This window comes from Pseudochaenichthys georgianus, chromosome 16 (genome assembly GCF_902827115.2).
Source record: "Pseudochaenichthys georgianus chromosome 16, fPseGeo1.2, whole genome shotgun sequence".
NCBI classification, from domain to species: domain Eukaryota; kingdom Metazoa; phylum Chordata; class Actinopteri; order Perciformes; family Channichthyidae; genus Pseudochaenichthys; species Pseudochaenichthys georgianus.
In genome coordinates this window covers 43,330,418-43,392,030 of record NC_047518.2, presented here as the reverse complement: position 1 = coordinate 43,392,030, position 61,613 = coordinate 43,330,418, and the positions used below count along the sequence as shown (strand labels likewise).

General features: G+C 40.3%; 1 protein-coding gene across 1 annotated transcript; it reads right to left on the bottom strand.

Moving 5' to 3' along the window:
• Window positions 1–14,639: 14,639 nt before the first annotated feature.
• LOC117461366 (soluble guanylate cyclase 88E-like) lies at window positions 14,640–58,074 on the bottom strand. The gene is made up of 17 exons (XM_034103193.2): window positions 58,016–58,074; window positions 57,135–57,311; window positions 53,128–53,260; window positions 52,174–52,348; window positions 45,974–46,065; window positions 43,333–43,590; window positions 42,361–42,514; window positions 36,635–36,769; window positions 34,415–34,535; window positions 31,504–31,633; window positions 30,987–31,133; window positions 27,023–27,169; window positions 23,702–23,858; window positions 20,686–20,795; window positions 19,412–19,501; window positions 17,767–17,885; window positions 14,640–16,165 (listed from the first exon to the last, which is right to left on the bottom strand). Exons 2-17 carry the CDS (start codon window positions 57,284–57,286, stop codon window positions 15,952–15,954), a joined length of 2,334 nt encoding a protein of 777 aa, XP_033959084.2. The 5' UTR covers window positions 57,287–57,311; window positions 58,016–58,074; the 3' UTR covers window positions 14,640–15,951.
• Between the last annotated feature and the right edge of the window lie 3,539 nt (window positions 58,075–61,613).

Here is a 61,613-nt window from a genome sequence, read left to right as displayed (position 1 = left end):
AAATACCTGTACTTTCTACTTCTTACATGTTGAACTCAAATACCTGTACTTTCTACTTCTCACATGTTGAACTCAAATACCTGTACTTTCTACTTCTTACATGTTGAACACAAATACCTGTACTTTCTACTTCTTACATGTTGAACTCAAATACCTGTACTTTCTACTTCTCACATGTTGAACTCAAATACCTGTACTTTCTACTTCTTACATGTTGAACACAAATACCTGTACTTTCTACTTCTTACATGTTGAACTCAAATACCTGTACTTTCTACTTCTCACATGTTGAACTCAAATACCTGTACTTTCTACTTCTTACATGTTGAACACAAATACCTGTACTTTCTACTTCTCACATGTTGAACTCAAATACCTGTACTTTCTACTTCTCACATGTTGAACTCAAATACCTGTACTTTCTACTTCTTACATGTTGAACACAAATACCTGTACTTTCTACTTCTTACATGTTGAACACAAATACCTGTACTTTCTACTTCTTACATGTTGAACCCAAATACCTGTACTTTCTACTTCTTACATGTTGAACCCAAATACCTGTACTTTCTACTTCTTACATGTTGAACCCAAATACCTGTACTTTCTACTTCTTACATGTTGAACTCAAATACCTGTACTTTCTACTTCTCTCATGTTGAACACAAATACCTGTACTTTCTACTTCTTACATTACATTGCATTTAGCTGACGCTTTTATCCAAAGCGACTTACAATAAGTACATTCGACCAGGAAGACACAACCTTGAGGAAAACAGAATCATATAAGAACATCAGGTTTCAAAGAGCCAATCGTTTCAAGTGCTGCTCAACTGGCTAAGCCAGTCCTTTATTAGTATATAAGTGCTCTGTTAGCAGTTCTTTGTTAGTCATTCTATCGCTCGAAGTGGAGTCGAAAGAGATGAGTTTTCAGTCTGCGCCGGAAGGTGTGTAAGCTTCTGCGGTCCTGATTTCAATGGGGAGCTCATTCCACCATTTTGGAGCCAGGATAGCAAACCCACGTGTTTTTGCTGATGGGAACTTGGGTCCCCCTCGCAGCGAGGGTGCAGCGAGTCGTTTGGTTGATGCAGAGCGGAGTGCACGTGCTGGGGTGTACGGTTTAACCATGTCCTGGATGTAGGAAGGGCCAGATCCATTCGCAGCATGGTACGCAAGTACCAGTGTCTTGAAGTGGATTCTAGCAGTTACCGGAAGCCAGTGCAGGGAGCGGAGGAGCGGCGTGGTGTGGGAAAATTTTGGAAGGTTGAAGACCAGACGAGCCGCTGCATTCTGGATGAGCTGCAGAGGTCGGATGGCACATGCAGGTAGACCAGCCAGGAGGGAGTTGCAGTTACTTTCTACTTCTTACATGTTGAACCCAAATACCTGTACTTTCTACTTCTTACATGTTGAACCCAAATACCTGTACTTTCTACTTCTCACATGTTGAACACAAATACCTGTACTTTCTACTTCTCTCATGTTGAACTCAAATACCTGTACTTTCTACTTCTTACATGTTGAACACAAATACCTGTACTTTCTACTTCTTACATGTTGAACACAAATACCTGTACTTTCTACTTCTTACATGTTGAACCCAAATACCTGTACTTTCTACTTCTTACATGTTGAACTCAAATACCTGTACTTTCTACTTCTTACATGTTGAACCCAAATACCTGTACTTTCTACTTCTCTCATGTTGAACACAAATACCTGTACTTTCTACTTCTCTCATGTTGAACACAAATACCTGTACTTTCTACTTCTCAAATGTTGAACACAAATACCTGTACTTTCTACTTCTCAATGTTGAACTCAAATACCTGTACTTTCTACTTCTTACATGTACTGTACTTTCTACTTCTTACATGTTGAACTCAAATACCTGTACTTTCTACTTCTTACATGTTGAACCCAAATACCTGTACTTTCTACTTCTTACATGTTGAACACAAATACCTGTACTTTCTACTTCTAACATGTTGAACTCAAATACCTGTACTTTCTACTTCTTACATGTTGAACCAAATACCTGTACTTTCTACTTCTCTCATGTTGAACACAAATACCTGTACTTTCTACTTCTTACATGTTGAACACAAATACCTGTACTTTCTACTTCTAACATGTTGAACCCAAATACCTGTACTTTCTACTTCTCTCATGTTGAACACAAATACCTGTACTTTCTACTTCTTACATGTTGAACACAAATACCTGTACTTTCTACTTCTTACATGTTGAACCCAAATACCTGTACTTTCTACTTCTTACATGTTGAACCCAAATACCTGTACTTTCTACTTCTTACATGTTGAACCCAAATACCTGTACTTTCTACTTCTTCATGTTGAACTCAAATACCTGTACTTTCTACTTCTTACATGTTGAACCCAAATACCTGTACTTTCTACTTCTTACATGTTGAACCAAATACCTGTACTTTCTACTTCTTACATGTTGAACACAAATACCTGTACTTTCTACTTCTTACATGTTGAACACAAATACCTGTACTTTCTACTTCTTACATGTTGAACCCAAATACCTGTACTTTCTACTTCTTACATGTTGAACACAAATACCTGTACTTTCTACTTCTAACATGTTGAACTCAAATACCTGTACTTTCTACTTCTTACATGTTGAACCCAAATACCTGTACTTTCTACTTCTCTCATGTTGAACACAAATACCTGTACTTTCTACTTCTTACATGTTGAACCCAAATACCTGTACTTTCTACTTCTTACATGTTGAACCCAAATACCTGTACTTTCTACTTCTTACATGTTGAACTCAAATACCTGTACTTTCTACTTCTTACATGTTGAACCCAAATACCTGTACTTTCTACTTCTCACATGTTGAACCCAAATACCTGTACTTTCTACTTCTTACATGTTGAACTCAAATACCTGTACTTTCTACTTCTTACATGTTGAACTCAAATACCTGTACTTTCTACTTCTTACATGTTGAATACAAATACCTGTACTTTCTACTTCTTACATGTTGAACTCAAATACCTGTACTTTCTACTTCTTACATGTTGAACTCAAATACCTGTACTTTCTACTTCTTACATGTTGAACTCAAATACCTGTACTTTCTACTTCTCTCATTTCCAAACAGCTGGTTCCTTTAGTCTGAATGTGTGTTGGTGCGTGATCATTATTCTTTAGAGTCATTGCGTGCCTATTGATTGGAACACGATCCGTGTATCCATCACTTCCTGGTCTTCTCTAAAGAAGAGGGACCAATGGAAACGTTGTCATGTTGCCGTTGTTCAGCATGGAAACATTCATTAGCTAACAATGACATTATTGTTCTATTAATATAAAGGGAGGTCAGGTACTCTTTAAAGCAGCTGCTAGCTATGGGTACTTTTTACTGAAGTACACTTCAAAGCCTCTTTACTTTGACTTGAGTAAAGAAGTTTAGTCAGTACTTTCACTAGAGTATTTTACGAGTATCTGTACTTCTACTTGAGTAAAGGATTTGCCATCTCTGACACACACACACACACACACACACACACACACACACACACATACACACACACACACACACACACACACACACACACACACACACACACACACACACACACACACACACACACACACACACACACACACACACACACACACACAGCATTGAAACTAAACACTTTTACCTACCTGCGATACTTCTGATATAAAGGAAGTATACAGTAACCTGATGCTAATACTTTCATCCGCCCCTGTCTATAAGCGTCTGTCATGTCCGTGTGATATCCGTCACTTACATCTGCTTGTAACTATATTTAGATGTTGATTTATTAGTCATGACACTTTTTTTCTGAGACTGATAATCATCTATTTCCTACATAACATGCATTTCTACAGCTACTTGTTGTGTCTTTATTAAAAAAGGACCATGCACTTTAATCCCCAAAAGACAAGGGATGATTTAGCCAATCATTTCCACCTGCGGTACTTTACCCGTTAACTGCATTCCGTGTATTTATAGAAAACTATATTCAGAATACTTTATTTATCCAGGAGGGAAACTGGGTTTTGTGATATTTATCACATAAGGAGAAAAATGTGTAATACAAATATAAAATTAATTGAAATACAATTAATTGTTTTTGTATATTATTGTTTGTAGACTTGAAGATATTATAATTAGAGCCGGGACTCGATTAAAAAAAGTTATCTAATTAATTAGAGGCTTTGTAATTAATTAATCGCAATTAATCGCATTTTTAATCAAATATACATATTTGACCTGAGAACAGTGAGAAGCAGTTTCCACATGGATGTGACTCCAGGTGGTCTACAGTCGAGTGCAGTCCAGGGAGCCAGGGAGTTGGTTATTTTCTCAGACGTGGACTTACTTATCCTGGCCCTGAAACCAGTCATCTGGTTGAGTGTGGGTCGGGTCAGGGTGTGGTTCCTTGCACTCGGAGTCGGGCTAACGTCCACGCTAGCTGCTACATGCTAGCTGCTACATGCTAGCTGCTACATGCTTTGCATTTAGGTGATACTTTAGGCTTGATGTGCTGCGGTGATATGCAAATTCTTTTTTGCATAATTTGCACACAGCCGTGCTCTTATCGACGCTTCCATCCGTCCGTTTTTTAAAACAAAAGTTCCCATCCACGGGGCCGACCAAAGCGGTCTCATCAGCTTGTTCGTTCATGTTTGACTATTGTTCACCGTGGTTTGTTGTTGTTTGAAGTCCCATGCTGAAGTCATGAACGTTAGTTGGTGCTCCAGTATAATCGGTACGCCTGAAACTCATCCAGTGAGAAACGTTCCGCTGTGCAAAAATAAGTGCGATTAAAGTGCGATTTAAAATGCGTTCATTTTTTTAACGCGTTAATTTTTGTGTAATTAATTAATCTTAATTAACGCGTTAAAGTCCCGGCTCTAATTATAATTCATTAAACCATACTTTTAAAAATTATTATTTATTTAATTATTATTACTTTTTATTATTAACATAACAATCTGTAATAAAATGATACAATTTATTAACATGTTACACTTGACGTGTTTGTGTGCTGAAGAAGAAACTATTTCTAACCATATTTTCTCAAATTAACTCGCTTTGAACCCAAACTACACCAGCTCAATTATTTTCATTTCAAACCTTTAACCTGGGGTGTTTCTCAATGTCGAGGACGCTTCCTTGGTAGGACATGTACCTCTGAGTCAGGTCCTTCAGAAGCGAGGCAAGAATCCTTCCTAGCCTCGGAAAACGAAGAATTGTGTAACAGGCTAACGGGTGTGCGTCAATTTCTCGTTACGAAGGACTCCGGCCTCGGTAGAATTCCGAGTATGCTGGACATTGGAACAGTCCTTCGGCGGCACTCGATTACGTAGCATGCTTGAAATAGTGGCTCTGGAGCAGCCTTCCTCGACATTGAGAAACATCCCAGCTGAATCCCATTGAGATCATCGACCTGCAGCAAGTAGGTTCCACATGAAAACAGAAAAACAAAAAGGACATCATCAACACAGATACAGCGATTCACAATGCACCTATCAACATGTACAGGTACCAACCGTATCAGATTGCATCGCATCTATCCGTGCTTTAAAGACAGGCAGTGGAACCAAATTGCTCAGCTGCGCATAAAGCACATAAAAGCTTTCGTACCGAAGTCAGTCTTTGCACTTGGCACATGTAACAACCACATCATGAGATCTCAGGCAATAGCTACTTTCAATTCGCCGTGAGATCAGAGAGCAGATATAAGATGGTAGTTTACCCAACATGGCTTTATATATGAACATGTACCAGTGACTGAGCCTCCGTACAGTAAGTGATGTCGTACAGCAGTGTTTCTCAAACTTTTTCATACCAAGGACCACTTAACCAATAAAAAAACACTCGCGGACCACCTAACTCCATAAATATCCAAAATCACATCGTTTTTCTATAACGGATTACAAATCGCCTGAAAATGGTACAAACAAGTGGCAACATGTGTGACGAAGGTGTTGCGTTGGGCTATATCATACAATCGAAAGTGAAACTTAAGCTCGCTCCATTGCGGAGATATTCCCGCGAGAGTGCGTAAAACTTTAATGTATTATTTTATTTAAAATGTGAAATTGTACCAATATACTCACGGACCACTAGGGGGCGCTCACGGACCACCAGTGGTCCGCGGACCACACTTTGAGAAGCACTGGCGTACAGGGTACAGTGATGACGAGTAAGTACTTTACAGTTTGTAACAAATCTCAGCGCACTGTGATAGGCGGCATCTAACAGGTGCATTCATATAAACCAGGTCACAAATATTAATATAACCTCTAAATCTTACCCGACACCATAATGATGAGTGCACTTTGTCCGATACAAATGGAAAACAAACTTCATAAAGTAATTGACCTCAGAGGACTGCGTGTTATTGAACTCAAATGTAATAAAATCTGAAGGCCGTCGTCCCGCTGATGAACGGAGCTCTGTTGGAGCCATAAACGTCTCATTGCAGTGGAAGATAAACACACACGAGGGTAGTATACGACACAATCAGGATCCTGACCCTGACATTGTTTACATCCAAGTCTTCGGCCTAACAACCTAAAACATGTCTGCTTGTTGTATTCATGAATTAAGCGATTCATGTGGAACCAGGAAGTGTCCCCCCCCCCCCCCCCCCTGATATTATAGCTGTGTGTTTATCTGTAGCTTTATCTGAATAGCAACCAGCTGTTTGGAGGGGCTTTTGGCTGAAGTGCAGGCCATTCACAAAAAAAAACCTGGAGGCTAATTGTTCTCAGCTGTGGGGGTCAAAGGTCACACTGGACCGAGGAGTGTTTAGCAGCCCACCAGCGTCCCCAAAAACACACACCTGCTTCTTTGTCTCGGCCCCCTTTCTGCAAGAAATTAGCTCGAGTCGACTCTTGGTTTTTGCGCAACTGCAGAATGAGGTCTGTCTCCCTGGCAACAGACAGGAAGTAGTGCTTAAGCGGTTTCCTGATGGCTTCCTCTTTATCGTGTAATGTCATCTCAAAAGGAAACATCAGCTGTGTGTGTGTGTGTGTGAGTGTGTGTGTGTGTGTGTGTCTTACCTCTCGTAACATACACAGCTTACACACTCGCCTCTTTTGGTTATGAGATAATAAGAGGAACTTCAATTAGGTCACTTATCTTTCATTATAACATCGCCTGGAGCTTGCTGCGTACACGCACACACGGTCACACACACACACACACACACACACACACACACACACACACACACACACACACACACACACACACACACACACACACACACACACACGGTCACTCGCATAATGGCAGTGTGTTATCACCAGATGACTAACACAGGAATAAGTGACCTCATAACCGCTGAGGTCGGCTAATTGCTGCTGAAGATCTGCAGGCTGTATTGAACGGAGGATTTTGAGCTTAAAGCTGCTCTCTGCGCTCATGCTGTCGTTCTTCTTCGCAGCGTTATAAAATAGATGGAGCGCACAGATAGACACGAACAGATGCTGGATCTGGGGTGGAGAGAAATGTAATTTTAATCAACAGGGATTCACTTTATCCTCGCGCTTCCATCAGATATAAGATCCTTCCTTCTCACTTTTTGATTAGATGCGAAGGATTTGTTGAGAGATGATTGCCTAATAAACTCAAACTGGAAAGATCTTGTAAATGAGAAATATAGTGGAACAAATAAGCACGATAATTAGAAATGCAGTTCATATCTTTGACGACAGATGGGAAGAATGGGTGAGGTATAAAACGCTAAACACTACAGATGACGTGAAAATGTATGAACTTGTGCGGAATGAGTAGTCAGTTATCTGTTAGTGACTTCCTATACAGTAACGGCCCGTCCACACTACAGCTTCAACAAAAGCTTGGAGCTGGGCGCGTCTGAAGCTCGACCAACAACCAATCACATGAATCTCCCGCCCCTGACACACAAGCAGCGGTTTGATTGGCTAGAGCTTCATGGCGTATGATTTGATTGGCTGACGCTTCCACCGAAAGCTTCAGAAGCTTCAAAAGTTGAACATTGCTCAACTTTTGCAGCCAGGAAAGCTCCGCTCTGCTTCCCACAATGCAGTTCGGCGAAAAGTGACGTCACCCCATTCAAAGTGAATGGGCAGACGCGTTGGAAACCGTTTTTGAAGCTGTCGAAGCTGTAGTGTGGACGGGCCGTTATACTCAATCTTTCTTCTTTTTACTTATATTTAATGTATTTTAGCTTTAACTCTATGCCATTATCAGTCGCTGATTTATTAACTATTCCTGTATCCATTAACCTTTTTATTGAACTGAATGATCCGGCCACCTCTTGAAGGCTTTTCCAAGAGGTCTTTCAATACTTTACTTAAATAAAAGTAGAAATACTAAGGTCTTAAAATACTCCATTACAAGTAAAAGTCCTAAATTCATGTAATTTAAAGAGTTGTTTACGATGTAAGTAGTTAGAAAAAAAGTCCATCCTAGTGAATTTTATTGATCAGGATTTAGACAAATAAAACAATAAATGTTTCTCAAATGAATCACCTACCTATAGCTTTATGGTGTGATAATGTTCTGCAGAGAGTAAACAAACCACTTTCCCAAAAGAAAATCTAATTAATATTCAGTTTTAAAGGTCACCCATCATGTTATTTGTAGGCAATAGCGTAGGTCGCAGATATATACAAATATATAAAAACCATGTCTATGAAGTGTTTTGCTCAACATACCAAACAGATCACCCATTCGAGCCATGCCTCATATCCTCTGTTTCACTTCCTGTTTCTAAAGTGCTGATTCGGGGTATTAAGGTTAATTAAAAAAGGAGAGGTCTGAGCTCATGCGGGACCCGGCAGCTACCGTCTAAACTAAATGCTGCCGTGATGAAACGCCATATCATGGATTATCAAGGATCTGAAACAGCATGGAGCTCAAAGGCTTTCTCTCTTGCCGGTTATACCTCAAGGTGAGTTCCTTTTTACTTCCTGCTTCTTCACACACATGCTCTCCAGCACAGGTTAGCTCTGAGTGTTAGCATGCTAATGTAAACACAGACCATATTACGTCCAAAACAGTGCATGATAGGTCCCCTTTAAGTAGAAGTACTTGAGTATTATCAGGTAATGCACTTAAAGTAAAAGTACTCAGTAATAATAAGTTGGATTATCATCCAATAATATTTTATTCGTCACAAACTTTAGATACTTGTGAAATACTGGGTAAAATAGTAGTCCAGTACAGCAGCGTATTGTATAAACATGTCATGTGTTTTTATTTTAACTCTCGTGTTGTGTTCGAAAGCTGTTACCGTTCACGGTGTTCGCGGGTCAATTTTGACCCATGATTCATCTCAGTCCAAAACACTCAAAAATAATGACTATCATCCAATATAGTTTTAATTACATCATAACTAAGTTATTATGCATTCATAACCGTACAATCCTGCTGTAATTTAATGTTATGGCCCAAAACACATCACACCACATATTGAACACGTGCATGTGTGAGTTCAGGTTCAAGTGTTAGTGTACTCTTTGAGAAAGGTGGAGTTCCCGTGGGGGGAGGGGGGCAGAGGGAGGGGAGACCAGGTGCATGTTGCAAACAATGATTGTTACAGTTGATGAAGGGGGAGGGGCGTCTAAAGTCAAAGATGAATCTTGATTGGGCCAAATTTGACCCCGAGTCACCCACAGTCCGGCAGTGGCTCAGTCAGTAGGGGCTTGCACTCTGAGCCGTAGAGTCGCCGGTTCAAGTCCCCGACCAGACCTAAATATGGAGTGTGGACTTCTACTTGGAGAGGTCCCAGTTCACCTCCTGCCCTCCCGTGGTGCCCTTGAGCAAGGCACCCCCCACTCCCATTTCCCCCCCGGGCGCTGTGCAATAGCTGCACTGCTCCTAGTACTAGACTCCTGGTGCTAGGATGGGTTAAAAGCAGAGGCCACATGTCACTGTGTGCTGTGAGGGGTTAATCCCTCCCAATCTTTAACAATGCTGCCGGGTCTCCCCAGACCCCAACACCAAATTATACACTTTTTGTTTTAGAGACCTTCAGACTTGGCTAAAATTGTCAAAATCAGTTTCGTAGTGTTTACATAGCTGCTGTGGAGGATATCATGAAGGCTCGTTCAGCTACAGAAAACTAGAACGTAGTTATTATATCATTTTAACTTGAAACGGGTCACGGGAGACCCGAACACAACGGTTAAAACCTAAAAACAAGCGTTTAAAATTGCATTAAATGGATTAAAAAGTAAATTTGCGTCTGAAATGCAGTGGAGTTGCGTAAAAAGGGAAATGAGTAGTGTACAATTATGTCAAATTAGTACCAACATTTTCTTATTTGGTAGTTATTTTGGAGCAAACGGATATGGTCACTTTTTCTTGAATTCCTATGAAATGCTATTTAACCCTGTTTACCATGCAGAGGTTATTAATAAACAAAAGATTAATGAGGTTTTGTGGAGCAGTTAATTAAACGCAACTCTTGAAAAATGTCTTTTATTTAAACTATTGAGGAACTTCCCCTTCTTCAACACAGCTTTGTATATTTTGTTATACCACACTTTGCAAACAAGCCTCCAACAGGTGCATTCCCACCTGTCAGTGCACTGATAACCAGTCCTGAGCATTTCTGTCATGACTCTGATACAAACAAATTAAAACATGACAGTTCGAGTGATCGTATATATTTTTTAATAAATAAACACTATCATACAAGGAAACAAATGCAGTCAGTGACAAACAGGAAGTAGAACAAAAACACTTTAAAGACAATGTTGTGAATATCTAGCTAAAAGCCTCCTGTACTTACACTAGTCTGAGCTAAATAAAATACTTCCTTTTCATTTTACTTTCACCCATCTTAGTTAAACACCTTACTTCTTATATTGTCACATGCATCATGTTGCAGATGTACAAGACATCATACATGGCTGGAATTCAAATAAAGAAAAACAGGAATATTCTGACTAATGAAGCTCAGCGCAAGTTCAACCAGGAAGACCGTCTTTTCTCATTCATTTACTATGTCCGTCACTACTCTCTCCTCTCAATAGGTGATCGGGGGCCTCACTCCCCAGCTTAACCAATCACTTCGCTCTATTCCCACAAGCCTATCATAGCGCTCCGCTAACCCTTTTAAATCTGCTCTCCCCTCTGACTGCTGTCATTTCAGGTGACTCGACGCAACCCTCCTCACCCCCCTTTTCACTTCCTGTCCCTCTGAATCCAGGGTCCGAACCCAACTATCCACTCACCACCAGGGTCAAGCTAAGCCCCTCCCCTTCATACCAACCCCAACTATCCATTCACCACCAGGGTCAAGCTAAGCCCCTCCCCTTCAGACCGACCCCAACTATCCATTCACCACCAGGGTCAAGCTAAGCCCCTCCCCTTCAGACCGACCCCAACTATCCATTCACCACCAGGGTCAAGCTAAGCCCCTCCCCTTCAGACCGACCCCAACTATCCATTCACCACCACCAGGGTCAAGCTAAGCCCCTCCCCTTCAGACCGACCCCAACTATCCATTCACCACCAGGGTCAAGCTAAGCCCCTCCCCTTCAGACCAACCCCAACTATCCATTCACCACCAGGGTCAAGCTAAGCCCCTCCCCTTCATACCAACCCCAACTATCCATTCACCACCACCAGGGTCAAGCTAAGCCCCTCCCCTTCAGACCGAACCCAACTATCCATTCACCACCAGGGTCAAGCTAAGCCCTCCCCTTCAGACCGACCCCAACTAACCATTCACCACCACCAGGGTCAAGCTAAGCCCCTCCCCTTCAGACCGACCCAACTATCCATTCACCACCAGGGTCAAGCTAAGCCCCTCCCCTTCAGACCGACCCCAACTATCCATTCACCACCAGGGTCAGGCTAAGCCCCTCCCCTTCAGACCGACCCAACTATCCATTCACCACCAGGGTCAAGCTAAGCCCCTCCCCTTCAGACCGACCCAACTATCCATTCACCACCAGGGTCAGCTAAGCCCCTCCCCTTCAGACCGATCCCAACTACCATTCACCACCACCAGGGTCAAGCTAAGCTCCTCCCCTTCAGACCGAACCCAACTATCCATTCACCACCAGGGTCAAGCTAAGCCCCTCCCCTTCATACCGACTCCAACTATCCATTACATCAAAACCGTCTCTCCTGATTGAACACCTGTAGTATCATTTTAAACTTCTTCCTTATTTAATTTGGTGTCGTTTCCTTGTTGAGCACATTGCACCTCCTTTTCTTTAAAACAGTCGACACAAGGAAGGCATGTTGTGAAACCTCTACATACATGTAGACAATTAAAGCACATGTATGGTCCATTTAGGCACAATTAAAGCACATATGTAAAACGAATTTACACTAGGCATTTTAAATACGATATGTTATTAACTCTACTTATTGAAATGCAAAAGGCTTATTGTACTTTTCCTCAAGTCAGATGGAGTTCAACATGAAGTGTTTGGAGCCTTGGTGGATTATATTTTCCTTTCCAAGACGGGAGTTTCAAGCAGCAACAGGAATAAGAATAGCATACAAGTCTTTACAGTTATCTTCACCTTTATCAGACGTTATGAACACATGCATGCATCAATAATCTAACTCTGTATTTTCTGAAATGGGGCAACACACATATTGACGATTCCTCTTGCTTTTGCTACTCTAAATATATGTTTGATATTTGTTTACTTCCACGACTGGTTTAAAATGCAAGTGTTACATTTTTGGCCTCTGATTAAACTCGAATGACATTTTCAGCGCTTGGTAATGCAGGACTTTTACACTGAACAGTCAATCTACAATCTGATATTTCTACTTTTACTTTAAGTTAAATATATTCTTCCACCACAGATTGTCAGTCGCTGGAAAATGTTGAATTTCCACCAACTAACCTCCAATGACAGCGCTTGGTAATGGAGCTTATTGAATGCAAGACTTTTACACTGAACAGAGTAAATCTAAAATGTGATATTTCTACTTTTACTTGAGTTAAATAATTTCTTGTTGAAATGCGATGATAGTCAGTCACTGCAAAATGTTACATTTCATTATTCCCCCGTCTGATTAACCTCCAATGGTATATATTTATCTTCACCCCCTCGTCACATGTTGGGGTTTGTCTTCACGTACTTGAGTTAAATATATTCTTCCACCACCAAGGAGCTTATTGAACTACCGTACTTTTCGGACTATAAAGCGCACCTGCATATGAGCCGCAGCAGCTAAATTGTCCGTCTGTCTTGCTCTCGTTCCGTCTCTCGGTTCCACTTTTACTTTGGCGCGCTACCTGTATCACTCTTTTCCGGCCTCCAGCTTTTCCGAGATGGGTCTGGCTGCAGACCGCAGCAAGGAGGCGGATCGTATAGGGGCGGATCCTATAGGGGCGTTTCCTAACTTTTTTTATCCAACAGCAACTTAAGGGATTCCAGCTGCTTTTATAAATCCTCGCAGAAGAAGTCATTCGTTCTAGTGATGGGAATTCCGGCTCTTCTTGGTGAGCCGGATCATTTGGCTCACCAAGAAGAGCCGGCTCTTTCGGCTCCCAAAGGGCTCTTCAGTTTACCACATATTATACCTTTTAATTAAATCAAATGTAGCTCTGTTTTGACTAATGATTTATGTGTACACATATATCACTTAAATTATTCAATACATCCTTTGTACTGAAGTATTCAAATGTAAAAATTACATGTTACCAAATGTTTTCATTGCATTTACAGACCCGTGTAACTCTCTGATGCCACCCAATGAATGCATTGACTTGCTTGTAGAACCACGCTACACAAAACAGATAGCAACACCTATAAAAACTATTTAAAAAAAGGGGCTACTGTATCAACCTATATAAAGTATATAAATATAGTTTTTCTCCCTGCAGGAGAGGGGAGCGTGCTTTGAGATCAGCTGCTCGGCTGCAGCGGGGAGAAGAGGGGGACAAAAAGAGATCTCCGTCCTCCGTGTTTTATTCTTATAGAAGTAAGAAGAGAAGTAATGGGGCAGAAACCCTCCTTTTTACGCAGCGGTCCAGACATAGACATCATACGGCGACACATATGCAGTTGCCAGTTACTTTTGGCATTAGGGCAGGGATATCTTTCAAGGTTTGACATAATGAATTGTGCTACCTTTAAAGCAAGCAACGATGTTTTCAAATCTGTAATCAAAAAGCTCCTCAAAAACACTATAGAAGCAGTTCCTGCCGTTGCTACGTTAGTTCAAACGGTAACAACGGACTACTTTTCTTAGCGGATGCATGTCAATTTAAATCAATACATACAACTATTTTTTAAATCAATAAAATCTTTTTCTAAATCCATAGAAGCATTTCAATTATTATTGGGAGTCATGTCGTTACTTTGTTGAGAACGTGGCCATGTGTAATAAGCGGGATACTGTCCACATTGCAGATTGCATAATGTGCCTTCATGCCGATCTAGATCCCTCCGCAAAAACAAAAAACGGCTCGTTCGCGGGCGAGAGCCGGCTCCCGTCGTTCACTATAGGAAACGCCCCTATACGATCCGCCCCTATACGATCCGCCCCTATACGATCCGCCCCTATACGATCCGCCTCCTTGCTGCGGTCTGCAGCCAGACTCTATTGGCTTTTCCTGCTGGAGCCCGCCGCTTAAAGGTGGCGGGCGCGGACCGGTCCTAGAGCCCATAGAGTTAAGGTGGTTAATTTTACCTGTAAAATCCATAGATGTAGGAGGTTCCCTAGTGGCCGTTAGCTGTACAAAAAAAATGGGGACAAAAGTCGCGGCTTATAGTCCGAAAAGTACGGTAGATAATTTTGACACTGAACAGAGTAGATCTAAAATGTGGTATTTCTACTTTCACTTTCTTTCTTCCACCACGTGTTAAAATTCAGATTGTCAGTCTCTGCAAAATGTTGAATTTCCACCAACTAACCTCCAATGACAGCGCTTGGTAATGGAGCTTATTGAAAGCAAGATTGTACACTGACGAGAGTAAATCTAAAATCTGATATTTCTACTTTTAATTAAATAATCTCCTGCACATCTTGTTGAAATGCAACGATAGTCAGTCACTGCAAGATGTTACATTTCATTCTGTCCCCGTCTGATTAACCTCCGATGGTACATTTGGCTTCAGACCCTCGTCACATGTTGGGGTTTGTCTTAAATATATTCTTCCACCACTTGTTAAAATGCAGATTGTTAGTCACGGCAAAATGTTGAATTAAACACCAATGATATTGTCAGCACTTTGTAAAGGAGCTTATTGAACTAGATCATTTTGACGCTGAACAGAGTAAATCTAAAATCTGATACTTTTAATCGAGTTAAATACTCTCCTGCACATCTTGTTGAAATGCGATGATCACTGCAAGGTGTTACATTTCATTATGTCCCCGTCCCATTAACCTCCGATCGTACATTTATCTTCACCCCCTGGTCCCATGTTGGTTTGTTTTATCATCACATACTTTGGTGGTGCTCCAACACTGGAACTCTCTCCCTATTGACATCCGCAGTCTCTGTAGAAGCTTTTAAAAAAACAACCGAAGACACGTCTTATGGGCTTTTGTTTCTACTCGAGATGTGTGTGTTCTGTTCTGATGTGTGTTCCTTTCGGGACCCTACGTGGGGTCTGTGTTTGGCTTTTATGTTGACCTTAAATATCTTCTACTTCTAACTGTACTTCTTTCTTCCACCACGTGTTAAAATGCAGATAGTCAGTCACGGCAACATGTTAAACGTCATCACCCCCCCCCTTGATTAACCTCCGATCGTACATGTATCTTCACCCCCTGGTCCCATGTTGGGGTTGGTTTGATAACACAGACTCTCCGCTCACAGGAGGCAGCAGGAGGCGCTCCTCATGGGCAGCTTGGCGGTGGGCAGCTTGGCGTACTGCTGCCTGAAGCTGTTCCTCTTGCTGTTGATGAGCGGAGCGGGGGTCTCCTCGGGGGGCAAAGTCTCGATCACAGCGATCACCGGGGGCCCCTCCATCTTTGCCCCCTTGTTGTTTTTAGTCTTTTTGTTGGCCTTGTCGTGGGGCTCGTCTGAGATGGCGGCCGGCTCGACCTCTGGCGGGGGGGCGTGCTCCAGAGGGAGGTCGCAGGGGCTCGGCTTGCGCTCCACAGGCTCCCGGCTGCCCCGATGTTCAGGTTGGAGCCCATGCGCTTGGTGTTGGAGCTGATGGAGCTAGTACATGTCCACAGTATTAGCTTCTCATCACAAACACAAACATAGTTATCAGTGAACTACTACTTTTGCATTATGCTGCAAGGATGATGGTTAGAAAGATAACCCTTTATTGACCCTGAAGTAGAGCGGCACAGATAGTAATATAATAAAGTATGCATTAGAGTTAAAGTGAATATTAATGTCGGTACAGAACATCCCTCTGATATGAGATCATGAGCCCTATAATCATAGCCGTCTCAACAAATCAAATACAGTTGTCATTTGAGAGATGTTATTTCCCAAATGTGCATTATTTAAAAAACAAAGAGAAAATTGACAGAAAAAGCAGTTTTCTTAGAGATTTCGTCAGTGTTTGTTTTATAGCTTATTAAACTGAACAAGTTTGAGCTTGTGGGATTACAAAACATCCAAAAACACCATCTTGGACTTTTAGAAACTGAGATTGAAATATTTTTCTAATTTCAAAAAGACCCTTTTTCCAAATAATACTTGAAGCAAGAAAAACTGCACTGGGAACAAGTTCTACTTTAAGCTGCAGAATAAGTTCTTTTTTAATAAAAAAAGTCTCAAAGGCTCAAAGTCTTCAGGAACTCTTTTTTTATATTGCTGCGTTGCCAGTTTTGTTTCAACACATTTTAATGTTGTAATATTTAATGTTGTTCTTCACTGGGGAGAATGTGTGTGTGTGTGTGTGTGTGTGTCCTAGCATTACTATACTTGGGGACCTAAATCTGTTTTGTAATGTTCTTCGCTGGGGAGAACGAAGGTGTGGGTGTAGTGCCACACAATATTCAATTGTACTACTTATTTATATGGAACAATGAGGTGTGTGTGTGTGTGTGTGTGCGTGTGTGTGTGTGGCCTAGCATTACTATACTTGTGCGGACCTAAATCTGTTTACACAGTCACGTGTGAGGACTGGATTCCCTTATGGGGACAAGATGGAGGTCCCCATGAGGGGGATCATTAATTTTAGGGTGAAGACTTGGTTAGGGTTAGGCATGTGTTGGTTATGGTTAGGATAAGTCTCCAGGAAATGCATGTAAGTCAATGTAATGTCCCCTGAAGTGATGTATACATGGTGTGTGTGTGTGTGTGTGTGTGTGTGTGTGTGTGTGTGTGTGTGTGTGTGTGTGTGTGTGTGTGTGTGTTAGATTTCCCAAAGATATTGAAGTGACTGTTATTTTGTATATATTGATTGTTGTGCTTTTATTTATGTCTTGATGTGAGCGCAGGTAAACATGTGTCTGATTGTGTATAGGTGTATACATATTTTTATATATATTTGTATTTGTGGGATTGTGGGAAACGGTATTTCTCCGTCTGTACACACAAACTGAATATCAGCTCTTTGTTGCCAGTTCCCATCGTCTTGTGTTCGTGTTGCTTCAGTAACAAAGTGGTTTCTCTGCTATCTGGGTGAACACTTTGATTGTGTTGGTCAGCATGACACCTCCTCACAAACAAACCCCCTAATGCTGCTGTCTGGCTCTGCGGGGGGCAATGATCAGTCTCAGACCCTCTCTACGGGGGGCTTCCGAGTCCTCGCTGTGCACAAAAGGAGAAGTGCTGCTCACTGCCTTTCTCCTGTAACTCACCCATTAGAGCTCTTGTCCTCAGATTCCTTCTGCTCCGCGCTGTATCGCAGCTCTGCCGGGGTCTTGAACGATAAATCTCTCTTCCCTTTCAGCCAGTAGGTCTTCATGTAGCCTTTACCCTGGAAGACAGTGAGGTGATCAGACATACTGTGTACGAAGGTTGGTGACAACATGTAGGAACAACATGCACTCGACCTTGCACCTGGCCTTTCTTTAACTATTTGTCTATTGCTATTAGAGATGCTCCGATCGATCGGTCGGTCATCGATGGAGATCGGCCGATACTCACTCTCTCCCGATCGATCGGTGCTCTCTAAACATGCCGATCGCGAGAGCCGATCGCATTACGTAAAATACATGACACTTTTCTCTGTGTGCGGCAAACCAAGCTCGCCAGAATGGCTTCACCGGTCTGGCATTATTTTAAGGTGTCCGAAAAAGACAGTAAAATAGCGGAATGCAACGCGCGTGTGAAGCAGAAATCCTGCAGCTCCGCCCGACGGACCGGTATGCGGAGCGAGACACACACTAAGAGTTAGAGCTAACGCACTTAGCTGTTTGATCTACCTCTGGAACAAGCTACACTAGTTATACATTTATTTATTCTTCACTGTCGGGTCACTCATGTATGGTATTGCAATGAACACATCTTTATTTTTATTAATCTTAAAGGGCACCTATCATGCTATGTGTAGGCGATAGCATAGGTTTCAGATGTATACAAAAATACCGAACAGATCACCCGTTCTAGCCATGCCTCATCTGTTTCACTTCCTGTTTGAAAATTGCTGATTTGGGGTATAAAGCTTTAAAAAAAGAAAAGAAATTGATTTAAAATAAAAAAGGAGAGGTCTGAGCTCATGCGGGACCCGGCAGCTACCGTCTAAACTAAATGCTGCCGTGATGAAACGCCATATCATGGATTATCAAGGATCTGAAACAGCATGGAGCTCAAAGGCTTTCTCTCTTGCCGGTTATACCTCAAGGTGAGTTCCTTTTTACTTCCTGCTTCTTCACACACATGCTCTCCAGCACAGGTTAGCTCTGAGTGTTAGCGATGCTAATGTAAACACTGACTATATTACGTCCAGAACAGTCGGGCATTGTTTCTGATAGCAACATTTCTGATTGGCCCGTGGGTCCACATTTCAGATGTTACGACATATCGGACGCAAATCTGGATCAGCTCCGTTGTTCCCCGTTTTTAGAGATTTGGGTACGGAGGAAAAGAGAGAGGGTTTTATTTTCTGACGCTGCGTGAGTTCCCTGACACACCGGGGACACATGTTTATATAAGACATCAAAAAGTGCATTTTGCATGATAGGTCCCCTTTAAATAGATCCCCCGGCTGATCACAGCTACAATACTACAAAGTATTAAATATAATACAAATCTCAATAAGTGATTTTTTGTAAATCCCAGGCACAATATATTTTGGACATAAAAGAAATAAGGAAGTAAAGCAGTGCATTAGAAAATAGTGCTTTTGATCAAATGGTGCAAGTTAAAAGCGGGAATAGGTAAACTACTAAAACTAACTAAACACTGAGCTGTGTAATGATATACATCGCTTTAGTTCACTTTGGGGCTATCACTAAATCTATTTATCTATGAGCACTGACGTTAATGAATAACCCAAATCACCTTCACAAAGATCTTGCCCCTCTCTTCGATGATATAGGGCTCGTGTTCCAGGTGGTCTTTGGTGGTCTGGCTGATGTGAATCTGCATGCCCTGCTCACACACACACACACACACACACACACACACACACACACACACACACACATACACACACACACACACACACACACACACACAAACACACACACACACACACACACACACACACACACACACACACACACACACACACACACACACACACACACACACACACACACACACACAAAACATGTTTAATAAAACCCCTTTAAGATCATCTATACATTTTCTTTTAATATTATCTTCTATATTACTTTACTTTTACCTATACAGGTATCCATCTTATTTATTTAGTTATTTATTTTACTAGCTAGGACGGGAGGGAGGGAAAGGGGAAAAATAAATAAAAATATTGACTGTATAAATGTAAACTCATTGTGCCTGACTCAATAAAAAAAAGTATAAAAAAAAAAAAAAAAAGATCATCAAAGGGGAGTGAAGACACTCAGCTGCCGGACTCAAATGAGGGTTTTCTTAGTGACGATATTAAGCCTCCCCCTTTTTAATTAATTTTCTTTTCATAATTTTCCAACAAAACATGACATTAACTCGTATTACTGTAAGTAATGGAAAGCAAATGAAGCCTGCTGCATTAACTCAAAAGCAGCATGGTGTCATTAAACAGGAAATGGTTTTCTGTGCTAATCGTCTTTAATTGGACTCGGGGAAATCACGTTGCAGTCATTTTTACTCTAGAGCAGGGCCACATCCTGTACAGAAGGATATACGAAGGGCTGGGCCACGCACTAGAGTCAGTTATAAGTTAGCAAAATCAATCAGATGTAGGTAAAGTATGCTTGTGAGTGTTGGCAGCGTATCCCTTAAAACAGAAGCTTCAGGTCGATTATAATAAGGAGAAATAGGAAGGGTGTATGTAAATAAGTCATTGGGCTTTTTTCCTATCAACTAAGATATGTTAGAAAATGTTTCCAACTTTAATTGACTGCATTTATTTGAAATAATGAATACTTCATGAATACTTCTGTGTAATATATTTGTATATTTAAGAAGTACAATACAAGACAAGCACAAGTTTCATTTGAGGGCCATACTGCACTTTTTAATTTGCTGAAGGTCAATTCAAAATGCACCGCGGGCCGCATTTGGCCCCCCGGCCGTAGTTTGGACACCCCTGCCCTATAGCCTTTGGGGTTATTTAGCACATGTTATCGTTATGATGTCGGCATAGTCACCACTCCATTGCTCTCCATCCTGGAGGCGGTGTTCACGGTGTCTCCGAACAGACAGTAGCGAGGCATCTTCAGACCCACCACACCTGCCACCACCATCCCCGAGTGGACACCTGCGAGAACGGAGGAAAACCGTTTATAGGAGCAAATCTCGCTGGTTTAAAGGTCACGCACTTTTTCATGTCTCTTCTACATCAACACGTGGAAAGAGATTCTGAAAGTTTCAGGAAAAAAGATTGAGCGGGATAATGTACATAGTAAATACGGATTAAGTACATTGAACCCCATCTTTACCACCTAACATTAGAGTTACAATCATTATTATCCAGTAAGATAATTTGTACTATACTGAAATGCACTATTAGCTTTTGTACTTTAAGTTAATTTTAAAGCAAATATGTTTGTACTTTTATTGCTATGGCTATTTCAAGAGTATATTATATTTTATTAGTATATTAATATTTTCAATTTTTCCAATGTTATGCTTCCAAATCCAAGGTACAAATTATAAAATGTTGTACCTTTTCCTGCACTACATTTATCTGACTAATTAAATACGGATTAAATAAATCTAACCCCATCTTTACCACCGGCAACATTAGAGTTATGTATTTACACCAATAATTATTATACAGTTATATCCTTTGTACTATTCTGAAATGCACTATTAGCTTTTTTACTTTCGGTTTATTACTAAGCCAAGTTTTCCTCAGGAATCATTTTGAATACTTCTACTTGTAAGCGTATTTTCCACTGTATCATCAGTACTTTAACTTGATACTTCCTCAACCAATTATTATCTTAATGTTATGGGCAAGAATGAGACAGAATGGAGATAAAACCAGAACATAACCATCAAGAACGGGCAAGAAACAGAATTGATAACAAGGCGATGAATTAGTAATATACTCATGTTGAACATTACCATTCTGCTACAGCCTGTCTGTATTTTAAACTTGTAATTAATGATTATTATTCTGATCAACTCAATTAAATCGTTTTTTACCAATTGACACCACTAATTGGAACTAACTGTACCAAACATCTGTAAAGAACATCCAGAAACATTCATCTGTTTGCATCTTGCAAATTATTTATCTATACATCATATATATTGTATAGAGACTCTTTGTTTTATGTCCTATATATTCATGTTGCATTGTGGGTGGAGCCGGTGACTTTAGTTTTCATTGCCATATCTACACTGTAGCTAGAGTCAGGGTTCATACACTTTTTCACCCATGACCTCTCCATGACCTTTACCTAATTTCCATGACCAAACAAAGTACTCTTTCTCAGCTGCACCACTGAAAATGGTTTATTTGAACATGGAACAGGAAAGTAAGGTCTGCATCTGAAACATGTCGTGCCGATCTAAAACAAATCAAATAGGCGTACTAGCTTCCACACGCTAAAGCCACTCAAATCTCACACCAGCAAAACACCTCGATAGTTAAATGCCATTTTACGTTTCATTACTATACGATACAGTATTTATCATCATTATAGTATTACTATTTCGGCGATTAGATAAAATATACATTATATTTGATGCAACTTTAGTTCCATGACTTTCCCAAAATGTGGGAACAATATTGTTTTCCATAACTTTCCCAGGGCCTGGAATTAGCATTTTGAATTTCCATGACTCTTCCAGGTTTGTAACGAGCGTAGGAACCCCGTCATGACAATAAAAGCCTTGACAATCTGAATCAAAGTCTGCACTGAATTGGGGAAGAGGGCGTTTCGCTATGCTTCCCAACGAGCTGAAACTCAGAGGTCTGGTTTCTTTAAGACGGACTCAAAGCGACTCCATGACTTTGAGGCTGATACTTGTTGTATGACTGTGTTGAGATTGGGTGTTTTAAACTGTCTCTAACTGCTCTGCTACCCATCTTGGGCCAGGACTCTCTTAAAAAACAGATTTGTTTGTCTCGATGAGACTCTATCCTGTTAAGGGTTGAATAAAACAAACAATAATATGATCCATATTGAGGGAAATGTCTCTCGTCTTTCTGCCAACATGTCAGTACAGCGCCCCCTTGTGACGGTAAGGAGACACTGTCTTTGTCCAACGTTGTATGTTACCTTGGTCTTCTATTTCACACTAAAGCTTTCTATTGTGCTCCAAGTTCTCAAGATGTCTCTTCAGAGGATTAAAAAGCCCGACCTTCACATGTCTAAAGTCTAAGGATCAAAACACTCTGTGATCGAGGTCTGACCCGGAGCTCTCTCTGACCTCCCAATTGCCTGTCTTTAAATCTCGTTTAAAGACCTGCTTGTTCTCCCGTGCTTTTGCAGACCGCGTTTGAGACGTGTCAGTGTGTGTTTTCTAAATTGGGGTTTTCCATTTTGTTGTGTTCAAATGTTTTTACATCGTGTATGAGGGTTTTCAGTCTGGCTATAAGTATGGTTTCATTGTCTCGTGCTTTTACATTAGTTTCTCTTTGTCCTATCGGTTTTGTCTAAATGTATTTATGGTGGTTTTTTATATATTTATTGATGTACAGCACTTTTGGGAAAATCCTAAATGTCCTCTTTCAGTATGAGAGTAACATGATAACAAAGGCATCCCAACTGTAGCTGTGAACATGACAGGATGTCTGATGACCTGGAAGAGCATCAGGACTGTTTGAGGCAGATGATAGCTATGTGATGAACATGATGATTCAGCCTCTATGGAGAGAGACATCAAGCATGCTCATTTCTGAAGTGGAGCTAATCTGAAGTAAACATTGAAGACTGCTTTCTGTCCCTCCATCTTGTGACTGTGTGACTCCCTCTCTTGGATATTAGCATGTGAAGGACACTGCTCAGGAACTAGCTGATGCTCTGTATGTGATGATACTTCCTTTCAGAGACGATCACAGACACACGGATCCTGAGGTTGAAGATCAAGCCGGGGACGAGTGAGATTTTTCCTAACAAGCACTTTGGTCAACTCTGTTGTTTTAAAATGTGCTATATAAATAAAGTTGGATTGAATTGGAAGTGATGATCTGAAGCTGCTGCTGCTCACCGACTCTGATCTGGATGTTGTCCCCGGTGGACGGGTCCTTCAGGTGGTCGATGGAGCTCAGCATGTCCAGCGCCATGTCGCAGATATGGTGCGCGTGAAAGGTGGTTTTATTGGGAACGCCGGCCACCACCATGTAGGCGTCGCGGATCGTCTCCACCTGCACAGAAAGTCAACTCTATTGTCAACCTTTCAGTTTGTGTGTACAGAGAGATCGAAAAAACGTTTCCCACAATCCCGAATACAAAGACATATACAAATATATATACACAATCAACACACACGTGTATACATATGCACACATTAAGACATAATCAATACAAAATAGCAGTCGCTTAAATATCTTTGATGTGTGTGTGGAAAGGAGGGAGACGGTGACTGCAGACAGACTAACACACTTCTCTCATTGATTACATTCGTCAGGAATCAGGATCTGACTATTTATTTATACCGGAGGGAAATTGGGTTTCGTGACAGTTGCTCAATGTCAGAATGAAATGAAGCCAAGGATTGAATATGCATAATAAAATAAATATAATAAAGTTAAGGTCAAATGTCCAATACAAAAATAAAACACAAAAACATATACATATTGATATAAACATAGAAGTTAAAGTCAAAATAATCACATTTAAGTATATATTCTGATTCAATTATATACGTAGAAGGAAAATGTAAAAAAAAAAGTATGAGCTTTCATTTTACATTCAGGAAATTAGGCAACACAAACTGATTTGTCAAAAGTACATCTCAAAATAAACGAGAGTTGAAAGTAAAGTGTAAATATGCACATCAGGCAAGAGCTGCAAAATTAGAACATTTTTCAATGTGACAGGAAAATAGCTGCTAACTATTTTTGATTGTCGAATAATTGCTTAAATAATTTCCCCTGCAAAAAGGTGAGAAAAGGCTGTTTTTACGCTTTTAATAATATAGTTTTCCTCAGTTATATCGAATTGGACTTAAAAAGAAATCCAAAGAATCCCCCTTGGACATTTTTTAAGATCAAACAACTCATCTTGAAAATATTTGGCAGATGAATCGATAATGAGAAGGATCGTGAGTTGCAGGGCATCAGGCTGTTTTTCACGGACTTTATGGACGTGCTTCTCACTGAGCGTTTTTCACGCTTTAATAATATGCAGATTTCCTCAGTTACTCTGTTTTATGTCGAAAAGGACTCACGAAACATCTAAAGAATTCCCCTTGGACTTTGGGATGGACTTTTTGCCAAACATGTCTGACATTGTTAAAGATCAAAACTGTGGGGGGAAACTTCTGAAGCAATTGGAGAGTCAGGACTCGGAGAGAAACACGATGGAGAGCTGGAGCTTTGATGGCTGACGGTTTATTTGGAGCTTCGGCCGGAGAACATGTCACGAGCCACGAGTTGACCACACGGTTGAGATGCCACTATCAATTCTGAAGACCCCTCCTGTAGCTCCAGGTTTTAACTAGTTCAGAGTGTAATAATCAACATTCTTCATTACAGACAGCTGAGGACACTGGGTCATCTACACCCCGAGAAGGATGTGTTCCAGGTGTCCCACAACAATAACTATCAGAGCGTGGCCCGGTCATAAACTGGTAACAACAACAAAATGCTTGGGCAGCCCCTCCTTAAAGGTGGGGTAGGTAAGTTTGAGAAACCGGCTCGAGATCGCTAGAATTTGAAAATACACAACCGGAGAAAATCTGCCACTTCCTCACAGAGCCCCTCCTCCAACACACACGAACGCACACATGACCAATGAGGGCACGAGAGAAGTTTGTGCCCCGATGGAAGGCTGACAGGCAGGTAGGCCATCCAGTTACTTTAGCCGGGCCGAGGCAGATGATTGGTCGTGCTTTTTACAGCGACACGGCTTCCACAGATGACATTTTTTTATGGATTTTTTATTCATTGCTATCGGGATGTTAAGAGCATTCCATGGAATATAACAAAAAGTGTATCTCGAGCCGGTTACTCAAACTTACATACCCCACCTTTAAGGGAGATAGGCTGCCCAAGGCTGGGCATCTGCGTCAGAGGGCGAAAGGTAAACATGTATACAGAATAGTGTTGTCACGATACCAACGTTTTGGTTCCGATACCAAGTCAAGAATTGCGATTCCGATTCTTTTTCGATACTTTTCTTAAAAAAAGGGAAACAGTCTTAAATGTAATTATTGTGCTTTATTTCACACCATAACCATAACACAAACTTATAAACAATGAGAACAATAAATAAAATATATGACTATAATTTGTATTAAATACAATCAAGCATCATTTATAAACAACTTTTAGTTTTTCGCTTCTGGCATCTTTTTTGTCAACAAGCCGAGGCGCAGCGGCAGTTACACTACAGGCATCGAAAAATGCTTTCAACGCTTCGCCCATTCACTTGAATGGGGTGACGTAGAAGATTTTTAAACTTCGCCGAACTGCATTGTGGGGAGCATGGCATGGCTTTGCAAGCATCACGAGCATCTATCGGCATCAAAAGTTGAACAATGTTCAACTTTTGAGGCTCGATGCTTGGCATCAGCCAATCAAATCCCGCGTATGCAAATCTGACAGTACAAGCGCTAGCCAATCAAACCGCGTGTATGCTGTGAGAGACTACGCGGGTCATTTCCTCATATCCAAAAAAATGGAGCGGTAGTGAATCACCCGGTGCTGAATGATCAGTCTCTGTTCATCTACCGGGATACAAACCGGAGGAGCGAGGCATGGAGGGAGGTGGCAGAGACAGTGGGTGGAACTGGCAGGTTTTCGCCTGTTTGGGGATTTTATATCCAGTTTAGTTCGTTTTAACGTTGCTATTGCTTTGTGTGCCGGGGGCGGGAGATTCCTGATTGGTTGTTGGTCGCGAGAAATCGCCAAGCCTCAGACACGCCCGGCTTCAAGATGTTTTGATGCCTGTAGTGTAGATGGGCCGTCCCACTTGCAGCCATGCTTCTCGCTTTCTCGCTTTCTCACATGCTCTGGCAACTAGCGCGTGCACGAGAGAGGGGAGGCACTTAGAGCGTGCACGAGGGGGGAGGGGCTGCAGGCACGGCTGCAGTGCAGGGAGTGGAAGCAGAGCGCTGAACACACACGGCTCTTATTAAAACGGCGCTTTCTCACCGGAGTACTTTCCCCGTCATTCTTAAAGTACCGATACTAATGAAACGGAGGAATCGTAACGTTTTTAACGGCAGGGTATCGCGGTACCTTTCAAGTATCGGTACACCGTGCAGCACTAATACAGAATTATTCCCTGACAAAAACAATAATCTAGAAAATATTTAATTTCGATAATGAAAAGGATCTCGAGTTGCAGGCGGTTTCCCACTGACCTTATAGACGTTGTGCTTCTCGCTGAGCGTGTCGAACACGATGTAGATCTCGTTCAGCATGTCCACCACCTGCATGGGAGTGATGTGGATGCAGATCTCGTTGAACTTCACCACGTCGCTGAACAGGATGGTCACATCGGGGAAGACCTGGGATAAAAAACAAATAATATATGTTTTGATTATGATGATTTGCCTGTTTTTAAATCTCGTTTAAAGACATACTTTGTTTTCTAAATTTGTGTTTTCTAAATTGTTGTGTTCTAAAATGTTTTTACATCGTGTATGAGGGTTTTCAGTCTGTGGCTGTAAGTATGGTTTTTATTGTCTCGTACTTTTACATTAGTTTCTTTTTGTCCTATCGGTTCTGTCTAAATGTTTTATGCTGCTTTTTTAAATATGTATTGATGTACCGCACTTTGGTCAACTCTGTTGTTTTTAAATGTGCTGTATACATAAACCAGTTTTCAATAAGATGTCTGATTTTCAAGATTCAAGGCTTTATTGTCATGTGTACATAGCTACAGTGTAGATCTGGCTCCTCCTACAGTGCAACATGAATATATATAGGACATAGGACAAATAAAATGGATCAAATAGTGCAAGAGAATGTTTTGAGTTGTAAATGGACTGTACTTATATAGCGCTTTATCCAGTCTTTAAGACCCCTCAAAGCGCTTTACATACTACATGTCATTCACCCATTCATACAGAGCAGTGCCACTTGCTCGAGGACCTAACATTCACACACCGTTGGCCATCAGGAGCAACTCAATATTAAGTATCTTGCCCAAGGATACATCGACATGTGGGCTGGGATCGAACCCACAACCTTCTGGTTGAAAGACGACCGCACCCCCTCGCAGCCACAGTCGCCCACAGATGTGCAAGTAAATACAATTAAAATAGAAATCGTGCAAGAAGAGTCATATACAAGTAAATGGAATATGATTGTATTGTTGTCTTTAAGTGAACCCTTTATTATTAATGTTATTTCATTTGTTTTTAAGTTAGTCATTTTATATGGTGGATACCACAGTGATGAATTTAGCACGATTAAACGGTACACTCCATTTCTTTCTGCTCTGTACCCCTCATGTGTTCGGTCTTGAATGTCAATAACATTGACCTTTACCTTCATGTCCGCCTTCAGACATCTTTGGACCCTGTTGGCAAAAAAAACCTTCTCACTTCTCCTCACTCCTTTTGCACAGCTGCTGCGAGTGAAGTTAATTTGCTTGTGTAAAAATGGCAGTTCCATTTCCTGTGGAGATCACTGCTAATCTAAAAGCAATGTTGCATGGCTGACCTCTGACATCCGTTTTTTTGACAGAAAAATACGAACTTGAAATGCTAGACTCGTGCTTCCTTTGAGTAAATGATGTGTTAGGATAAGAGGTGGGTAAGTAGTGGAGTACAAATACTTCATTACTGTACTTAAGTACATTGTTCTGGTATCAGTACTTTACTCCACTACTTATTTTCTGATGAGTTTTTACTTTTATTTCTTACATGTTGAACTCAAATACCTGTACTTTGTACTTCTTACATGTTGAACCCAAATACCTGTACTTTCTACTTCTTACATGTTGAACTCAAATACCTGTACTTTCTACTTCTCTCATGTTGAACTCAAATACCTGTACTTTCTACTTCTTACATGTTGAACTCAAATACCTGTACTTTCTACTTCTTACATGTTGAACTCAAATACCTGTACTTTCTACTTCTTACATGTTGAACCCAAATACCTGTACTTTCTACTTCTTACATGTTGAACACAAATACCTGTACTTTCTACTTCTTACATGTTGAACTCAAATACCTGTACTTTCTACTTCTTACATGTTGAACCCAAATACCTGTACTTTCTACTTCTTACATGTTGAACTCAAATACCTGTACTTTCTACTTCTTACATGTTGAACTCAAATACCTGTACTTTCTACTTCTTACATGTTGAACTCAAATACCTGTACTTTCTACTTCTTACATGTTGAACACAAATACCTGTACTTTCTACTTCTTACATGTTGAACTCAAATACCTGTACTTTCTACTTCTTACATGTTGAACTCAAATACCTGTACTTTCTACTTCTTACATGTTGAACTCAAATACCTGTACTTTCTCCTTCTTACATGTTGAACCCAAATACCTGTACTTTCTACTTCTTACATGTTGAACACAAATACCTGTACTTTCTACTTCTTACATGTTGAACACAAATACCTGTACTTTCTACTTCGTAAAAGTGTTAAACACAAATACCTGTACTTTATACTTCTTACATGTTGAACACAAATTCTTTCTACTTCTCTCATTTCCCAAACAGCTGGTTCCTTTAGTCTGAATGTGTGTTTGGTGCGTGGTCATTATTCTTTAGAGTCATTGCGTGCCTATTGGTTGGAACACGATCCGTGTATCCATCACTTCCTGGTCTTCTCTAAAGAAGAGGGACCAATGGAAACGTTGTCATGTTGCCGTTGTTCAGCATGGAAACATTCATTGGCTAACAATGACATTATTGTTCTATTAAAATAAAGGGAGGTCAGGTACTCTTTAAAGCAGCTGCTAGCTATGGGTACTTTTTACATTTCAAAGTCCTTTTACTTGAGTAAAGGAGTTTAGTCAGTACTTCTACTTTTACCAGAGTATTTTTAAACACGATTATTTGTACTTCTACTTGAGTAAAGCCCGCGTCACACTGTCCCGAAATGGACACCAGATGGACACACGATAACGGAAATATTACATTTCGGCATCTTAAGCCATCGTATGACCGCCGGTGGAGTTTCTCAGGCTCCGGCAGCAACTTCGTGAGCGGTGGCAAAATCTTTGGCATGCCAAAAAATAGCCGAAAGACCTTGCGAAGGTTCATTTTCGTGTTGAATTTGTGTGTCCATTTTGCCCTTCGTAAGGCCATCGTGAGGGCATCTTGTCAAATCGTGTCATCTTCGTCTGTACTTCGTGTGATCATCAGTGCCATCGGGCATTTATCACCTCATGAAGACAATACGAAGCAATCAAGAAGCTGCCCGATTGTCTTAGGAAGATCACACGACTACGTATAAAGTCGTATATAAGTCTTTATAAAATACTATAAAGCTATGTTGGGCAAACTCCCGTATTACATCTGTTCTCTGGTAAAGCAGAAAGTTGCGGGCAGCTATTGTCTGAGATCGCAGGACGTGGTCTTGTTAGATGTGCCGAGAGTGAGGACTGTCTTAGGTAAGACGGCTTGTATGTGCGCAGCTCCACTTGCTTGGAACAGCCTACAGTCCAAATTGAAATTGAGCAATTTTATTTCTCTGAATGTTTTTAAGGCACGTCTGCACGAGATGCTTTCTGACACTATGGGTGTTTGTAAGTGTTGGTGAATATGTAATTATGATGTCCTCTATTGTTTGTTTTTATGTTTCATGTGGAACTAAATTGATGCAGGTCTCCCTTGTAAAAGAGATCCATGATCTCAAGGGACCTATCTGTCTAAATAAAGGTTTGAAATGAAATGAGGTGAAGCCCTCGCAATGCCGTCGTGTAGCCATCGTATTATAGTACAATTTGTGTTCTGTGAAACTGAAAAGGATATTACATTGTTTTTGCTACTTTTGTTTCAGTTGTATGTCTTAAATGTAATTTAGTTTAACTTCCTGTTTTATTTAGATGCTTTTATTTTGAAGGCGAGTTTACGTTGTTGACAGGAAGTTGTTGTTGCTATGGAAACAACATGACGGAGTGTGTGGCCTTCTGTAGGCATCGTACTTGCTTCGGCTGTTGCTTGGCCGTTGACCAAGTTCGGGGCCATCTTCGTGCGAAATTCACAGTTCCATATTCGTTTGTCCATCTGGTGTCAATTTCGGGACAGTGTTTACTTTTGCCATCAGGTTAGGATCACTGCGAGACGTCTATGGCCTCAGTTTGGCAGTTATACTGTGCACACTCGCAGTCGAGTATTATTGTGTACCTGGCACGTCTCCAGCGCAGTGATCCCCTTCCTGAGGCGGTCGGCCACAGCTTTCGGGATCATGGCGTACAGCAAAGAATCTCCTCTCTTCTTCTCCTCGTCCAGCGTCTTGATGACTTCCATCAGCTGAGCGTATTTCTGTTGCTCCTAGAGGATGGGGGAATTGGACAAAAGAGTCTACAGTTACAGTCTGACCTCTTCTTAAAGCTCAAAAATCCCTCTCTGCCTTCTCTAATCCTCTTAATCCACATCTCTCCTGCATGACTGAGGTGCATGTAATGGGTGAAAACGATACTGGAGCAGAGCTTTCACCTGGCCGGGCGCTTTAATGCAGAAAACGGGCACTTCTTACAGGTTGTGCACTCAGCGTATCATATCCTTCAGCTTCTACTTGGAACCATATTTCAGGACAATTTATAAAGCCCTGTGAACCACCTCAAACTGCTCTGGGATTTGGTACAAAGTGTGCTTTGTCTGCAATGCTCCATCCCTGCAGAAAAGGGATTTTTCTGCTCACCTGATCCAGGGCCAGCTGTAGCTCGGCCGATTGTTGCGTCCCGGCCAGAATCAGCTCTCTGCTGGAGTCATGCAGGTTCAGATCGTTCACGTACACTCCCATCTTTATCATGTCCTCCACTGTCTCTATGCTGCAGAAGTAAGGAGAGCAAACAAGAATACATGTATTAGGGGTGGTGGAAATAATCGATACAGCATAGTATCGCGATACTTTGCGTGCCGATATTGTATCGATACACGGACGCCAATTATCGATATTTTATTTTATAATCTGTAGCATATCCCTCAGAAAGATGGTCGACTGATGATTTCTAATTTATTGAAAACTCCAAAAACCAACGTAAGAGCTACACAAAGACACAAGACAACAAATACATCTACATCCATATGAGCATTCAACACACTCGCGGCATTTCGTGTTATAGTCACGAAATGAATCTATTGATTCGTGTTCACCAACACGATTTCCCCATTTTTTTCGTGTCACACAGAACGATTTTAAAAGCAATGTAAATAATAACAAATTAGGAAAAACAGATACAAAAAAATACAGATTTCAGTATACTGACACAGAACGATTTTAGAAGCAATGTATTTCTATTGGTAGTATGTTTCGTGCCAACAACAAATTAGAAGGAAAAACAGATGACAAAAAATACAGATGTCAGTATTCTGAGGCTCTGAGCCAAAAAACTCCGACATTAGACAATTTAAAATAAAAAGGGATAGGGTTAGGCTTAGGGTAAGATATTGAGTAAGAAAATGTTTTCATGAACCACACGGCTTCCGGTCTTCCAAGACCCGACCGGACAAAAAGACGTGGTGCAAACATACTACCAATAGAAATACATTGCTTTTAAAATCGTTCTGTGTGACACGAAAAACGTTTGACTATAACACGAAATGCCGTGAGACTGGGTTGGAGCATAACTTTAGAATACCATTCAACAAGTGAACTTCAAATAATTAGCAAAGTTGTAATACAGTATATAAACGAATTAAGACACAAACCACATTTTTACATTACAGTTAACACTAACCTTGTGCCTCTTCGGGGGGTACTAATACTTAAATGTAAACTTTATCTTTTGATATCGCTGTATTTAAATGTTGATATCTGCGTTAATTTTCTCCGTCAAGTTTTTGCTTTGGGAACAGTAACTTCCTGCTAATAGCGCAAAGTCGCCTTCAAAATAAACGCATGTCTATATAAAACAGGAAGTTACGTAAAATATGTATACAATTGCAATGAAAGTAACAAAAACAATGCCATCTCCTTTTCAGGTTCTAATAACACAAATGGTTTTATTTACATAAACTATTCATATTGCAAATACAGTTTTTTAGGAAGGGAAGACAGACATGGATATGACGAATGTGATTTGCAGTATCGCAATATATCGTGTCGCAATACTCAGCATATCGTAGAATTGCAATCGTATCGTGGCTTAAGTATCGTGATAGTGTCGTATCGTGGGGAGCCTGGTGATTCCCACCCCTAACATTTATAATAAAAAGGAAAGAAAAGCATAATACGCATAATCGAAATTGGTGTCAATAATTTGTGCTCATTTCTTTCAACATGTTAAGGTTTCCAGATGAATCGTGAGCGTTAAGGTGTTGACATGGACAGCCTTAGTTCAAACACATGACTTAAGTATTCTGTGTCTTTGTACAACATTATAATCTTTTAACTTCCTGAGTGTTAAGGCATTTTCGTTCCTACCCTCACCTATGGTCATGAAGGATGGGTCATGACCGAAAGAACGAGATCGCGGATACAAGCGGCCGAGATGGGTTTCCTCCGCCGGGTGGCTGGCGTCTCCCTTAGAGATAAGGTGAGAAGTTCGGTCATCAGGGAGGGACTCGGAGTTGAGCCGCTCCTCCTTCGCGTCGAAAGGAGCCAGTTGAGGTGGTTCGGGCACCTAGTTAGGATGCCACCTGGGCGCCTCCCTAGGGAGGTGTTCCAGGCACGTCCAGCTGGGAAGAGACCAAGGGGTAGACCTAGGACCAGGTGGAGGGATTATATCTCTTCGCTGGCCTGGGAGCGCCTTGGGATCCCCCAGTCAGAGCTGGTTGATGTCGCCAGGGAAAAGAAAGTCTGGGGCTCTCTGCTGGAACTGCTACCCCCGCGACCCGACCACGGATAAGCGGGAGAAGATGGATGGATGGATGGATGGAGTGTTAAGGTATCTGAATCACGACAAGAGCTTGTATGGAGTGGCGGAGAAATGAATCCTAAATCACAGAAAAGACTCAGCTTTTTACCACCTCTGGTTCCCTCGTCTCGAAGTCGATATTTTTTTAACATGTTGTTGGGTGAGAAGCCAGAAATAAGGTCTGTAGTTATCACAAGTAACATAAACGTGTGTTTGCCACAAAGTTTATTTACTGCAGTAATCCAATGGGTCGATTTTTCATCCATTTTATCCATTTATTTTATTTAATTTATTTGATTTAATTTATTTGATTTAATCCATTTATTTATTATCAATTTGTTATCCATTTATCCAATCCATTTTAATGTTGTTGAGCGACCTCTTGCTTTGCTGACTTCCAGGTCTGCCTACCAAAATACGTCATCACTGCACCGCACATTAGCTTCCTTTAGCTTAGCGGTGGCAATGCGTATAGTATGTTGATAGCCTAAAGTTAGCTTTAACACTTAAAAAATCCCAGTGCAGTGGTGAAAATATGTGGAGATTATCCTGCTGAACAAAACTTGTTAAGTACCATAAACGTGTGTTTGCCACATACTTAATTTACTGCAATATAAAGAAATCCAATGGGATTTTCAGCGACCCTTTGCTTTGCTTACTTCCAGGTCCGCCTACTAAAATATGTCATCACGGCACTGCTCTATTCTGTGTCAGAAACATTAAACATAGTCAGTGTGTAGGTGGTGGTCTTACATGGGGGTCCCCAGGAAGATGAGGGAGTCCCACGGGGGGACGTACTTCATCTGGCCCTTCAGGTGGAGAGGTTTCTTCGGAGGCTCCCGCGTGTCCTCAAAGATCGTCTCGCTGCGCTTTCCTGAGAGGAATCAGGAGGGAAAGGTCAACAGGACTGTGGTGTGTACACACGTCCTTTACTCAAGTAGAAGTACAGATACTCGTGTTTAAAAATACTCTGGTAAAAGTAGAAGTACTGACTAAACTTCTTTACTCAAGTCAAAGTAAAGAGGCTTTGAAATGTACTTCAGTAAAAAGTACCCATGGCTAGCAGCTGTTTTAAAGAGTACCTGACCTCCCTTTATATTAATAGAACAATAATGTCATTGTTAGCTAATGAATGTTTCCATGCTGAACAACGGCAACATGACAACGTTTCCATTGGTCCCTCTTCTTTAGAGAAGACCAGGAAGTGATGGATACACGGATCGTGTTCCAATCAATAGGCACGCAATGACTCTAAAGAATAATGATCACGCACCAAACACACATTCAGACTGAAGGAACCAGCTGTTTGGGAAATGAGAGAAGTAGAAAGTACAGGTATTTGAGTTCAACATGTAAGAAGTAGAAAGTACAGGTATTTGAGTTCAACATGTGATAAGTAGAAAGTACAGGTATTTGAGTTCAACATGTGAGAAGTAGAAAGTACAGGTATTTGAGTTCAACATGTAAGAAGTAGAAAGTACAGGTATTTGAGTTCAACATGTGATAAGTAGAAAGTACAGGTATTTGAGTTCAACATGTAAGAAGTAGAAAGTACAGGTATTTGTGTTCAACATGTAAGAAGTAGAAAGTACAGGTATTTGAGTTCAACATGTGATAAGTAGAAAGTACAGGTATTTGGGTTCAACATGTAAGAAGTAGAAAGTACAGGTATTTGAGTTCAACATGTAAGAAGTAGAAAGTACAGGTATTTGTGTTCAACATGTAAGAAGTAGAAAGTACAGGTATTTGAGTTCAACATGTAAGAAGTAGAAAGTACAGGGTATTTGGGTTCAACATGTAAGAAGTAGAAAATACAGGTATTTGAGTTCAACATGTAAGAAGTAGAAAGTACAGGTATTTGAGTTCAACATGTAAGAAGTAGAAAGTACAGGTATTTGAGTTCAACATGTAAGAAGTAGAAAGTACAGGTATTTGGGTTCAACATGTAAGAAGTAGAAAATACAGGTATTTGTGTTCAACATGTAAGAAGTAGAAAGTACAGGTATTTGGGTTCAACATGTAAGAAGTAGAAAGTACAGGTATTTGGGTTCAACATGTAAGAAGTAGAAAGTACAGGTATTTGGGTTCAACATGTAAGAAGTAGAAAGTACAGGTATTTGAGTTCAACATGTAAGAAGTAGAAAGTACAGGTATTTGGGTTCAACATGTAAGAAGTAGAAAGTGCAGGTATTTGGGTTCAACATGTAAGAAGTAGAAAGTACAGGTATTTGTGTTCAAAATGTAAGAAGTCAAAGTAAAAAGTCGTCAGAAAAATTAGTAGTAGAGTAAAGTACTGATACCAGAAACATTTACTACAGTAACAGTAACGAAGTATTTGTACTCCACTACTTCCCCACCTCTGATGGTTTACCAGTAGGACATGAAACTGGGTTTGAACTCCAACCCAAATAGCTCTGTAGTGCAGAGCAAGGAGTTGTGGATAGAAGTCAAACAAATCAGGGCCTACGTGTTTTCACAACCACTCTTTCTTGTCATCGATTAAAACAAAACGTCCACATGATAAGGAAAGGAGACGTCCAAATGTTACAGGAAGATCTGGAGGATAAATGTTCAGGGTTTAGGAAAACAAGTGTGTTGCACTTACCCACGGCCATTTAATTACGACATGACGATAGTTGTTCCTTTCCTTTTGTAAAGGATAGTCAAGTGTATCCTATGCTTAAGGAGATTATAAAGGAAGCATTGAAGTTCCTTTCCTACCAACTAGAGCATTTGAGGAACTCCTAAACACTATTACATGACCTAGATGACAAACGTCCACCAAACAGATTAAAACTAAAGTAACCAGCCTGTTTTGAATATGTAAGAAGTAAAAGTAAAAAATAAGTAGTGGAGTGAAGTACTGATACCAGAAATATGTACTTAAGTACAGTAACGAAGTATTTGTACTCCACTACTTCCCACCTCTGCAAATTAAAAAAACTAGCTTGTTAGAAGTGAAGCGGCTCTGACCGGTGACAGTTTGGAAAGCCAGAAGTTCAATGTCCTCTCCTCCAGAGTTAGCGGAGCTGTTGTACTGCGTGACGGTGCCGCTGTACTCCTGGTCCGAACCCTTCATCTCCTCCATGTCCTTAGACCTCCCTTCATCTGAGGAAGAGGAGCAGAAGACAGTGAGAGGAGACAGGACTGAATGAAGTTTTAAGTTCAAGGTTCCCTATTATACTGTTTCTCATCAATATATCACAGGTCTCAGATATACACAGAACATGTCTCTGATTGGCTGAAACACCAAACAGATCATTGCAGCATTACCCATAATCCCCTCTGTTTCAGCCCTGTTTCCAAAGTGCTGATTCTCTGTCTGTTACTTCAGATGAAAATAAGGAGCCCCTCCCCACGCCCCTCTGAGAGACATCTGGTTACAAAGAACTCAATGGAGCTCTAGAGGAGATTCAGGTGATAAAGGGGGGGGGGGGGGGGTTACCTTGGTTGCTGATTGGCTAATGGTTACACGAGACAACACATCGTTATGACATCATAAAGTGGCCAAAATCTGATCAGCTCATTTTCAGACAGGTTTTTATAGAAATGGATCAAAAAGAGAGAAAATCTTTGTTCCTGAAACTTTCAGAGTCTCTTTCCACAGAGGGGACACATGTTGATGTAGAAGAGACATGAAGAAGAGGGGACACATGTTGATGTAGAAGAGACATGAGGAAGAGGGGACACATGTTGATGTAGAAGAGACATGAAGAAGAGGGGACACATGTTGATGTAGAAGAGGCATGAAGAAGAGGGGACACATGTTGATGTGGAAGAGACATGAAGAAGAGGGGACACATGTTGATGTAGAAGAGACATGAGGAAGAGGGGACACATGTTGATGTAGAAGAGACATGAAGAAGAGGGGACACATGTTGATGTAGAAGAGGCATGAAGAAGAGGGGACACATGTTGATGTGGAAGAGACATGAAGAAGAGGGGACACATGTTGATGTAGAAGAGACATGAGGAAGAGGGGACACATGTTGATGTAGAGGAGACATGAGGAAGAGGGGACACATGTTGATGTAGAAGAGACATGAAGAAGAGGGGACACATGTTGATGTAGAAGAGGCATGAAGAAGAGGGGACACATGTTGATGTGGAAGAGACATGAAGAAGAGGGGACACATGTTGATGTAGAAGAGACATGAAGAAGAGGGGACACATGTTGATGTAGAAGAGGCATGAAGAAGAGGGGACACATGTTGATGTAGAAGAGACATGAGGAAGAGGGGACACATGTTGATGTAGAAGAGACATGAAGAAGAGGGGACACATGTTGATGTAGAAGAGGCATGAGGAAGAGGGGACACATGCTGATGTAGAAGAGACATGAGGAAGAGGGGACACATGTTGATGTAGAAGAGACATGAAGAAGAGGGGACACATGTTGATGTAGAAGAGGCATGAAGAAGAGGGGACACATGTTGATGTGGAAGAGACATGAAGAAGAGGGGACACATGTTGATGTAGAAGAGACATGAGGAAGAGGGGACACATGTTGATGTAGAGGAGACATGAAGAAGAGGGGACACATGTTGATGTAGAAGAGACATGAAGAAGAGGGGACACATGTTGATGTAGAGGAGACATGAAGAAGAGGGGACACATGTTGATGTAGAAGAGACATGAAGAAGAGGGGACACATGTTGATGAAGAAGAGACATGAAGAAGAGGGGACACATGTTGATGTAGAAGAGGGGACACATGTTGATGTAGAAGAGACATGGAGAAGAGGGGACACATGTTGATGTAGAAGAGACATGAAGAAGAGGGGATACATGTTGATGAAGAAGAGGGGACACATGTTGATGTAGAAGAGACATGAAGAAGAGGGGACACATGTTGATGTAGAAGAGACATGAAGAAGAGGGGACACATGTTGATGTAGAAGAGACATGAAGAAGAGGGGACACATGTTGATGTAGAAGAGACATGGAGAAGTGGGGACACATGTTGATGTAGAAGAGACATGGAGAATAGGGGACACATGTTGATGTAGAATAGACATGAAGAAGAGGGGACACATGTTGATGTAGAAGAGACATGGAGAAGAGGGGACACATGTTGATGTAGAAGAGACATGAAGAAGAGGGGACACATGTTGATGAAGAAGAGACATGAAGAAGAGGGGACACATGTTGATGTAGAGGAGACATGAAGAAGAGGGGACACATGTTGATGTAGAAGAGACATGAAGAAGAGGGGACACATGTTGATGTAGAAGAGACATGGAGAAGAGGGGACACATGTTGATGTAGAAGAGACATGGAGAAGAGGGGACACATGTTGATGTAGAAGAGACATGAAGAAGAGGGGACACATGTTGATGTAGAAGAGACATGAAGAAGAGGGGACACATGTTGATGTAGAAGAGACACGGAGAAGAGGGGACACATGTTGATGTAGAAGAGACATGAAGAAGAGGGGACACATGTTGATGTAGAGGAGACATGAAGAAGAGGGGACACATGTTGATGTAGAGGAGACATGAAGAAGAGGGGACACATGTTGATGTAGAAGAGACATGAAGAAGAGGGGACACATGTTGATGTAGAAGAGACATGAAGAAGAAAAATATGAATATGAAAATATGTGAAAAAGTGGATTTTGCATAATAGGTGACCTTTAAGACGGAGAGTTAAAAAGGGCCATAACTGTGTGGAGGCTGTGCGTCGAATACTAATCACAGACAGGCTGTAGCAGAATGGTAATGTTCAACATGAGTATATTACTAATTCATCGCCTTGTTATCAATTCTGTTTCTTGCCCGTTCTTGATGGTTATGTTCTGGTTTTATCTCCATTCTGTCTCATTCTTGCCCATAACATTAAGATAATAATTGGTTGAGGAAGTATCAAGTTAAAGTACTGATGATACAGTGGAAAATACGCTTACAAGTAGAAGTATTCAAAATGATTCCTGAGGAAAACTTGGCTTAGTAATAAACCGAAAGTAAAAAAGCTAATAGTGCATTTCAGAATAGTACAAAGGATATAACTGTATAATAATTATTGGTGTAAATACATAACTCTAATGTTGCCAGTGGTAAAGATGGGGTTAGATTTATTTAATCCGTATTTAGTTACTAATGTCAGATAAATGTAGTGCAGGAAAAGGTACAACATTTTATAATTTGTACCTTGGATTTGGACATAACATAAGGCGCTTTCACACCGGAGTACTTTTACCGTACTTTTCTCGTTTAGTTCCGATAGTGCCTGGAATTTTGCGTTCACACCAAAACTTTTACCTCCATTTTTAGTCCCTGCTAGAGAGGTGGGACTATACTGGGGAGAAAAAGTACCAACTTCTGATTGGCTGGGCGAATTGCAAACCACGCCCCGTAAAACTCTGAAAAGTTTTTTGAAGCCGCCATTGTATTTGCTGCTGGCATTAGCATTATTAGCATTAGCATTAGCCCCGCGCACCAACGGAGAGAGAATAACTTATGGCAACACAAAAAAAAACATGGAGGCGGTGGAGTGATGAGGAGGTGTCGGCGTTCTGGCGATTTACTCGGAAGGCTGGGAGTCCCAGCAGCTTCTACTGAAGCCAGGCCCCAACTCCGGGGACTTCCGGCCGGGGACTTCGGGTGGCAGTATACGCCGTGAAGTGGTTTGCGGCCTGCCAGTAAACCCAAAGCAGAAGAAGAAGTGATGTCAGCGGCTTCATTTGCGTAATCTTCCCTCAGGGGACTTATTCAGGTGTGAACGCAATCTGTATTTAGTTCCATGGGGGAACTAAGTGCTGGGAACTAAGTACGGCAAAGTACTTGGTGTGAAAGCGGCTATTGAAAAAATTGAAAATATGCAAGTAAAGTAGATCAAACAATCACATTTAAAAAAAACTACATCTATTGAGTTAAAGGTGGGGTAAGTAATTTTGGAGAAACCGGCTCGAGTGCGCTAGAATTAGAAAATACACAACCGGAAAAAATCTGCCACTTCCTCACAGAGCCCCTCCCCCAACACACACGAACGCGCACATGACCAATGAGGGCAGAGATAAGTGTGTGCCCCGATGGAAGGCTGACAGGCAGGCAGGCCATCCAGTTACTTTAGCCGGCTCAGATGATTGGTCGTGCTTTTTACAGCGCTACGGCTTCCACAGATGACTTTCTTTATGGATTTTTTGTCAAAGCACTTCAGATATTCATTGCTATCGGGATGTTCAGAGCATTCCATGGAATATAACAAAAAGTGTATCTCGAGCCGGTTTCTCAAACTTACCTACCCCACCTTTAAATTGCACAAATAATCATTAGTGATATATTTTACTCTTGAAATACCCGTAGCATATATATTACTGGATGATAAAGATTGTATAATGTCTAATGTTGCAGGCGGTAAAGATGGGGTTCAATTAACTTAATCCGTATTTACTATGTAAGTCGCTGCACGTTATCCCGCTTATTACAAGGCCAAATCCTCAACAAAGTAATGACATGACTCCCAATATTAATTGAAATGCTTTTATTGATTTAGATTTTTTTTTTTATTGATTTAAAAAATAGTATTATAGATTTTAAAATGTTTTATTGATTTAAAATGAGAAATGTAGTCCGTTGTTACCGTTTGAACTACGTAGCAACGCCAAACGTTTTTGCGGACCTTTTTGATTACAGATTTGAAAACATCGTTGCTTGCTTTAAAAGTAGCACAATTCATTATGTCAAACCTTGGGAAGTATCTATCCCTGCCCTGATGCCAAAGCAACTGGCAACTGAATATGTTTTGCCGTTTGATGTCTATGTCTGGACCGCTGCGTAAAAAGGACCGCAGCTCCGTGTTGAGGGTTTCTGCCCCGTTACTTCTCCGCTGTTTTCTTGTCCCTCTTGTCTTTTTCTTTTCTTTGCTGGGGACTCATCAGCCACTAGCCATTCATCCAAATGACTGTGCTCTCCAAATATATTAAAATTAATATTCAAATCCTCCATGTTACTCTCAGACGGGAGACGACGGAAAACTAAAGACAGGCAAACAGTTTGAAAAGCAAACTGTATATAGTTAAATCGACCGGACTTCTTTCTGCAACAGTCAACACATCCTTGACAGCGGTCTGTACTAGTGGATTAACAACGTGTCACGTGTTCTGAATTGACCAATCAGAATCGAGTATTCAACGAAGCCATGTAATAATGTCAGATACATGTAGTAAAAGGTACAACATTTTATAATTTGTACCTTGGAAGTGGAAGTATAACATTGTATTAAATGGATATACGGAGGTTAAGTAGATGTACCTCAAATGTGTACTTTCTTGTGTAATACTTGAGTAAATATATTTAGTTAAATTGCACCAACAATGATTGGTGATATATTTCTTACTTTATTATGCATCAAATTCCCCTATTTCCCCATTTTATTCACTATTTATACTGACATTCACCAGACTGCACTTATTTGATGTGCTCCATTTACAGAATATATAGATATATATATATACGTATTATAATATGTGCTTTGAAGGTTGAGTAACTTTATGTTATAAAAATAATTTGTCTCTTGAATCGGTTTGATAATAATTTCCTCTTGACTATATAATAAATATTTCATTTAGCTCTGCCAGATCGGATGACCTTTAAAATGATGGAGTGACTTGATGGACATTTTGTGATCCCATCCATTTGAAATGAACCCTTTTATATACATAATGCAGTGGGGAATGATTGAAATGGAGCGACCCGTTACCTCTTTCTTCTTCTCTCTTTGCTTTCTCATTCTCCTCCTTCTCTCGACTCTCCTCCGGATCCTCCTTGCTCAGTTTGGGAATGTTGACCTTCTGCTTGCTCTCCACCACCGCTACCGACAGCAGCTCAAACACATTGTTCAGATGGGTGTAGATCTAATGAGAGGAAGGATTTGGGTTTCTTAGTTTGTCAGCTATAGAGCGGTGCAGTGACGAGTCCTAAAACCCGGAAGTGAGTTAGCATTTCACCACTTCCTGTTCCCTCGTCTCAGAGCCAATGGGATCTCTCCATAGGGTTTTGGAAAATAGCTCGAAATAAGGTCTGTGATTGAAACACGTTGAAGAGACGGATCACGTTTTGTTCTACGACATTAAATCCATCAGCAGTGACCCCACTGGAGATTTCTGAAGAGGTGACGTGTCTGAGAAACGATGGTTGTTACCAAGTGGCTGAATGGGACTACAGAAGTTGTCCAGGTCGTTGTACGTCATTACGCCGAACACGTAAACACTCCCGCTACGTCTGTTTGCCCTGTTCTGCTTGAAAGCAAGTCCCTGCCTCCTGCAGACTGTTAAAACAAACGCTTCAACTCGTTCCATTTTGAATCTGTATTTCTAAATATGGATCCTAAGTTGGCGTGACGTTGAAGTCGTGCTGCTGGACTCGGCTGTAGTTCCTTTATAGCATAACGTTAGCATTTTGCTTCTGGCAATTCGATTTATGATTTGCAAATTATAAAAGTAGGGTAGACATGTGGATATCATCCGGCTGAACAAAACGTGCATTTATCAAACAGGTTCCAAAGATTTTATTTTTTACAATATTCCAAAATCCTATGGAGAAATCCTATTGCTTTTTTGTCGAGGGAACCCATGCGCAGCTTACTTCCGGGTCGGCCTAAAGAAATACGTCATCCCTGCACCACTCTATTGAAATCCCATGAGCAATTTATGATAAACAAATCCGGACTCACGTTATCCCAGGTGAACTCCAGCATGGGTCTGATCAGAGTGAACTCCTCGTTGACCTTCTTGCCCTGCAGGTCGGAGAAGACCTCTTTGAGGCCGTCTCCGATGCGGTACATGGTCATGTCGCGGCGGAAGATCACGCTGAAGGGGAACATGTCGAAAAAGAGGCCTCGCTTCATCGGCAGCTTCTCGTAGCCCGGTGCCGTCTTCTGCTGCGGCGTGCGGTGTTTGAAGGCTGCGTTGTCGAAGTTCATCTTGTAGACCTGAGCAGTGAGACGTTTAAATTACAAGTCACTTACTTAACATGTATTCTTAATGGTTTGAACAACAAAAAATACAGTTTGGGATACAAAAAACGAATAATATTTTTGATTAAAATAGGATTATTGGCAGTTGCATTAAAGGGGACCTATCATGCAAAATGCACTTTTGTACGTCTTTTATACATGAAGATGTGTCCCCGGTGTCAGAAAACACAACCCTCTCTATTTCCCTCCGTACCCAAATCTCTAAAAAAGGGGCTGCAACGGATCTGACACAGACTGATACAGATTTGAACACTTCTCTGACGTCACAGAAGTGGCGCTACGGCTATTGGGCCAACTCCACCAATCAGGAGGAGACAGCCACGGACATTGCCGTTCGAAAGCGCTGGAGACGCTGTAGTACATATGCCAGGCCTGTAGATGGTGCTGTTCTCACAGAATCAGCCCATCATGCAAAGACAGTGTTAAATTGAGCGAAATGAGGAATGGCTAAAATGCATGATCTGTTTGGTATTTTGAAAAATAAAAAGTATTACCTTATATAGGTATGGTCCTACACTATATTATTCAAATATAGCATGATAGGTCCACTTTAAACTGCAAACTTTTAGCTTAATTTATATTGTGTCTTTTTTCTTAAAACGTGTTTCAATTTGTACCTGGAGGCTTTGACTTTATGGTAAATAAATAACTAATAGACTATTAGAAAGGAAAACCTCTTTATTAATTATTATTTTGGGAAATGTTTGCATTGCAGCAGCATAAAAACAAGGCATTGCACATACATAGAAATTCAAATATTTTTGATTGAAATAAGATTATTTTCAGTTGCATTAAACTGCACATTTTGGCTTTGACTTTATGATAAATAATTAACTAATAGACTATTAGCAAGGACAACCTCTGCCCTGTCAGGCCTCTGTGGCAAAGAGCTTCAGAGAGTTTGCAGAACTGAATTAAAACTTATTTTATTCACGCTATAACTTAGGAAGTCTTCAGTTAAAAACATCATGTGAGATATAGCCAGTCTAAATGTTACAAATAGCTTATTTCTGATTATAAATAATTAATAAATGGTTATCGACATGAATTAAGTTATTGGTTACATCTTATAACCTTTGTTTTATTAAAGATATACCTCTTATACAATTAGAAATGCCTGTAAATGGGACCTTAGGAGTTACTTATGAATACATATGTGACCTTCGGTTTGGGAAGCGCTCGCTTGTTATTTCCAACAGTGATTTATTTCTGCTTATGGGAAAAACAGCAGGGGTGACATTAATGTTATTCTAGACAGTATTTAAAAACACAAAATACAGTTTGAGCTAATTTTCTTGCAGTGGATCAAGTAAAATCATTGATTTTCTGGATGACTTTTTACAAACTGTACACATTGACTTATTAAGAGATTAAAAAAGCTGTTCTTATTTTATGTTTGTTATTCTCAATCCTCTCCTTCACGCATTTGCGATAATTAAATTACTACGGCCAACATCACAAACAGGCTTGAACTTAATAATAATACTTTTGATTTATATAGCGCTTTTCCTGGTTTTATATATGACACCTCTATTAGGTTTTACCTTAAATTGTCCTTGGGCAGACACACACACCGCTAATATTGGGTATGTTATTGGGTTCGGGATTCCTATGGGTGACTGCCTAGGAGAGAGCGCAGAGAAGCGTGTAAGACTGCGACTCCGCCTCCTGGTCTCAACTCCAGTTTGTCATGGATTACGTCCACAAAGCCCTGAAATGTTTGCCGAAATGAGATCTGCACCTTTCAAAGTAGGGTGAATGCCGTCTCTCTTAATCAGACCAGGTTTTCCCCAGAAGGCTGTCCAATTATTTACGAAGCCCACATTGTTGGCTGGGCACCACCAAGACAACCAGCGCTGAAATTATTACATGCGGCTATACATGTCATCATTGATCAGATTGGGGAGGGGACCAGAGAAGATTACGGTGTCCGACATTGTTTTAGCATAACTACACACCGACTCCACATTAAGTTTGGTGCATTCTGATTGGCGTAAACGAACATCATTACCACCGACGTGAATAACAATCCTACTGTATTTACGTTTATCTTTAGCCAGCAGTTTAAGATGCGCCTCAACGTCGCCCGCTCTGGCCCCCGGAATGCATGTGACTGATATTGATGATAGCTGAAGCCAGACAGTAAGACAACAGGAACACATGTTTGCAAATTTGACATTTATTCTCCTGTAAATTATTTTCCCAGCCCAATAAACACTCATCTCCATCCAATAAGCACTTGCTGTCTGAGTGTAAACAAGCTTTCCGCCTCGCGTCCCGTTGAAGTTCATTGAGATATTTCCATGGTGATGACCTCATACTTGACCTCAGTACATACCACATACGTCATTTTCTCCGTCTCCTCTTTAGACAGGATTTCCACTTCGATGTCTGTGCTGTAGAATTGCCGTCCCACTTGAGACAGCTGTCCTGCAGGAGACAATCAAACACACACCGGTCATAGATGAGTGGAGTGGAGGTCAACTTGTAGGACATTCAGGTTTCATCGCAATAACACTTGAGAGTGATCGAAAGGCCCTGTTATGTGTTTTTGTATCCGTGGCCTGAATGGATTGACCTTGCCTGCTAACATTGGGACAGATCATTTATTTTACTTTCTAACACAGTATACCATAATCTATTAACAAAAAGCATAAATACTGGTCTGTGTCTAATCCTATTCACACTGTTAATGTATTTTTGGTTGTTTTGTACAAAAAAATATTTGTTTAAAGTGCTCCTATCATGCTATTGTTAGGCATATATTATGGGTCTCAGATATATCAAAATATATAAAAATATGTCTATGATGTGTTTTGCTCAAAATACAAACAGTTAAACCGTGCGTCACCTGCTAATATGGACTACTGCCTGTGGCGTAACCACCAACTGAGTTATGTTTGTGATAAAGAGAGGGTCTGTTAGTGGGTTCATTTTAGGAAGACTTTTGTATGTAATTTTGAAAATGTGTACAAATGTTTAGAAAGAGACGTCACTTATTAGACTGTGACGAGTAGGGATGGGTATCGTTAAGGTTTTAACGGTACTACTTGTATCGATACCGCTTATTGGTCCGGTCTTTTAACGGTACTTTTATCGGTTATTTTGGAGAAAAAAATAAGGTAAACTAACTAATAAATTGTGAACAAAACTAACAAAATAAATAACTCAGTTCCCTCTAATCATTAACCCATGTTTGTATAATGTAGTGTGTTGCTGCTAGCATACATAACACCTGCCGTGGAAACGTTCCTCGTGGATGGGGCTACAGAGCTACTAGAAAGACAGTCGAACCCGGTGCATTTCTCCGTCTGGATGTGGAGCGCTTTTGCTAAATGTTTAGACAAATTGCTCGTGTTACCGCCCTTACATGCTAAACTCTTATTGCACTTTAGGCAACGAGCATCGAGACGGGTAAAGTTTAACCACACCTCGGGGCGCGTTCTCTCCGTCGTCTCCTCCGTGTGTGTGTCTGCATATAGCAGCTGCGTGTGTGTAAACGGCCCCGCCCCCTCCCAAGCAGGCGAGGGAGAGAGATAGAAAATACTAAACATAATCATAGAAGCATTTTTGCAGTCTTTTTGCATGTTAGAAACGGAGTCGGCGACACTAAAACTGCAATATAATGTTTTTATAGCAATAACACATGACATATATGTTTTACATGTCTCCAGTACCGATAAAAAGACCGCTAACGTCGGAGCTTAACGGTACCACGGTCTTTAATAATTTAATACCGGGGCTCGGTACCCATCCCTAGTGACGAGTGTATGCAGCCACGTTGTAGTGAAGTGTGTGTGTGTGTGTGTGTGTGTGTGTGTGTGTGTGTGTGTGTGTGTGTGTGTGTGTGTGTGTGTGTGTGTGTGTGTGTGTGTGTGTGTGTGTGTGTGTGTGTGGTGTGTGTGTGTGTGTGTGTGTGTGTGTGTGTGTGTGTGTGTGTGTGTGTGTGTGTGTGTGTGTGTGTGTGTGTATTTCACATAAGCTTATGATGAGTTATATAAAAGTAGTGACATGGATGTATATTGAATGTGTAACTGCAACAAACTAGTTGTAATGCAGATAATATATGTATATGCTTCTCTTGCACTTTTGGTTGCATTTCGTTGTCCCGGTATTTCTACAATGACGATAAAGTGATATCTAATATAATATAAGTAGGCTCATCACTTTCAGTTTTAAAGGTCAAACTGTTAGCTACATAAACTATTAACTGTTGTGTCATTGGTTCTCTTGGTCCAATACTGTTTGATAACTGTAATTAAAACAAATATGATAATCTCATAAGGCTATTTCAAAGAGTACACTCCAGTGCTCTCAATGTCTTTTCTAACCTTCTCACTGGTTTCAGTTCAGTTCTCTGCATTATGAAAATTAATGTGCATAGACTTAACATATTGTCCACACACGGTGAACTTAATGTTGCTTTAATGTCATTGAGGTTATCTATCTGTAGTATCACAGCTGAAAGTGAAGGTTGGCTTCTCCACAATGCCTTTCAACTAAAAAGAAGACATGGTGTACACTGTTTTGACTTTTGTACTAAAATGGATATATTCCTTTTGACACCCACGGTAAGATATTGTGTTAAACACCTAAAATACCATGTTTTGTTTTTCAAAGTATAGGCCGTTTTTAAATATGCAAAAAAAGGGCATTACATAATTTATAATGTGTCGTATCGTATTCATTGGACAAACCAAATAACACTTTGGAGTAATTGTCAGTAGTTTTTTTTTAATACTTAAAGTGGACCTATCATTCTATACTTGAAACATATATTGTAGGGCCATACCTATACAAAACATGTCTGAAGTTTTTTTTCAAAAATACCAAACAGATCACCCATTGTGCCTCATACTGCTCAAACCCCTCTTATGAAGCCCTGTTAGAGAAACGCGGATCGTGGGTCCTTAGCTTGAAAAAAAAGAAAGAAGAGGAGGCGGAGCTAATGCCTGATCAGAATTCTACCGGAGATAAAGTTAAATTCTGCTGTGATAAAACGCCATCCTGTTCTAAACCACATCAAGGATTACTTCAGAAACAGTATGGAGCTCAAATGCTTTTTCTCTTGCGGGTTTATCACAAGGTGAGTTCTTTTTTTATTTCCTGCTTTTTAAACACATGTGCTCTACGGTACAGGTTAGCTCTGAGTGTTAGCGAGGCTTGCTAATGTAAACAAAGACGAGATTACGTCCAAAACACGTCAGGCATTGTGTCTGATAGCAACTTTCTGTGGGTCCGCTGCCGATTTGACGTCAGTTCGGATGGAATTATGTATCCGCTCGTTGTAAACCAACACACTCTCACTCCCTAAGCGTCCAATAGCGACGTTTGGTCAGTGTCCGTGGCGTCCAATTGTGACGCTCCTAGGCTCCTTCAGCGTCATAAAGGGACGCAAATAGCTTTCAACTGATTGCAATGTATTCCCATCTGCGTCGGGATTTGACGCTCATGGAAGCACGGCATTCGTTTATGTCGGCTGCCCTTAAAGGTAATGTGAGCGTCCATTCCCAGGAGTAAATGGCAGAAGACACTACACTACCCAGAATCCCCAGCTATCGTTTGGACTACACCATGTGCTCTTGACAAACCCCGTGATAGTCCTCAAGCTCTGTGATTGGAGAGTATGCTCCGAGGGTTAAGCCGATTCTCGAACAGCACTTGAAATGGGATGGAACCACGGCAGACTGTCCAAAACTGGATTTGAACGGGTCCACCGCGTCCCCCCTCCCCCACCCCGTCCCCAGAACTACACATGCTGGCTATTCTGTTTCGCAACATGTTCTCTATGGCACGTCTCTACTGGGAGTTGTAGTTTTAAAAGACGTTTTCGTATTTCCCATAATAAGAAGTTGCCAGTATTAAACTGTGTACATCCCTGGAGGTTTAGGGGACAGGAAACACTCACATTTAAAACATATAATTAATAAATGGGTGAAAATTGCTTGTGCCCAATATGGCAGTATTAATATATATACCCACATGCCAGCTAAGGTCAGAAGAGCTTTATTTAACAGCTGGTCTTATGTGTGTGATGTGATAACATTACATTACATTAATTGATAAGCCTGAAACATGCACTTGTCAAGGTTCAGAGGCACATTTGCAAATATGGCAGGAGCCATCGATCAGCTTAAGATAAGATATACTTTATTGATCCCAAGTTGGAACATTTGCGTTACATCAGCATGTGTAGCAGTTAAATATGCAGTTGTGTTTATTTGAAAATCATTTAGTATAATCACATAATTCTGTGTTTTATATTCAACAATTCTGTGTTCTTTATTTATTGATTGTTCAATACCTGACAAGGCCGGAGATGAAATATCTACATACATCTATAAGAGTATAATACATTATGTATAATATCAGTTAAAATAAGTGCTTCAACATAGTTAACATTGCTGGAGGTATGCACAAATATTGATAGATGTCTTGTAATGCACTATTGAGGAACCTGCAACCCAAGTTTTTCATTCAGTGCAGAACTACACCACAGTTGTGTAGGCCAATATGATATGTCAATAAACCTTAGACAATCTTGAAATCTTGAACGGGATGTGCAAAATAGTCATTACATACAGTCTTTAATTAACAATTAGTAGAGAATAACGAGTAATGAATATACTTTATAGGGATCGTATTAATATCTAATAATAAAAATATTGAAATTCAATAACATGCTTTAACCACCAGGTGTCTCTTTATATCATCTGTGCACCTTTATGGTGTAAATACAGCCTATCTACCAATTGGATCAAATATAAAAGTGAGCCGAATTAGTGTTGATACTGCAAGGAGACGTATTGTGTGAAAAGAAATGTAAGATGTTGTTTAATGGCTGATATATTTATGATCCACGTCACGTTTTCAGTTCCTCATGTTTGTCTTCTCATCAGGGCTCTATAAATACAGAACTACGGCAGATATGTAATATGTAATGCAGCCGAACCGTGTATTACAATGCCGTTATGTGATGACTTTCAAAGAGAAAAGCAAGCACACTCGGAATAAGGTATTATTATTATTTTGGTCTGTTTCCGGTATTTGTTATGACGATGTGCTCTGAGATGTGAGACTGGAATTGCACAGGGGGGAAATAACGTAAGCTATCTTTAGATGCGGATTTTGTTAAACTAATATGTTTAGGCTGTGGACCAACACTATACATTGACGGGGAAGGGGGTAGCAATAAAGATAACACCATTAAACAGTTACACAACATAACAGAAATAATATCGATAGCAGCGTCCCTAGCAACCACCTTGGTAACAATGAAAACGTCGCGATTTCCTGAAGTAATCTTCGTAATAACTAGCAAACTAAAGATCATGTACATCCACTGCACACATAATCTGAAATAACAACTCATATTTCTCGCATCAAATGACATCAAAACGCATTTTAATGGCCAAACTAACTTTAAAATAGACTTTTTCTACCGAGAATAAAACGAATTTCGGCCATGTTTTCTTTTTCTGCAGGGAGAAATGTGAAGATCACGTGACAAAAAAACGGGGTTTGTCAAACAGAGCACATGGTGTAGGCCAAACGATAGCTGGGGATTCTGGGTAGTGTAGTGTCTTCTGCCATCCTTTACTCAGAAAACATATTTGTTTCTCCGAATCGAAGGGGAAAAATACAAAAGCATTGCACACAATTTAAACCAATCAATGTTGTGTAATTAACAAGGATAATCTGGTGTTTTTTAGTCGATGAGTAGTGCAGATATCACTGTAAAATCAATCGACAGTAAGAGGAGTACTTACTTCCGGGTGTAAAATTCTCTGTTATCCAATGGGAATGGATGCTCACATTGCCTTTAAGGGCAGCCGGCATAAACGAATGCCGTGCTTCCATGAGCGTCAAATCCCGACGCAGATGGGAATACATTGCAATCAGTTGAAAGCTATTTGCGTCCCTTTATGACGCTGAAGGAGACTAGGAGCGTCAAAATTGGACGCCACGGACACTGACCAAACGTCGCTATTGGACGCTTAGGGAGTGAGAGTGTGTTGTGTAAACCCGTTTTTAAAAGATGTGGGTACGGAGGAAAAGAGAGAGGGTTTTATTTTCTGACGCTGCGTGAGTTCCCTGACGCACCGGGGACACATATGTATGTATAAAAGACATCACAAAGTGCATTTTGCATGATAGGTCCCCTTTAAGCACATTTAGGTTAATGGGATTCGAGCGTATCCCAGCATGCAATGGGTAAAAACCTACATAAACACAATGTGAAGATTTAGGCTGCGATTGATTAGTACTCTTTGCTCTGCACTTGTTCTCTGGGTTGGGGGTCAAACCCAGTTTCCTGTGACTGGCAAAGTAATAATAATAATTCATTTATTTTATATAGGCGCCAGTTTCAAGGCTCACAAGGTCGCCATATAAACACATAAAAAACAAGATGCACAATACATAACACCAGCATAAGAGACATAAACAAGACAATGCAGTATATAAATCAATCAAGAAGTGTGGTAAACCCTTTATACATACAGTCTATGGGTAAACCGTAGCTCTGGGCCTCGTTACCTTTGACGAACTGGGTGAAACCTTTGCGGGTGCTACGATAGTGCAGCGTGAGGCTCGTCTCGCACTCCTCCTCCACGCAGAAGCTGGGCGGCTGCACTTTGGGGAAGGAGAAGCGAAAGTACTCGTGCAAGTTGTCCAGCTCGTTGATGAAGTCGCGCACATTTCGCCCCAAGACCTAAAAAAGATGGATGATGATGATATTTAAATTGTAAACTGTGCGGTTTGTTTATTGTGTATTATGTTCCTTGTTAAAGTAGTTTTTCATGTTGTCAGAATACTGGGTATTGAGGATCTATTTTAATGTCTTTCTGGTGCTAAGTAGTCATTGGTTTTGTTTCTACACCTCCCAACGATCGCCTTTTACCCGAACAAACGATACAGTAATGTTTTAACACACAATGTACACAATATCTGTTTTCTTTTTTTGTTACTGCTGAGTTTTATTCCATATTTTATTCCATTCTATTTCTATGTAAATACTGCTATATTTGACTATATTTTGTATTATTTAAAATATGTTGTGTTTTTTTTACTTTTATGTATGCACCACGACACCAAGTCAAATTCCTCGTATGTGTGAACCTACCTGGTAATAAACCTGTTTCTGAATCTGATTCAATACATGTCCTCTGGATTTTCAATCATTGATTTATTTTTTAATGAATGAACGAGACCTTCGTTGCCCATTACAAACATTCAATTGCAAGTGCTTGTTGTACTGCTCAACACATCTAAACAGTTCTTGTCCAGATCCAAGCGTCATGATGTGGCTCCTCGCAAATGACTTACCCATTGATTCAGAATTATTAAACATAACTGTATTCCATGAGGCCAGATGAGCTTTAATTTAGTGACTAATGCATCATCAGTCAGTGATGTAGTGTAGACATGAGGACATGCACTTAATGCTGCTGTTAGCTAAAGATAATCTGAAGGGAGGGTTCACTACATCACCTTTAGGATCCGCTCGTATCCGTAGTTTCCGATCCTCTTGACCATATAGACCCCGAAGGCGTACATCAGCTCGTCGTGGGTCTTTCCCAGAACCTCACCTGCCGCCTTGGCCAACCGCAGGATCAGGTTGTCACTGCGTAGTAGAGAGAAAGCTATTAATAATACATGTGGCTTTTAACATATGCTAAGTTAGCTGCTAATGCTACGAGATTTAAAATCAGCTTTCTGGTAGAGCTCTGACAAAGTAAAGTAAGCAACGTTTCATCAAACAAAGACAAGTGCAGGAGTGAGCACAGTCAAAATGAGAGTAAACATAGTCAAAGTAATACAACATTTACTAATGAATACTTTCTGTATTACTGTGCTAAACTGCATGACACTACAGCTGTTTCTGACATGGTGTCTAACATGTTGAAGGGTATGGTCATAGGCACAACCCGGTATCACGGCAAGACGTGAACATGTGACGATGTACCATGCTGGGAGATGTGAAGATGTCACGATTTCAAACGTGACAGTTACACGGACTGTTAACCCATGTTAACCAGTGGAGAAATAACCGGAAATACCAACCAAATGCTACTCCGACGTAATGATTTATTTTGTAATAGTCACACTCGATTACGCCGATTTTCTTGTTGCCCCAGCTGGTCGACACCTCTTTTAGCAGAAACAAAGGCTACATTAATGTATTAAATCGATGTTAATCCGTGTGTGTGAATGTGGAATTAACGGACGTGACGTTGTGCGATTGAGTTGCCAGGCAACAGCTTCGGTTCATGTTAATTTACAAACTCTTCAACTACAACCGTAGTTATATTTAAAAACATGTTAGAAGGCCTCACGAAATACTTTAATGCAAATTAAAATGTAAATGTGAAGGAATGTGTGTATAACAAAATACATCGGTCATAAACGAAACCGGAAACAGACGTAGGCAAGATCCTCAGCTCGATGATTGGATGGTTTAGCCGCAATGCATGCTGGGATTTGGTGTTTATGTGATGTGAAATCTGAAAACGTTTTTTAAAAATACAATAATACTTTATTCCGAGTGTGCTTGCTTTTCTCTTTGAAAGTCATCACATAACGGCATTGTAATACACGGTTCGGCTGCATTAAATATTACATATCTGCCGTAATTCTCTATTTATAGAGCCCTGCTGAGAAGACTTCTAGACAAACAGGAGAACTGCCGCCAAAACTGAAGATGTGACGTGGATCATAAATATATAAGCAATTAAACAACATCTTACATTTCTTTTCACACAATACGTCTCCTTGCAGTATCAACACTAATTCGGCTGACTTTTATATTTTGATCCAATTGGTAGATAGGCTGTATTTACACCATAAAGGTGCACAGCTGATATAAAGGGACACCTAGTGGTTAAAGCATGTTATTATTTTATTATTAGATATTAATAGGATCCCTATAAAGTATATTCATTATTCGTTATTCTCTACTAATAGTTCATTAAAGACTGTATATAATGACTAGTTTGCACATCCCTTTCAAGATTTTCTAAGCTAAGGTTTATTGACATATCATATTATACACAACTACTGTATGCAATGAATGAAGAACTTGGGTCGCAGGTTCCTCAACAGTGCATTACAAGACATCTATCAATATGTGTGTGTACTCCACCATTAAACTGTCATTCTGCACATTTCTTATACTTTCTACATACATCTTATAAGAGTATAATACATATGTATAATATCAGTTTAATAATAAACAAATAATAAACAAATAAGTGCTGAAACATAGTTAACATTGCAGGAAAGCAATATATTAGACGTTAAGTACTTTGTCAGGCTTAATATATATCTGTAGATACAAATGTCACTGTGTGTGCTGTGTGCTCTGCATGTGTGACCATTAAAGAATCAGAATACCTTTATTAGTTCCACAGAGGGGAAATGTGCAGCGTTACAGCAGGAAAGAGCCACAGACAGCTTAGTGTTGCATATCTTACATGCGTTAAAAAAGTACTAAGTTATAATATAATAAACAATATGCTAAAAAAAAGATAAAAAGTTACATAATTTTCAAAAATACAGATAAAAAACAAAACGGCATATATATATATTGATTTAGTGGCCAGGTATAAATGACACAGTTATTAATGGCATATATATATTGCACATATAGCACATATTGCACAAAGTTGGTTTGTATTTAGCAGCAAGGGGTGTTATAGTCTGTGTTGTGGTGTGTGTAGGAGGGTCTACTAGGGGCAGTGCTGGTTGTAAAGTCTGACCGCTGCAGGAAGGAAGGACCTGCGGTTTCAAGAGGGTTTCATCCCTCCATATTCTTCTTAAAGCTTTTTTCTTATTCAAAAGAAGACCTTAACCTAAAGTACTCTTTAATGTTTAAATTAAGCCTTATTAGTTTGTCTGTTTTGCACATCCTCCTATTAATATATAATAATAAAATAAGACAATTCAATAACGTGCTTTAACCACCAGGTGTCCCTTTCTATCAGCTGTGCACCGTTATGGTGTAAATACAGCCTATCTACCAATTGGATCAAATATAAAAGTCAGCCGAATTAGTGTTGATACTGCAAGGAGACGTATTGTGTGAAAAGAAATGTAAGATGTTGTTTAATTGTTGTTTGTCTAGAAGTCTTCTCAGCAGGGCTCTATAAATAGAGAATTACGGCAGATATGTAATATTTAATGCAGCCGAACCGTGTATTACAATGCCGTTATGTGATGACTTTCAAAGAGAAAAGCAAGCACACTCGGAATAAAGTATTATTGTATTTTTAAAAAATGTTTTCAGATTTCACATCACATAGACACCAAATCCCAGCATGCATTGCGGCTAAACCATCCAATCATCGAGCTGAGGATCTTGACTACGTCTGTTTCCGGTTTAGTTTATGACCGATGTATTTTGTTATACACACATTCCTTCACATTTACATTTTAATTTGCATTAAAGTATTTCGTGAGGCCTTCTAACATGTTTTTAAATATAACTACGGTTGTAGTTGAAGAGTTTGTAAATTAACATGAACCGAAGCTGTTGCCTGGCAACTCAATCGCACAACGTCACGTCCGTTAATTCCACATTCACACACACGGATTAACATCGATTTAATACATTAATGTAGCCTTTGTTTCTGCTAAAAGAGGTGTCGACCAGCTGGGGCAACAAGAAAATCGGCGTAATCGAGTGTGACTATTACAAAATAAATCATTACGTCGGAGTAGCAATTGGTTGGTATTTCCGGTTATTTCTCCACTGGTTAACATGGGTTAACAATACCGTGTAACTGTCACGTTTGAAATCGTGACATCTTCACATCTCCCAGCATGGTACATCGTCACATGTTCACGTCTTGCCGTGATACCGGGTTGCATAGGCAAGGGTAGTTTTCTTGTATAGCACATTTCAACACAAGGCAATTCAAAGTGCATTAAGATAACATTTAAATAAATGGGAAGACAGTCATTAAAAAGTGAAGAAAATACAAATAAAACAAAGTTAAATAGAATAAGACCGATTTAGAAAGGTTACTCTCTTCTCTCTATTGTCCTTGACTTCCAGCTAATGTCTTTTTTGTGTGTTTATTGTGCATTTTTGACGGGTGTGTATTTGAGTAGTGTGTAATGTTTGACAGTTGTTCTTTAAGAAATGTAATACAACATTTCAGATAGAAAGATTACTCTAAAAATGTGAATATGAAAAGTTCATAAGTAGTTCATATTCCACCTCGACATGTGTTAGAATGTCAGGTTCACATAAGCGTAGGCCCCTAAATACAGAATATCTAACCAAAGAATAAATGTCATTATTGTGACTGGCAGCCGAGTTTTAGCATTTATTCAAGTCTTAAAATGCTGCACTTGAATTATGCAAAAGTCAGGTTGCTATGGTATTATATGAGACTCGCTTGTGAATATTTGGCCTCAAAACAGTGATTGCTATTCAAGCATTTAAAACCTCAATTCAAGCACCACGGTATGACGGAGAAACATGATCTACGTACTTGTACATCTGGTGTCGGACAAACTTGAGGTGAGGTATCTCTGCCCGGTTCTCGATGAGCCTCCACACGTCCTCTCCGTAGGATTCATTAATATAATCGTTGACGGCTTCCAGGTACAGGCCGTACATCTTCAGAGGGTTGGAAACCTCCATATCGATGCCTTGGTTAACTGCTCAGCTGGGGAAGAAATTACACATCCCGAATACTGGCTGGACTCATCTTTGTTAGGGTCAGCAGTTTTAAATATCACAGCTAAAAGAAAATCTATTAGAATCCAGTTTTCCTCAAGAGGACAGACCTTTGGCACCGTCTTCTTAGGAGATTAAAGGGAGACATTTTGCTTGGCGTGTAAAGACTTTCCTTCAATGCCAAAGAAAGTAAAACTCATGCAGCTGCTTTCTATACAATGTCACCGACGTGGCAAACACAAACCACTAAACAAACACACAAAGGGAAATCCAGAAGCCTTTGATGCTCAGGTTCAGGTTCTTTATTTGTACCCGTAGGTATATTTAGTTTGCAGATAAAAAGACAAGGGATCCATCCTGACACACTCTAAAAACAAACACAGACAACAGACACATCTCTAATAAAAGTACGACCTGCTCCGTCAACTCTCAAAATATCAAAAAACATTTAAAAAGAAAAACACTAGTACAAACATTCAAAATGCATAATTAAATAGATAAATAGGCATCTGTGTGACGCAATTTGTTAGTTTGTGCAATAGCTGCTGGGATAAAACTGTTTCTATACCGCTTCGTTCAACTAACCTCCGGCCCAAAGGAAGAAGCTTAAATCCTGAGTCCATCCTATCATTTAATTACAGTTTAACCCGTTAAAAACAAAGCATCCAAAAGTAAAAAGAGAAGTCTCCTTACCTGCAGTCCCTCAGTTCTGTGAAATCCTGATCTCCAAATGAACCGAACATCTCCAAAGCATCGCTCCTAGTTGAGAGTTTCCACCTGCAGCTGACATGTCTATCCCCCCCGACACTTGCCTGTCAGGTCAATAGGTGACGGGGGCCAAAATAGCAGCGAGGCATGTTTGTGGCAGGTAGAGTGTTTTTTTCACACACTTAACTGGCAACGAGTCTAATTTGTAAGACATTAGCATGGCGATGAAGTTTGTGGCTATACATGGGAATCCCTCAAAAAAACATTTCTGTGTTATGTAAACCGAGGCGCACAATGGAGGCTCATTATCTGAAATTACCCTGTAGTCTTTCGCAACAACTCGTTAGGGCTTCCAGGTTTCTTGACTAATTACTCCGCATTTGCATAATTACAGTCAGGTGCTCGTTTAAAGGACAGGCATTGTGTGTTGGTTGGCATTTGAACGGTTTTGTCTCGTGAAGCTGGAGAAATAATTGCAAACATTGAGGCCTTTTGTTAAGACTGACGCTGATCAGTAAAGATTAAAATGTGATTAGCTTGTGTTTTCACTCAGATAATGATATCTGTTATGACCTCTAGACTCTAATTTACAGCTTGGAAACGAATATTGCCATCATAAAAGCAGGTATATTTGGTAAAACAAGAGAGGAAGTGTTAAACTAAACTGTCAACAAGTGTGTCTGCCCGTGAGTAACTGCAGACTCAAGGTTAAAGTACACCACCTCATCCACTAGGGGGCACTGTTACAACACCTTAATTCATTACTGGTTTATTCAATTCTCCTGCTTGGCGGAACATGAGCTGAACAATGATTATAATGTGGCCTTTTAGGGGATCCAGACAGGGAAGACCAGACTGTTATTTTACGACACTGGTGGCCTTTTATATCTGTCATGTTGCAAAATATACAGAGCTGATTAAAAACATCATTTTAATCCGCAGAAATGACTCTTTTTCATATTTAGATTTCTAACATCGTAGAGGTCTACACTTTTTGTTCACCATCAGCATCAACACCCTTGGCCTTTCAATCTTAATAGTTATATATTGAAGTACAATGTGCACATTGCTATCAATTACTCAATCCATCATTATTTATATAGCATTTATCAGACACACAAGGTAACACAAAGTGCTACACAAAAACATACATAAAAACAATACTACCCACATTATAAAAATACCACACATGACTTCATACTTGATTGATGAAAACATTTAAAACCAATAGAAACATCAATAAACACAGGAGTGAATAAAACAAGAATAAAAAAATGCAATAATTAAAATGAATAATCAAGAACACAATGATACAATTACAATAAATACATTAGCCACCTTTAGGTCTTTCCACTTGTGTTTATATACACTCTTATTTACTAGTTTTTATTATATAAGACCGTTTTGTAACACTTTCTCGTGAATATTTGGCCCACAAATCCATTGTTTTTTGCTATCCTATTGTCTTCGTTCCCCCCCCCCTTACTTCGGTGTTCTCGGTCAAATTTGACCAGTCCTGTTTTACATTACATTACATGTTGTTAGACGCTTTTATCCAAAGCGACTTACATACTCAATACTGTGGACACTTTTAACTGCTATTACATTTACACAAAAACCATTAATCATCAACACATTTAATTTAACACTCTTTCAAACTGTACATATTGTATCAGATTACTGGTACACATGAACAACTGCAGTACATATACAAAGAACAGACACTGAACATGTATTGCGTGTGCCAGGTGTGATCCATGTGGGGGGAGGGGCACATAAGAGCGGGAAATGTGTAAAATTGTTCTGTGTGTGTGTGTGTGCCAGATTCATATGGGGGGGATGGGCACATACGAGCGGGACATGTGTCAAATTGTTCTGTGTGTGTGTGTGTCGCATATGTGATTCACATAAGGGGATTGGGCACATAAGGGGGGGGGGAACACATCTAGAGTATGTTTGATCAGCAATTGTATATGTTCAAATGTCTACTGTGAAGGATATCATAAAGCCTTAATGCAATCGAATGTAAAACAAAAGATTGATGGAAGTAGTAAATCGGTCAGATTTGACCCGAAGACAACAGGAGGGACCTCCATCTTAAGCACCACGGTATGATGGGGAAACAGGATTTACGGATGTATTGCACGTTTTCACTTTAACTGTGCATGTTCATAGCAGTTCATTATAAATATTTGTTGTTTTTATTCATCTTTAATTGTACTTCATGCCTCTGATTCTAACAGGGAAGATGTGTGGCCAGTAGTACCTGTTGTGAGTGATAATGAGCGCCTCTCAGATCCATTTCTTGGCGTTTCTGCTACCTTCCCCCTTCACTTCCTCCCCCCTCGTCCCCTGTTCGCCAGGTGCTGCTGTCTGTCTTTAATGGCCTGTAGTGCGACTCTGCCCCATTGCATTCTGGGTGGTCTGCCTCTTAGCCGGGGAACAGAGGGAGATAACGATGTGCTGATGGTGCCAACCACAACTCCACACAAGACACCGCAGATACTTTTCATTAAAGACGACATGACTCATATTTTTCCTCTCCGCCAATATCACACCCTGAACTTCCTTTCCTCCCCGACAAGAGAGAGGTGTCGCTTTCTCAAAAATGTGTCCAGTCGTGACTTGTGTCATTGTTCAACTCCTAACAGGGAGCCGAGGAACTTCTCCCATTGTTTGACGCGAACAGCACAGATACAAACTTAAATGGAAACACAGTACAGGTTTCACCCGTATACAGAGACAGCAAAACAAAACACATTCTTTACTCAAGTAGAAGTACAGATACTCGTGTTTATAGATACTCTGGTGAAAGTAGAGGTACTGACTAAACTTCTTTACTCAAGTAAAAGTAAAGAGGCTTTGAAGTGTACTTAAGTAAAAAGTACCCATAACTAGCAGCTGCTTTAAAGAGTACCTGACCTCCCTTTATATTAATAGAACAATAATGTCATTGTTAGCTAATGAATGTTTCCATGGTGAACAACGGCAACATGACAACGTTTCCATTGGTCCCTCTTCTTTAGAGAAGACCAGGAAGTGATGGATACACGGATCGTGTTCCAACCAATAGGCACGCAGTGACTCTAAAGAATAATGATCACGCACCAAACACACATTCAGACTGAAGGAACCAGCTGTTTGGGAAATGAGAGAAGTAGAAAGTACAGGTATTTGTGTTCAACATGTGAGAAGTAGAAAGTACAGGTATTTGAGTTCAACATGTAAGAAGTAGAAAGTACAGGTATTTGAGTTCAACATGTAAGAAGTAGAAAGTACAGGTATTTGGGTTCAACATGTAAGAAGTAGAAAGTACAGGTATTTGGGTTCAACATGTAAGAAGTAGAAAGTACAGGTATTTGTGTTCAACATGTAAGAAGTAGAAAGTACAGGTATTTGGGTTCAACATGTAAGAAGTAGAAAGTACAGGTATTTGAGTTCAACATGTAAGAAGTAGAAAGTACAGGTATTTGAGTTCAACATGTAAGAAGTAGAAAGTACAGGTATTTGAGTTCAACATGTGAGAAGTAGAAAGTACAGGTATTTGTGTTCAAAATGTAAGAAGTAAAATTCGCCAGAAAAA

Excerpts from the sequence above, each read along its gene's own strand:
- LOC117461366 (XM_034103193.2), bottom strand. The coding sequence starts at position 57,286 with ATGGAGGTTTCCAACCCTCTGAAGATGTACGGCCTGTACCTGGAAGCC. Across the intron at positions 53,261-57,134 it reads GTCCGACACCAGATGTACAA|TGACAACCTGATCCTGCGGT; the intron begins GTACGTAGATCA and ends TCTACTACGCAG. Across the intron at positions 43,591-45,973 it reads CGGAGAAAATGACGTATGTG|GTCTACAAGATGAACTTCGA; the intron begins GTATGTACTGAG and ends CTCACTGCTCAG.